We start from the raw sequence: 72,089 nt of genomic DNA on the forward strand, positions 1-72,089 counted from the left end.
CAAATATCTGGAGAGCCAACATGGTGATCCATGCAAGCAGATGGAAAGGAAGTGGGGACGAGTGAGACACAGGAGGCCAGGGCGAGGGCAGTATGAGGATAGACTCAGGGCAATGGGCTCCTGGCACAAACATCTGGTCCAGGAGAGCTGAAAGAAGGTAGGGGGAATGGTAGGAAGGAGCTAAGTGGCAAATATGTTATTCCCTGTTCCTCAAACACTTTCCCATACACACATAAAATCACTTCTAAACACATTTAAATCTTCACAAGTTTGGCCATGCTTCTGTCTTGTTCTAAAATGTTAGTGATTTCAGACAATCAAGTCTTTTCGTTCTATGCCTACTTCTTGCTTGGGAAGAGCCTTGGAATCACGCAATTACCCAAAACGCCCTATCAAGTTCGCAGAGGTGGAATAAGAAGCATGAAATCCAGAATTATTACAAAAATCCTCAATGGAGAAGTTGGAAATCTTAGAATACAACTTTGTTGAGGCTTTCTCCAGCGTTTCAAGCACGACCTGAATGCCAGGTTTTCTTCTTATTCTAACTTTTATTGAATCACTAGAATTCATAATTCCCCATAGAAAAATAGCTGCTTAATGCTTGCTCCACAACAAAGCAGAACTTATCTCATGTACTTTCTCCTTCCCAGAGTGCCTTCTTCACCCCTTTTCCTACCTGTCAACATTGGATTCATCTTTGTGACCAGTGTGAATCCCACACAAGGAAGTATAGTCAACAGAAGAACGGTAGCCTCCACTGGAAATATCCTTTCCTCCTATAAAGTCCCAGAAAATGTGTGTACCACTGCTTCAATATTGACAAATCAAATATTTATTAAGCCCCTAACATGTGCACAGAACTGCCAGAGATTGTCTTAGAAAGTCATATTCTACTTTCCCAAGGTAAATGCTCTGAGACGTCCTAGAGTGAAACCTGTACAATTTGATGTACCCCAATGCTTTTAAACTTGACTTTGGAAACCTGGATACCAAACACTCATAAATATCACACAAAAACACAAGTCTAGCACAACGTTTTTTAACTTCGGAACCCTGGTTACTATATGTGGTAAAAAAACAAAACAAAAGAAAACAAAACAAAAAAAATATATATATATATAAAATAAACCCTATATCATCAAACGCCAAGCCATACTGAAAGTCTCATAATGCAAAAGGCCTCCCCAGCCTGAGGTCAGGGACCAGGCCTTGCTCAATGTTGTCATCCCCAATACCTAGCAAGTGGTATGCACATGGCAGGAACTCAATGAGTGTGATGGACTAAAGGGAGGGAGAGGGAAGGAGCAATGTAGAAAATAACTAGCATGTATTGAGGGCCTGTTTTATGTCAAGCACTGAGCTGGGTGCTTCATGTGGATTCTTTTATTTAATCCCTGCGGCAAGTCCATGGTATACACATTGCTATCCCCGTTTTATAGAACACAAAACAGACTCAGACAGGGTAAGTAATTTTTCCAAAGCTCACGCAACTAATGGAGTCAGCATATTTCTATTTTACACATTGGAGCTCTAGAATATTTCAAAATGTTTCTGCTGCTTTGAAAACCCAAGTCTATATAGGAAATAGTCTAGTAAAACAGAAATAACATTGAAATATTACTAAACTGGTCTGATCAACAAAAGAGTTTTTTAACTTTAATTAAAAATTCAAGTCACCCTTTAATAAAATATTCTATGTAGCCATTCCAACAATTTTGAAAAGTAAATCTCCATCTTATATTCATTCTTTTAGAATTGCTTTAGGGTTTAAAATAAATGCATTATACTTATCAAATATATATGTCATTTGAAGGTAAAACATAAAATGAAGAAAAGGCTTTGTTTCATGTTTGTTGTTTACCAGCTGCTGCAGGGCCCAAGAAAAGCATTTAACTGAATGTCTGAAAATATTTTTATAACACTTCCAGTCCAGTTTTATAGTCATGGCAATCAAGGTATTATTTCTTATTTGAAATTTTAAAAGTGCCCCCAAGTGGATGAAAACAAGTTTTAATTTTGTAAGTTTCATCTAAAAATGTCATTATAGAAAAGCAAAATGATGCTTCATTTTATGGCTAAAGAGTGTATCTTAAAAGAGCTAGTGAACACAAATGTGGTCATATTTTTCAGGCTGCATAAGGTCCAGCATCTGCTGTCATTTAGCCAGTATTTCATTCATCACACAGTAAATATCTGAGTGTCTGAAAGATGCCAGGCACTGCACAGGGCTCTCAGTGATAAAATAACATCCCTGCTTTCAAAGAGCTTACATTCCAGGCAAAGCTAGGAACAAGTAGCAAACAAATGAACAATATAATTTCTGATGGTGGCATGATCTCTAAAAATAAAATAACATAAAACAGGGAGATGTGATGCAGCACATAAAGGTAGGCGGTGTGTGGAGATGGCTACAGAAAGGAGCTCCAGAAGAAGAGCTTTCCAGGCAAAGGCGCTCAGCCAGAAGTGAGACTGTCATACTTAAGGACAGAAATGAGGCCGTGGGGCCAGAATGGAGTGAGTGGAGCAGCAATATAAGACGACTTCGAGAGACAGGCAGGGACAGGAAAATGTTTGGATTTCTTCTCAGTGCAATGGGAAGATAGGGAGGGCGTTAAGCAGGGGAATGAAGTACTGGGATTAAGTTGTTCAAAGAGCACTCTGGATATGCTCTGGATAGTAGAGAACATGGAGGCAGGCAAGTAGGTTGCATCATAGCTTAGGATGAGCTGTCTGGAGTGGGAAGCTGAGAACATAAAAGCGGATTGACAGAGGGTACAATTTGGGAATGCAGTAAGAAGACTTGCTGGTGGATTGGACACCGTGGGGTATGGGAAAGAGGAAATCAAAAGTGAGTCTCAGGCTTTTGACTTGAGCAACCCAAAGCAAATCAGTCCATTTCCTGCAGTGGGAACTATTTCCTAAGCGTGTTTGGCCACAGAGTCCTTTCTTCCGCTGTGCTTCTTAACAAGTCATGAAACACCAGAGTCTGTGAGGCCCAGAAGGAGAATGTGTTCCAGGGGTCTCAATACGATCACTTCATCCTCTCCTTTGAGTCTTAACTTATCCTACTCCCTGAAGAAAACTCTGCGTAAAATGTGGTGTTGGCTTCGTGAATTTTAACTTCTCTTGTGACTGACTATATCAATAGGTACACGAAATTAAAATGGGTAGTTGCTCAAAGATAAACAAGTCTCAAATCTCGAAATAAGTTAATATGACTATTTCACTGTGACTACATTTCCAAGTCTTACTGGCTAATTAGGCCATTACTAAATAATAATGACTGTCATTTTTGTTTATTTGTTTGTATTTAGAATACATTTTATTATAGTTACAACATATCTAAAGTCATTTGAAAGAGTTATTCTCTCAGTGTAATTATGTCAGTAATTTTTTTATTGAGGTATAATTGACATATAACATTATGTTAGCTTCAGGTGTACGACATAATGATTCGATATTTGTATATATTGTGAAATGATCACCAGAATAAGTCTAATTAACATCTGTCACATACATAGTTACAAAAAAAATTTTTCTTGTGATGAGAACTTTTAAGACTTACTCTTTAGCAACTTTCAAATATGCAATACAGTATTATTAACTATAGTCACCATACTATACATTGCATCCCCATGATTTATTTATTGTATAACTGGAAGTGTGTATCTTTCAACTCCCTTCACCCATTTCATGCACCCCCATCCCTGCCTCTGGCAACCACCAATCTGTTCACTGTATCTATGTGCTTGATTTTTAGGGCTTTTTTAGATCCCACATATAAGTGAAATCATATGCTACTTACCTTTCTCTGACTTATTTCACTTACCATAATGCCTTTAAGGTCCATCCATGTTGTTGCAAATGACAAGATTTCATTCTTTTTTTATGCCTGAATAATATTCCATTGTATAAATATACCACATCTTCATTATCCTTTCATCTGTAGATGGACACAAGTTGTTTGCATATCTTGGCTATTGTCAAATAATTCTGCAATGAACATGTGGGCACATATCTCTTTTTGAAATAGTGTTTTCATTTTCTTCAGATAAATACCAAGAAGTGGAATTTCTGGATCATATGGTAGTTCTATTTTTAATTTTTTGAGGAATCTCCACACTGTTCTCCATAGTGATTGTATGAATTTACATTTCCACCAACAGTGACCAAGGGTTCCCTTTTCTCCACATCCTCACCAATATTTATTATCTTTTGTCTTTTTGATAATAGCCATCCTAACAGGTGTGAGGTGATGAGGGGGTTTTGATTTGCCTTTCCCTGACGGTTAGTGATGTTGAGCATCTTTTCATGTGCCTATGGCCATCTGTGTGTCCTCTTTGGAAAAATGTCTGTTGAGATCTTCTGCCCATTTTTTAATCAGATTTTTTGGTTTTTTGCTATTGAGTTGTATGAGCAGTTTATATATTTTGGATATTAACCCCTTATCAGATATATGATTTGCAAATATTTTCTCCCATTCAGTAGGTTGCCTTTTCATTTTGTTGATAATATGACTGCCATTTATTAAGCCCTTATATGTTACATGTACCTTCCTAAGAGCTTTACACAGATCAGCATTTCAGTCCTGGGAATTAGGTATCATTATACTAATTTTACAGAAGGGGAAGCAGCCTGAAGTCACACAACAGGAAGGCACAAGTGTCTATCTATATTTAATCCTGGGTTTGTTTTTCACCAAAATTTGGTTTCCAGAGCTCCAAAGTTCAAAGTAGACTTTTCCATCAAACAAGTACCAAAGGTAGGTAAGAAAGAAAAAGAAATCACCATTTTTATCTAGCCCATCGAGAGTTAACAATTACTTGTTTCAAATCTCCTTTTCCTCTAAATTTAGCCTAACTGCTGAAAATAATGAACACATCTAAATATGCTGAGAAAATCCACCAAGAAAGTGAGAATTTTTTTGTTTCAGGTTGTGAGTAAGTTCTCCAGCCTGGGTAAATTTTACTTAAAGCTTAAAAAAAAAGGTGTGAAACACTGAAAGAAAACATTGGAGGAGATGGGGAATGATGAAAGAAGTAACTACTTGAGGCAGTGTCCAGAGGTCAGACAGCAAAAGGAACTTCCAGGACTTGATTTGAACATGAACTGGCATGTTCCAGGGAAGGTCGGCCCCCAGAGAGGGCCAGGCAGGCCACTCCTTTAAACAGATGTGCTGTCTCGTCATCCAGCAGGGTACATCTTGAAGAAGACACCCTTCCACCTGAAATCGGTCTTCTGACAGTTATTTATGGTTCTTCAGAGTCCTCTGCACTCCAGAGGATCTTAGGTATCGATAATTCCAAAGGTTCTCTCTGTCCTCTCTGTGTTTGCAGTACAGGGGAGAAAGGGACTCATGTTTCCTTGTTTGCTGAGAGATTCTGTGTAAATCATAAATGCGAACTAGGCCCCCCACAGTGGGCCCCCACATCTAAATTACAAGTTACATCAGCATCCCTTATAGCTCCACCTGCAGCTTCAGGATAAAGGGAAGAGAAAACAAAAGGAGTGAAAAGAACACCAGCTTTTGTTTCTTGATTGTTCTGTGGTGGTTTTTTGAGGTTTTGTTTTCGCAACTAAAGCAACTAGCACTAAAGATAGCTGAAAATTACAAAGTTTACTTTTTAGTTGATAAAAAAAAAAAATCCTTAACTTCAGAAGCCTTTGGGAAACAAGTTGCTAGAAAAGCAGTCCTAATCTTTTTGAGTGAATCCTTTTGTTAGGTTAATTTAATTAAACCAACATTTATTTAGTGATTACTCTGTGCCAACTATCGATAGACATGGTAGATATGATGATCCCAGGCTCTTTCTCTCTGTTTCTGTGCGGGTGTGTGTACACAAATACAAAATCATGCCTAGGGACTGCCCCGTGGCCAAGTGGTTAAGTTCAGCAGCCCAGGTTCCGTTCCTGGGCGTGTGGACCTACACCACTGGTTGGCAGCCATGCTGTGGCAGCGACCCACATACAAAATAGAGGAAGATTGGCACAGATGTTAGCTCAGGGTGAATCTTCCTCAACAACAACAACAAAAAATCATGCCTAACCTTCCTATATTTATATCTGACTCATTCTCTAAGGTTGCTTTGAAATCCAATCTTTCTCTCCCAGGTACTCAAGCCACTTACTTAACCTGATCTAAATCGCACACTTAATGAGATGTTCTCCAGTCCACCATCCCAATCAAAATATGAAATAGGACTGCAGCAGTGTGACCTTATGCAGTACTATATGCCATCCTGGAGGCATTCAAGTCATAGCTACGTGCTCTAGTTCACGGGGCTCTGATTTCCAACAAACATTTGTTGAAATTCCTATTGTCCCTATTTCCAGAGAAACTCAACAGAAGCCATGTAATGCTGACCCACGTCTCCCTGAGTGTCTACTGGGGGATTTGTCCCCTAAGAACTCACTGAGACAGGGGTCAGAGGCTTAGCTGGCCCCCATGTCATCTAACCTTATGAAAGCTGCACAAGAGACCTAGCCTGAGAGAGAATAGAAAGAGGCAAGAGAAGCAGAGCTAGTACGCATTTGTATCTATGAGAATTTAAAGAGGTATAGGCCCTTTTTTGAGGTACACAGATACGTGAATCTGATACACGCCTGCCCCTACAGTCCAAGGTCAGCCAGCAAACTGCTTTCTGAGCCTTTATATTGCAAGCCTTCATCACCGGCTTTGAATATGCATTGTCCAAATATGCAAATTAGTACTTGTCTATCAACCAAGGGCATTAACTAAATCACTCCTTCTGAAAATCTTAATTGTAGTTAAAATTAGACCTACAGCCTCACAGGTCTCCAGTGCATTTCTTTAAGCTATGGATGTTGTTTTCTATCGGATGCTAATGTAGGGTCTCGGGAAAGCCTGGTGAAGCTTCTTCCAATCTGAAGTGCTTTTGTTTTGTTTCATTTTGTTTCGCATTTTCTTTCATAAACCTGAGATGATCAAGTGTTTGTCTTGGCTATTAGCAAAAAAAAGTTTAAGGATTATGTACAAAATTATACAAAACTAAATACAGCATGAGAAATGCTATACTGAATCCCCAGTAGGAACAACATCTGGCAAAATATACTAATGCAATAAAAGTTTTTTGATGACATTAAAATCATAAAGGAAAAAAAGGGCATTTCCCTGCAATTTCAAAAAGACAAGTGACATTTTCCCCAGCATTCTCAGTAGTTGCGTATTCTTGATAGCAACTGTTAAATGAGTGTTTGCTGCACCCTGAGCACAGAGATCTATGACTGTGCACATCATCTCACTTGTTTTTCCTCAATACTCCTGTGAAGCAGGTATTACTCTCCCAAATCACAGAAGAGAAAAACCGAAGCTCAGGAAGGGTAAGCAAATTGCCCACAGTGACACAACTTAGGTCACAGAACAGACAAACCCCCGTCCCCCGTTTCAGTCCTTGGCCTGTGATAACCACCAGCAGGCGACGGAGCTGCCATAAGCACTCGAGGCTGAGAACACCTGTGTAAAACAGGTAAAGCAGCTAATTCCTCTTCCCTTTAGGAGCTTATAATTCAGGACAGAGATCATCTCAGAATACGCCTCCCAGACCGGAGGTGAATTTCTAGCCCTGGGTTAAGCCAGAGCAACAGCCCCCTTGGCCCTTGGACTCACATTTGGCCCTTGTAAATGTTTACTTTCAGAATTTCACCTTAGCATTATTAACTTAGCTGATGTGCTAATAAGCCGCCACTTGGAAATACCTATTGGTTTATTATTGGAATGTGCTGTGGTGTTGAGACTGTGAGTCACTATTTCACTTGGTTCTCCTTTAGGAGGACTCAGAGCAAAAATTTTTCTCAGGTTTGTTTTTTTTCTTAAAGCCTTTTTTTTTTTTTTTTGAGGAAGAGTGGCCCTGCACTAACATCCATTGCCAATCTTCCTCCTTTTCTTTTTTTCCTCCCAAAGCCCCAGTACATAGTTGTATATCCTAGTTGTAGGCCTTTCTAGTTCTTCTATGTGGGACGCCACCTCAGCATGGCTCAATGAGTGGTGAGTAGGTCCACACCCAGGATCTGAACCGGCAAACCCCAGGGCTGCCGAAGCGGAACACGAAAACTTAACCAACTTAACCGCTAGGCCAATGGGCAAGCCCTGTCGCAGGTGTTGATGCCGAGAAAAACAGGCCTCTCTTGAGCAACAGATGTTTCTGTGGCTATTGTGAGCCTTGTGACTGATCATGTTTCCTTTTTGCTTTGACAGCCAGGAAGCTTAAGATCAGCTGACTACAAAATGTGTAGAACATTAGGCTATGCCTCATGTACTAATAATTTCTCAGGCATAATTTCACTATCCTAACCTTTTTTCCCCCTTTTGCTTCATTACGTTAAATTTTTTTCTCCTGTGGTATTTTACTGCAGGCATTTATGTAACGCTTTTTAAACCCTCTTCAGGATAGAGGCATTCATCCGTTTATCTATTTCTCTGTGTAACAGAATCTCTGTATTTGCACCTGAAACAGATAAATTGCCTCCGTTAGACTGAGAGCTCCTCAAGGTCAGGGAAGACACCTTACTCATCGCTGTTGCCTTAGGACAAACCCTCTGCTTGGCGTGTTGTCACCACTTACTGAACACTTACTGAATTGAGCTGAATTTTGAAATACCCCCAGGATATCTTTGGGAAGAGTCTGCAAAACTATTTAGAACTTTGAACTGCTGTCTCAGCACTTCAGTCGCCATTAGATGAGGGAGCTTTTTGTTTACATTCTGACTCTTGTCATAAGGCGAGAGAGAGAGGGTTCTGTTGTAATAAAGTCCGTTACTTAAAATGCCAGGGTCCCCAACAGAGTCTCCATGACACAGTGTCCCTAGCACACCACCCCATCAGAGCACCCCACATATCACGGGGGCTTCATACATGTTTACTGAATAAATGTGAAGACTGAGGACAGTGTTATCTTTTCTGCCTAGCAGTGAGGAAATGTGTTCCTCTGTTGCCTCTCTTTGATTTCCCTCAATAATCTAGGTTGAGTAAATGGAGCATTGCATGGGGCTAAAAACTAAGATGTTGGGCTCAGACAGACTTGGGTTCACATCCTGGCTACGCCCCTAAGCAGCTTTGTAACTTTACCTCTCCTAAGCCAGCAAGTTATCCAATCCCTCTGAGCCTCCATTTGCTCACTTTCAAATGGAGAGCAATCATATCACTTACTCATGGGATTATTGTAAGATTTAACGATACAGTGAGCTCCGTGCACTTAGCCCAATGCCTTGGGCCTTGTGAGTACTCAATAAATGGGGGCCGTCTTACCCATTTTCTTACACTTGTTCCAAAGTGAAACATCAAACTTCTACCACTAGGGAACTGAACTGTGGGTAGCATGATTGTGACCAAAACATCCTCTATTTCAATCCCTCACAGCATCTCAAACTTGCTCAGGCCCCCTCCTTTTCCAAATCCAGGGTGTGTAGGTTTTCACCTTCCTCCCCGCTGTGGAGATGCTGTGGGAGGGAGGAGAGGGAAACAGGCTCATTAAGAGATAACTGCAAAATCCTCTTAACATACTAAGAATAATTGAAAAATGACAGGGCTTCTCGACTATTTCAACGAGATATTGAGAAATGGGATTTGAATTTAAAGCAAGTGTCATTACAAGACTGAAATATTTGAGAACCTCGTGACTGATTTCTAAGGATTAGATTCAGAAAAACAAACACTCTTCCAAGTGAAGCATGGACTGAATTTATGAGTTAGAGATAATTCTTTGCTCCCAAAGATAAATCTCTTCAAAGTGACGACAATATAAAAATGTTTGCCTTTAATTTAGTGTTTATGAAAGACATTGTATACTTACCTACATAAAACTCAAGCTCACAGGCCTACGAGTTGGTGATTAGTATAATCTCCCACTGAAGCCTTGTCCTCAAGTCACCACAAACCCATCTGGGTTCTCTGTATGCTCCATCTGTATGCAAGAGAAAGAGAATGACATTAGCATCCTGTCCACACAAAGACCAACTTTGCATTTAGAGACAGGATGAAGGAACCACTGAATGCACAATTACCCAATAGGCTTGGGCCTCTTGAGCACAGAAATGTGTGTTCCTGGGAACACTGACTTCAAGGTCATGAGCATCATTGTTGGGTGGTGCTCTGCAGCTACCCATACCGGAAGAGAAAGAACGCATGTTCAAACTCTTCAGGTCCATCTCATTTTTAAGGAGCCCGATTGAGTGTTTTATCTATCTGTCCCCCAATCCCACATCCCCAAATGGAGGCCTGTCCTCTGGACTCCAAAACAACACAGCTCTTGTTGTTTTTCACCCTATAGTTATAAGTGAGCAACCAAATGACTACACCAGCTGCACTACACCCTGTACCCGTGAGGAGCCACAACTTGAAACATGAGGGCACCTCACTGAGCTGGCGCTGATGCTCCTGGATAGTGCGCTTGTCAGTACTAACAGACAGCTTCTATTTGACAATTTACACTCATGTTCTCATATATTGCACAGTGGCTAAGAGCATGGGCTTGGAGTCCGACTGCATGGGTTGGAATCACTGTGCGAGCTTGGCTAAGTCACTTTCTTCTTCATGCCTCAGTTTCTTTATCTGTAGAAAGGGAATAATAGCAGGACTTACTTCAGAGAGCTGTTGTGGTGGTGAAGTGAATTAATATGTGCATTGGCCTGCTTGGGCTACCATAACAAAATACCACAGACTGGGTGGTTTAAACAAGAGAAGTTTATTTTCTCACAGTTCTGGAGACAGGAAAGTCCAAGATCAAGGTTCTGGCAGGGTTTGGTTCCTGGTGAGATCCCCCTTCCTGGCTTGCAGACACCCGCCTTCTCACTGCGCCGAGAGCCATCGCTCTCTCTTCCTCTTCTTATAAAGCTCCTAATGCCATCAGGAGGGCCCCACTCTCATGATCTCATCAACTTAATTACCCCCCATAGGCCCCATCTCCAAATACAGTCACATTGTGGGTTAGGGCTTCAACATATGAAATTAGGGGGAATGCAGTTCAGTCCATAGCACTATGTATAAAGAGTTTAGACCAGTGTCCAACATGCATTAAGCACTAAATACATGATAGCTACTATTATTCTTGTGTCTGGCAATTCATATATAGTCTTGCTTAAAAAATCACGGCAGTACAGACATAGGTATATCCTCTTCATCTGAGGAGCTCAGAAAATCATCTGCCTTGACTTCGAGGTGGCAAAGCTGACTTGACCCCAGTCTGACTCTAAAGCCAACATGTTTTCTATTTTACTATACTACGTCTTTAAAAAAAATTTTAACTAAAGCTATAAATTTTCTCTACCACTTTTAGTTACTAAAATATTCACATTTTTAAAAATATTTTTATGGAAACATAATATATAGTCCTACAAATACCCTTGTTTTTGCGGAAGGAAGCTTGAGTGGCTTAAAACAAAACAGGTCAATTTTTCAGTCATATTCTATGTCCAACCACAGATACGCAGTGAGGCTCTGCTCATCATCATCACTCAGGAACTCAGGCTGACAAAGCAGCCACCATCCCTAGAATTACAGATCAATGCACAGAAGATGAAAATAATTCCAGTGGTCTCACATCATCAGTTCAATGTTCCATCATGGAAATTGTACGCATCACTTCTCCCAACTCAATGGCCAGGACTGATCACATGGCCCCCCCAGCCACAGCGTGGCGGAGAAGTACAACCCTATCATGGGCCTGGAAGGGAAAAAACCAGAAACACCGGGGGAAAGCACAAAAGCCCACACAAGATAACATCTGACAGTCAAATGCTAAAGCATAGTTTTTCTAATGCTGAAAGAGGATTAAGGACATATTTATAAAACACAGGGAAAAAATTATCCAACTTAGTTTCAGCTGATGGGATATTTTTCGTCTTTCCCTCTTGGTTGGTAGCTAAAAGCAGTATAATTATCCTTTCTACTCCCAGCCAAGCCAGCTGTGGGGAAATAACCAACAATTTCCTGATGGAGGAGGGACAGTGGGGGGGAGGAATGGGGAAGAAGGCTAGAGGATGGGTAGGAGTTCAAGGGATGATGTTTTCATCCATTCAGGCTGCTATAAAAAAAATAAAAATTAAAAAAGGCACAGACTGGGTGGTGAAAACAACAAACATTTGTTTCTCACAGTTCTGAAGGTTGGTAAGTCCAAGATCAAGGTGCCAGCAGATTCAGTGTCTGGTAAAAGCCCACTTCCTAGTATAGACAGCTGTCTTCTCACTGTGTCCTCACACGGCAGAAGCGGGGAGAGAGCTCTCAGGGGTCTCTTTTATAAGGGCACTAATCTCATTAGGGTTCCACGCTCATGACCTACTCACGTCCTAAACGCCCCACCTCCTAATAGCAACACAGTGGGAGTTAGGCTTCATCACATGAATTTTGGGGGGACACATATTCAGTCCATAGCATTCCACCCCTGGCCCCCCAAAATTTATGTCCTTCTCACATGCAAAATACATTCATTTTACCCCAACAACTCCAAATGTCTTAACTTGTTCCAGCATCAACTCTAAGTCTAAAGTCCAAAGAATCATCTAAATATAATCTAAATCAGACATGGGTGAGACTCAAGGTTTCATTTATCCTGAGGCAAAATTCCTCCCCAGCTGTGAACCTTTGAAACTTAACAAGGTATGTGCTTCCAAAATACAACAGTGGGATTGGCCTAAGATAGATATCCCCATTCCAAAAGGGAGAAGTAGGAAAGAAGAAAGGAGTGACGGATCCTAGGCAAGTCTAAAACCTAACGGGTCAAATTTCATTAGACCTTAAGGCTGGAGAATAAGGCTCTTTGGCTCAATGCTCTGCATCACAGACCCACTGGAGTGGCAACATCATCCCACAGCCTGGCAGGATGCTGCCCACCACAGCTCTTTGTGGTGGCCTCACACACATCACAGCTCTCTTCTAGGGCCCCACCCATGCCACAGCTCCCTCCAGGGGCCCCACTCTGAGGCATGGGGGCAAGTCTTGGTCAGTCTGAACTGGGATGGCAGCCCCACCATTTGAAACCACTCTGCTTCCCAGGCCCTTGCACTCTGGGCCTGTGGTGGGAAAGGTAGCCCTGATGATCTCTGAATCATCTTTGAGGGAGAAAGGGGTGGTCATTCTTCCCTTGTCTTGAAGAACAGCATCTGGATTCTGTTGAGATGGCTGTTTAGGTCTATGGTTCATTCTATAGTAATCTCCTTAGCAGATGCCCCTCCCGCCTCTCTTCAGGGACTCCAACTGCACATATATTAGGCTGCTTTAAGCTGTCCCATGACTCACTGATGCTCTATTCCTTTTATTTCAGGTCTTTTTTTGCCGTGTTTCATAGTGGATAGCTTCCATTGCCATATCTTCAAGTTCATTAATCTTTTCCTTCTTCAATATCTAATCTGTTTTTTATTCCATCCACTGTATTTTTCATCTTAGATATTGCATTTTTCACATCCAGAAATTGTATATGGTTCTTTCTTTTATCTTCCATGCCTCTACTTAACATATGTAATATTTCCTCTATCTTCTTGAATATATGGAATACAATTATAGCAATTATTTCAATGTCTTTGCTACTAATTCTATCATCTGTGTCATTTATGGGCATGTTTTCTATAGACTGATTTTTCTCCTCTTATGGGTCATATTTTCCTGTTTGTCTGTATGCCTGGTAATTTTTTGTTGGATGTTAGACATGTTAAATTTTTCTTTGTTGAATGCTGGATATTTTTGTATTCCCATATTCTCAAGCTTTATTCTGGGATGCAGTTATATTATTTGGAAATTTTGATTTCTTTGAGGCTTGCTGTTAAGATTTGTTAGGTGGAATTTAGTAGCCTTTGTTCAGGTCAAAATTTGTCCCACTACTGAGGCAATATTCTTCTGAATACTCTGTTATTTCTCTGACGTCCTTTGAATTGTGACGTTTTCCACTCTAGCCAGCAGGAACACTGACTATTCCCAGCTCTGCATGAGCTCCGTAAAATGTCCCCTCTGCTCCTTTTCAGTGGTTCTTTCTCCAGACGTGGGTAGTTTCCCACAAGCACGAGCTGATCAATAGTCAGATGGAGACTTAAGGAGGACCCTCTGCAGATCTCTGTCCCCCCCAGGTCCCTCTTCACTGGCACTGTGTCCTGTGAACTCCAGCCTCTTTGGCATCCCCAGACGCCAAGCTCCATCTCTTCAAATCAGAGATCACCAGGCTCCCCGGGGTTCCTCTTTCCCCCTCTGCAGCCTGAAACTCGCTCCAGGCACTAAGCTGGAGAATTCATATTGTTCACCTTGCTTGTTTTCCCACTCTCAGAGATCAGCAGCCTGCACTGCCTGATATACAACGTCTGACAACCATTGTTTCATACATTTTTTCCAGTTTTTAGGTGGGAGGATAAATCCAGTCTCTATTATTCCTTCTTGTCTCGAAGGACATATTTTTAAGAAAGAAATTGGCTCCTTACTTTTTATTTTTGCTTTATCATCACAAATTCAAGTTCCATAAAATGCTTTTCTCTTAGAGAAAATAAAAGATTGAATTAAGCTGGGAAATATGACACTCAGAAGATTAATTCAATTTTTATTTTCATAAATCAGAGGTCCTAGTTATATTTTGAAACCATCTTTTATTTGCAGTTTTTATTTTTTAGTTATCCTTATTTTCACTAATTTCAATCACCATGGGATAGATTTAACACTCTAAAATATTTCTGGTATGTTTGTATTGTATTTTTAATATACTCTCATAGAATTTTCAAACTGGAAAAAGTCTTAGCCACCCTGTAGGGAAATCTCTTATTTTTCTACAGGACAAGTAGACCTAGAGAGGTTCTTTGTGCAATATAGCAGTTACCCAGGGGCAGAGTAAAAAGCAGAATCCATTTCTCCTTTCATTAAATCACTGATGGACTAAGCAATCAACTAGGGAACCCAACCGAGTGCCAGGCACTGCTCTAGACACTTTCTGCAACACTATTTCTTTCCCGACCCTGGAGATGCTCAGAGTCTAATAGTGGTGACAGTCAGGTGACAGATAATTAGAATGCAATGCGGAAAATGCAACCGTGGAAGTGTGTACAGGATGCAATGGGAATAGGATGGGAGTGATTTTGCTGTTGCTGCTGTTTTCAAAGTCATCACTGTATTTTTCCCTTATATTAGACATCAAGCTTTTAGATACATGTGTGCATACACGCAGAAAAGTGTAAATCATTTTCCTAAAATAAACACATCCATATAATCAGCACCGAAATCAAGAAACAGAATATTACCAGCACCTGAGAAGCCCCCTCCTGTCAGACTACCCCCATGGGTAACAATACTGGTGCTCGACTGGGGCTGAGGACATGGAGAAAATCACCTCCCTGGGGCCACATAGGCTGGTTCCCGGTTCATCGCTCTCCACTGCACTAAATGTCCCTCATGTTAAAGCCCCCTGAAGTCTTCCAAATTCACAGATTCTACAGAAACCTCTTCTACATGATTAAATATGGGATACTACTATAAAATGTACAGATTTATATAATCTGGATGACTCGTATTTACAAGATTTAAAAAATACCATCAGGGAGTCTTCATGTTTCAACTTTCCCTGAGGCACATATACACTTTTAGGATCACGCCATGGATTATTTTTTAAACAACAGGAAATGCAAGTGTAAACATTTTAAGGTAGGTACTGATGACTCTTATCAGGCACAGACAATCTTATGTCTTTTGGCAATAACTCAATCCTCTCTTTGTCTTTAAAAATATTTAAAATCAAGATGTTTCATCAATGAGTAAAACAAAAACCTATAATAACGATTAACTCTATAAGTTTTTTCTTGTCCAAAATAAAATGTTGACTCTAATAAGAGACTGTGATGGGCAAGTGTGTCTGTTCCTCAGGAACAGTAAACGTATCGTAGAGACTCTGCTTTTAGAGCACTGCCCGAGGTTCTCTTTTTCCCTTGTGTATCGTCTTTATGATATCATGCTGGTTTTTCTAGAGTTAGATGAACAGCTTCAGGCCTTTGGGTTTGGTCTTCTGGTACTTAGGGGGTAAAAATAAAAAAAAAAGAAAGAAAGGGAAATAGAAGGAATATCTAATGCTCTGAAAATGCCTGTGTCCGAAGATACCTGGAACATTTAAATTTCTACTCTAATAAATGTATTGCAGGATTGCTGTTAACACTAATCCTAATTAATTATTAAACTAATTCTTAATGTAGATAAATTCTCCTTTCAATTAGCACTGGGAAACGAACACATGAAATGCTAACAGGGGATGAAAGTACCAGAAATGAAATATTGCTGAGGAGGATTCCACTTGACTTCTACTGCTTGTCTCTTGGTTATAGTTCACAAAACAAAATTTGCCTTTCATTCCTTTATTACACATTTTTCATTAAAAAGAAATCTGTAGCGCTTCACAAATTTTGTAATCCACAACTCAAACAGTTAGCTAATAAGCTATCAAAACCAGATTCTATTATATCAAATTTGTGTGAAAAATGCTAGTCACTGCCTAATTTTACATCACTCCAAAGGCCCCAGTTAGTGATGCTGTCATGGCTGAGGATAATATGTTTGTGGTTTGATAAACATATGAATCTTGTTGTTAAGTCCTACCAGTAGCTCCAGCTTCACAAAATATCTGTATTATTCAAAAGTTGGCTTCAAAAGGTGGCTGTTTCAATCATTTTCATTACAATTATGGGAATTATTTTCTATATCCCCTGTTGTTCCTGCCTCAGAATTGAGGGGAAAACATAGTACAAAATGTATTTTCATGTCATTGGATTTAGGGTCACCTCAGAAAGATAATCTGTGGTGCTACAAACTCCAGAACAACATTGCTCTTTCATCTTTAAATGATGTATCTACTTTCTTCCAGATGTTCCAGCTCAGGAAAGAATCTTTGGCAATTCCTTCAAGTTATAATTCAAATCAAACTTTTACCTCTAGAACATAGCACAGAACAAAAATAAACCTATTAACTAGAACTATTTGAAAGAGGATGAAACAGATCTTAACACATTCAAACTACAGATCTATAGTTGTGGTCCTACCATATCCTACCCACCATCTGGCTCAATCTGACAGCTTCACCAAATTTTCCATCACCAAATTTTCTCCCCTTCTAAGCATGAAATCAACGACTCCTAAGTTATAATACACATGCATGGTTCTTTTTCCTAGGTGTTATTCCAACATCTCAGCTGTATGTTAACTCCACTGAGCATAAGGACCAAGCTTTCTGAAGTCAAGGCGGAGAGCCGCCTTGCAGGCTGATACTGCTAGGTGGCTGCTTTCTCTGTCCATCCTCTTCCTCAGTCTTCTCTGCCAGGGAAGTGCTTTCTAAAATCTTTTTTCACTCCTGTCTCAGGTGAAAGCACTGTATCTCCAGATTTTTTAAAGTCTTGCTATGTGTTATGATGGTGAAAAATTCATCTTTGGATTAATCCCCCAATTGGGAACCCACAATTTGAAAATGGAGCTGTTCAATCAGATCACTTCATCATCCCAGCTTTCACAAATTAGTACAATAGGTACCTTAGCACATATGTACTCTTGGCAGGCAGAATTGAGAACAAATAATTCTTCAATAAGTGGTTTAAAATTAATGGTTGAATAAGTGACTAATTGCACACAAAGTACATATTCATAGAGCAGAATCCTGTGTAGAATCTGAGAAGTCTTTAGTTCTCTTAAAATAAAGATCAAATGGTCCATTACATCAGAGCTTTAGTAGGCACAGTTTTTAAATGGGCTGATTAGAGCTAGAGACTCTCGGTGCTTTTTGGACTTTGCCAAATATATATATATATATAAACATGGTCTCTATGGAGTCCCTCTTGCACAGTTATAATTTTATGGTTCATTTATGAATTCTCAAGTGGGTCAAGATTAGCTCTGTGGAAGCTTATTATTCTTTCTGTGAGATGATTGCTTGACTCAACCCACAGTCATGCTAAGACTTGGTAATAATATAATATACTCTGTACTGAGCCAGCTGCCAAAAAGTTTCATCAACTTTTTCTTTCTAGGGCTTTTTAAATTCTGAGATACCGATAAAAAGGAAAAAGGTATGATTCTGGTAGAGACCATTCCTCTCAAACTATCACTTTCCTTTCTTCTGACTTTCCCCTCCACATGCAGCCAATTTAAATGAGGGCGTCCCATATGGAGAGGATTCTGTGTCACATTTCATCCGGGTTCCTTGATGGACTCACTCACCCCTCCTCACTCTTCCCCACCTGAGAGGTCGATCACAGCACATCAAATGCAGCAGAGAACAAGGAGAGGAGAGCAAATTGTCCTTGATTTCCTACAGCCTTGTTCCTATTCAGCCTTCCCTCTCACCCCTCAGGGACACCTAAGTCACATCAGAATCACCTAGAGATCTGATTAAAAATGGAGATCCCGATGTCCTATTCCAGACTGCTGAATCAGAAACCGGGGGAGAGGTGGCCAGGAATCAGCATTTTTAACAAGCCCTTTATAGCACTCTTAGCACACTGACCTTTTAGGACCTCTCACCTATGTACTTCCTTAGAGGAACAGTAAAAACACAAAATAAGTAGTCCAGGTCTCAGTGCTGACAATCCATAGCCCAGATAGTTGGCTTCCCCAGGCATCACTGACACTATCTAGCAAATCCTTTATTCTCTCTCTACCACAAAGGCACAGCTGAGGGCACAGCATGAGGGCACCCAAGACTTGGCAGAGAAGGCAGGCAAGTGCAACTTCCTGTCATTGCAGCACGCATCCCCCAACCAACAGAGCACCGCCAAACCCCAGATTTAAAGCCTAGCTCTACCCTGACTCCACCTGACTTGGCCCTATGTGACTTCCACTCTGCCTGAACCAGAAAGCTATATTTGTACGTTTTATTGACTAAGACAAGAGTGAGCTTGTCTACAAAGCTTCTTTCTCAAATTAGAAGCCTCACACTGAATTCTCCTTTTCTTTCCTTCCCTTCCGGCCCCACTCCTTCCTGAGTCTCTCTCACCTGTTAGTAGCTTTGGAGAAAAAAGGCTAACTGAAGCTACCTCAGAACTTGCCCTTGATAACTAACTGGGTTTCAGCTCAATAGCAGAGACGGTCCTTACCATGGCTACCCTTTACATTAAGAGGCTGGGAATCGCTTACTTTAAAGGAAAGGGCCAGATACTAAAAATTTCTTCTTAGACCACCCTGTTGTATTATTAATGGAAATAAACTTACGATCTATATGATCATCAGGGCTAGTATCTGCCTTAAAAACATCACTAAAGTATAGTAACATAGCCTCAAGCAGGAAGTCAGAATTCATCTCCACTGCGGAGAGGTACTTTTCTTCCATAAGTACAACGTCAAGGCTTGTGAACATTTTGTTTATTTAAAAGATTAACCGAATAGAATTTGGAACATTTTGTTTTATTGTGGATGGTTAAATATTCAAAAGTTTACTCCATTAAAAATTGCTCATAGAAGTAGTTGTGACGGTTTCGTAAGTGAGCAGCACATTTCCAGTGTGTGAAATGTCTGAAATACACTGAACACACGCTGAGTCTCATTCTGGCTAGCAGCCACAATCTCCCACGATTATTTAAAGAGAAATACAACAGAATGAACTGACATATGTTGGGCAAAATTTTATGCAAATTTTGATATTTTCTCAACAGTACAAACTAAAATGTGGCTTACTGTTGCAATAATCGACTTACAGGTGATGTTCTTAGGGAATTTGGCAATCACAGATTACAACAGATTACATATTGAAAATCATTTGTAATTTTCCTTAACACAGAAGTAATACAGAAAGATTATAAAATAAAAAATGAGACACATAAGATAAAATAAATAAGAAAGATTTTTAAAATATAAATAGAAGAAACGTAAAATAGTATTTTTTATTACCCGACACTATCTCACCACTCAATGATAACTACAGTTAACATTTTGGTAACTAATATCGTAATCTTTTTTGTAATAAAGTTTCATATCATCTTCCAATACATTTGTGGACCACTTTCTAGCTATCTGTTAAACTATTTATGAAGATAAATGATATCTCTCTTTTTTTCTAACTGGTTTTCACTGTATGTAGGAAAGCTATAGATATTTTATATATTTGTTTTGTAACTGAACACCTTGCTGAACTCTCTTATTAGTTGTAATTTTATTTCAATTACTTCTCTTGAGTTGTCCAAGTACACAGTTATATCATTTGAGAAAAATAATATTCTTTTCCTGTAGTTATATTTATATATTTTATTACTGAAGTGTCCAGAATCTTGTCAAATGAGGATAGAGAGTATCTTGCATATCCTTAGGATATCCTTGTTTTGTTCAAATTTCAAAGAAATGATTCTAGAGGTTTCTGTTAAGTATGATGTTAGCTATTGGTTTCAGATAGCTATGGTAATCACTTGAGTGAGATACCTTTCTACGTCTGCTAAGATATGGTTAAATCAGAATTGATATTTATCTAAAGTCTTTGGGTATCTACTAAGATGGTCAAATCTACTTTTCTTTTGACTCTTTGATAAATTACAAATAAATTTTCTAATATTAAGCCATCTTTGGATTCCTGAAATTATCTTTTATCACCATAATTTAATCTTTTTAATATAGTGCTCATATCCACTTGTGAGAGTTTATTTAGTATTACCAGTCTGTTTTAACAATTGTAGGCTTTTTCTAAAACTAACTTTTTAAAAATATCTTATTTTTTCTTTTTGCAAATGTACAACTTTAATATTGCAAAACATTAAAATAAAGACACATAAGAAGAAAAAAAGTAGAATTCCCCCATGATTCTCCAACTCCATCTCTGAAAATCATCACTATTAATTCTTTGGCTTATTTTGAATTTAGTTAATTCCTTATTAATGAATATTTAGATGGCTCCGAGTTTTTTGCTATTATAAACAATATTGCAATGAATAATCATATAGAGAGAGACAGATATATGGGGATATTTCTATAAAATAGATTCCCAGATGTGGAATTGCTCTTGTAAATGTCCTATTTTAATAGATATAGCTACACTGCCACTTCAAAACATTGTACTAATATAAGTTGCCACCAACTAATAATGTGTAAAAGAGGAACAGTTTCTCCATACTTTTGAGGCATTGGTATTATCAATATTTTAATCATTAACAATATGATAGTTGAAAAAGCTATCTCATTGTTGAATTTGTATTACTTCCCACTAATTATTAGTGGGAATGAAGATCTTTTCAGTCATTCATTCATGTGTTCCTTATTGCGTGAATTATCTCTTCATGAAATTTGTCCATTTGTCTATTAAGTAGTATGTCTTTTTCTTATTAATTTTTAAGTGTTCGTTGTGTATAAAGCACATTGGCCTGTGACTGTCAGTATGTGTTGCCAACAATGTCCCATTTGTCATTTTTCTTTTGATTTTACACTGAATTTTGCTATGTGCATTTGTTCATGTTATGTAAGGCAGTGTGTGTAGTATGGTGCCTTATAGTGAACTTGGGGTCTAAAATCAAACTGACCGGGTTCAGAATTCTAGCTTCACCATTTACTTGCTGTTACTTAACCTCCCTCTGTCTTGGTTTCCAAACCTGTAAAAGAGATATAGTAATAAGATCTATATACCTCATTGGGATATGGTATTAAATGAGGAAAAGAAAATTTCAAGAGCCCAAAACAGTGCCTAGCACTTAGAAAACACTCAATAAATATTGGTAGCTCTTATTATTGTTTGTCATTATCCAAATTTCCTTTATAGGTTTGGATTTCATGTCAACCCATAATTAGGAAGACTTGTCCACCCAAATATAATTTAAAAATAAATAGGCAGCCATGCTTCCTTCTATTGCTTTTATAGTTTTTTGTTTGGTTGGTTAGTTTTTTGTTTGTATGTATATGTCTAACTCTGTTGTCTGTTTAGAATTTATATCAATGAATCCAGGTTTATTATTTTCCAAATAGCTACACAATTTTCCCAGCACTATTTTTTTCTAAATAATCCATCTTTATCTCATTAATTTGAAATGTCATCTTCATCATATAAATTTCCATATATTTTTTAATTTAGCTTCAAAATATCTCAGAATCACGTTGTCACAACACATTTTAATATCTGCCAAGGTAAGCTCTGTTAATATTTCCTCTGTTTTAAAATTTCCTTTTTATTCTCACATGTACTTTGTTTCAGATAATCTTGAGAGTTATTTCGTAAAATTTCAGAAAAAGTCTGTTGATAATTTGGAATTGCATTGTTTACAGATTGATATAGGGAGAACTTACATCTTTATAATATTGATTGATTTGTCTAATCTAAAGCCAATTTCTTCTATTTTTTCAAAACTTTTATTTGATCTGTATTTTTCTAATCGTTTCAATCAAGCATGAAATAGCACATTTTGAGTCTCCCTATTTAAGATAAGGATTTTAGAACACTTACCCTCTCCCTTACTCGCACTGTATTACATCTGCTTCTCAGTTTTGTTAATATTTCTGATGTTTTCTCTCATGATTATATATAATTGAAAAAATAATGTAATAGTAATCTTTAAAAAGTATTTTATGTTTTATTTATTTCCATAACCAGATTCAAATCCACAATTAGTTTCCAAATACACAGGGTAGAATTTCTTTAACTATCTTTTGTTTCAATTTTTTAAAAAGACTTTAATTTTTATAACAGTTTTAGGTTCACAACAATATTGATCAGAAAGTAGAAAGAGTTTCCATATACCCTGACCCCACACACACTCACAGCCTCCTTCGCTATCAACATCCCACACCAGAGTGGTACATTTGTTACAACCAATGAACTTACATTGACACATCATCATTCAAAGTCCATAGTTTATATCAAGGTTCACTATTGGTGTTGTACAGTCTATGGGTTTTGACAAATGTATAATGACATGTATCCATCATTTTAGTATCATACAGAATAGTTTCACTGCCCTAAAAATCCCCTGTGCTCAGCTTACTCATTCTTCTCTGCCCACCAACCCCTGGAAACCACTATATTTTTACTATCTCCATATTTTTGCATTTTCCAGAATGTCACATGGTTGGAATCATACAGTATGTAGCCTTTTCAGACTGCTTTCTTTCACTTAGTAATATGCATTTAAGGTTCCTCCATGTCCTTTCATCACTTGATAGCTCATTTCTTCTTAGTGCTGTATAATATTCTATCACCTGGATGTACCACAGTTTATTTATTCATTCACCTACTGAAGGACATCTTGGCTGCTTCCATGTTTTGGCAATTATAAATAAAGCTGCTATATGCATGTTTGTGCAGGTTTTTTTGTAGACATAAGTTTTCACCTCCTTTGGGCAAATACCAAAGAACATGCTTGCTGGACCATAAGGTAAGACTATGCTTAGTTTTGTAAGAAATTGCTAAACTGTCTTCCAAAGTGGCTGTACCATTTTGCATACCCACCAGCAATGAATGAGAGTTCCTATTGTTCCACATCTTCACCAGCATTTGATGTTGTCAATGTCCTGGACTTTGGCCATTCTAAAAGGTGTGCAGTGGTATCTTATTGTTGTTTTAATTTGCAATTCCATAATGACATAGTGTAGAGCATCTTTTCATATGCTTTTTTGCCATCTGTGTATGTTCTTTGGTGAGGTGTCTGTTCAGGTTCTTTTGCCCATCGTTTAATCCAGTTGTTTGTTTTTTTATTGTTGGGTTTTAAGAATTCTTTGGCTATTTCAGATAACAGTCCTTTACCAGTATGTCCTTTGCAAATATTTGCTCCCAGTCTGTGGCCTGTCTTCTCATTCTCTTGACAGCATCTTTTGCAGAACAGAAGTTTTTAACTTTAATGAGGTCAAGCTTATCAATTATTTCTTTCATGGATCGTGCCTTTGGTGATGTATCTAAAAAGTCATCTAGACTTTCTCCTATGTTATCTTCTAACAGTTTTATAGTTTTGCGCTTTACTTTTAGGTCTATGATCCATTTTGAGTTAATTTTTGTGAAGGGTGTAAGGTCTGTGTCTAGATTCATATCTTTGCATATGATATCTAGTTGTTCCAGCACCATTTGTTGAATAGACTAACTTTTCTCCATTGTATTGCCTTTGCTCCTTTGTCAAAAATCAGTTGACTATATTTATGTGAGTCTATTTCTGGGCTCTCTATTCTGTTTCATTGATCTATTTGTCTATTCTTCTGTTATCATTTTCTATTTTATTGCATTTTTGTCAAAGATCATATGATATGATAACATCATGGTCATTATATGATAACATTAATTATATTTGTAGAGACTTGTTTTGTAACCATGAACATAATCAATTTTTGTAAATGTTTCATGTATGCTTTTAAAAGTGTCTTTTCTAATTGTTGGGTTCAGAGTTTGACCAATAAATCATAATTGTTGTTTAAGTTATTTTAATTCTTATTTTCTTCTCTGTGATTTATCAATGAGAAGATTATTAAAAGTTCCCATTATTATTGCGGAATTATTTTTGTGATTCTTTTCACTTTTAATTTATACAATTTGGAAATATGTTGTTAAGAGCTTGAAAGTTCAAGATTATGATATCTTCATGGTGAATTTCCTTTTATCATGATATAGTGACCCTCTTTATTCCTATTAATGCTTTTTTGCCCTAACATCTAGTTTGACTGATATTAATTCAGCTATTCCAGCTTTCTTTGCATTCCTGTTTATGATAGTGTTTGTCTTATATACCTTTTCAAACTTTTTATGACATTTTATTTTTGATATGCAATAGGTATAAAATGAATATAGCGGATTATGTTTTTTTATCCAATTTATTAATATATTTTTATTTCTTTTACCATTTTACTTTATATGTTCTATTTAACATTCTTTTATTTGAGAGAGAGGTGTTTTTTTCTTCTTCTTTTTTCCCTTCTTTGGATTGATCACATTTTATTCACTCCCTTTTCTTCTATTCACTGGTTAAAAGTAATCATTTTAGGGGCCAGCTCCATGGCATAATGGTTGGGTTCGGTGTGCTCCACTTTGGTGGACTGGGATCTGGTTCACCTCGGATCCCGGGTGCGGACCTACACTACTCGTCAGCCATGCTGTGGCGGCAACCCACATACAAAGTAGAGGAAGACTGGCACAGATGTTAGCTCAAGGCTAATCTTCCTCAAGCAAAAAAAAAAAAAAAGAGGAAGATTGGCACCAAAAAAAAAAAAAGTAATCATTTTATTTCTCTGCTTCCAATGGTTATCTTTAAATTTTTAACACAAATGTTTGAATTGTCAGTCAAGATTTCTACCCTCCTCCTGAACAATACAAGGACCTTAGAATTCATCTTCCATGTGTTTGAATGTCTAATATTTTCATTCAACTTTATTTTTTAAACTCTACAAATTAGTCATCATTATTACTTTTTTAGTAAATATTTACCTAGATTATCTACATGTTTAGAAATTTCTTTGCTTACCATTGTTTTTTACAAATGAATACTTTCTAAATTCAATTTCTTCCTTCCTGGTGTATATCTTTAAAATTCTTTTTTAAAACTCTTTAAAAACTCATAGGTCCTAGGAGCTCTGCTTATACTTCATTATAAATGAAACAGCCCTGCATAATTAGGGCATATGAGAAAGTAAATCAATCATTTTTTTATAGAAAGTGATACGAAAAAAGTACCAGTAAAGAACTCCACAGGACTGAGTCACAAAAGACAAAGAAAATCCAAAGAAGGGAATTTATCTTCAGTAGAGATGGCAGTTGAAAAAAGACTTAAAGAATCAGTAGGTTTTTGACTAAAGAGGGAAGAGAGTGATGGAAATTACTCAGAAGAGGGAATGCACAGGCATATTCAGAAACCAGCCATTTGGATATTATTTAAAGTAATTATAAAAGAATAAGGAAAGATAAGACTATGAAAATAGTGTGACATGTGAGAGTGGAAGTCCTTAAAGCCAACCTAAAGAACATAGATAACTAATCTGGAAAGCTATGGGAAGCTGTTGAAGGTTCTAGAGCAGTGAGGTGGGCTCAACTGTCTATTTATTTTGGGAAGCCCAATTGGATTAAAGAGGAGTGATGAATCAAAGAGAAAAGAGTGGGAAAAGATGGAGACCACTTAAAAGATTATCCAAATTGTATGATCAAGAAATAATCAGAACCTATATGAAACTATAAAATAGCAGCCTTGGGGGGCTGGCCCAGTGGTGTAGTGGTTCAGTTCAGTACACTTCGCTTTGATGGCCAGGTTCTTGGGTTCAGATCCCAGGCTCAGACCTACACTGCTCATCAAGCCTTGCTGTGGCAGCAACCCACATACAAAATGGAGGAAGATTGGCACAGATGTTAGCTCTAGGCCAATCTTCCTCAAGCAAAAAGAGCAAGATTGGCAACAGCTGTTAGCTCAGGGCCAATCTTCCTCACCAAAAAGAAAAAACAAACAAACAAACAAAAAATAGCAGCCTTGGGATTGAAAAGGAGAACCAATTAAAAGTGGTATTGCAGCATTGAATTTCTACACAAACTTTTTGTTCCTTCAGTCCTTGTAGGTCTTCTGGCTCCTGCTGATGTGCCTGGACTCTGGGCTTTCTATCTTGCATAATGTCTAGTAACTGTATTTTCTGGCTTTTGTCAGCGGAACTGGTTTCTCACACACAGTCAGCCCTGACCCCTCTTCTGAAAGGGAAACAGGGCTCTGGTTTGCCTGCTCAGCTCTGACTCACAGCCTAACTCTGGTCTCTGAGAACTCTCCACCCTTAAATCTGGATTCCCTGGGCCACTCACACCCTAACCAGATAATGAATCATAAAGGAAATGGGGAGGTGAAAAATAAGCCAAAAGGAAGAAATGAGAGGGAAATAGATGGCAATAATGAGATAGGGAAAAAAACATTTTGGAGGTTTATGAATCTTATACTTATTTAGGTGCAGGATCCATAAACCTCCACGTGTGTAAATTTGACCTTTACCAAAAGACGCTGGGTGCCAAATTAATCCAACTTTCTGTGCCTAGTTTACTCAGGAGCCTTCTCTTAGGCAGAATTCACATGCTGGAAAATGCCAATAAGCTTCAGAGATTGGAAGCTTTCCATGATCACAGTAAGTTCTTTTGCAGAGTCATTAACACTCAACCACTGAGTGCTAATCTGACGTCCCACTCGTCCTCTCCACAGGTGAGCAGAGTGTGACGCCAGAATAATTTTTAAACCAATTCAGATCTTCCTGTTTGAGATTTCACAAACAGTGATAAAGGAGGCCCTCATTTCATACAAGCCTTGTGGCAAGTTTTCTGAAAATATTTTCAAAATAATTGTGACAGTCATCCAAAAGAAATCCCTGCTTGTCAATGAAAATGGTTCATGGAGTTTATTTTCTTGAAACTTAACATTACTTCTATAGTAAACCTTTTACCAAAATCACATGAATCAATTAAAAGGACAGATGTAAGCCTTAATCCCGTCAAGTATATTTAGCCTAAGCATTTCATAGCTAACGGAATAAATATTCATAATACCCATACACTAAATTTTAATCATAAGGTAATTTTTACCTTCTAGGGGAAAACCATGCTTTCTACTTTTAGGCATATTTAATTGGATTAGTATCAATGCTGGCAAAAAAAAATATTCCTTTAAGCTATAGTTATAAATATTTTTTTCTAAGATACTGTAATATGTCTCCAAAATCAAAGTTCTTCCACACACCAAAGCAGGTAACAATGCTTCTAGAGGGAAAGGTATCCAGGCTCCGCATCTAAAGAAAGATATGAACACCTAATTGATGATTCAAAATACAGGCATGGAAAAAAAACAAAATACTAAAAGAGGACCTCGAAATCATTTAAAAACTAGCATAATTCTAACCTGAAGAAAAAGCTGAGGGACATGAAACTAAAAGCACAGGCAACAAAATAAAAAATAAAGTGGACTTCATCAAATAAAAAATGTTGGTGCATCCAAGTACACCATAAACAGAGTGAAAAGTCAATCCACAGAATAGGGTATGCATAGAGCACACAGAAATGCCAAACGTTTGACCATGGAACTCTTGTTTCCCTCACAATGCAAATGTTGCTCCTACATCAAAGGTTTCCCAGATGTAATTTAAGTATAATACAGTCAATTACACTGCATTTTACAAATCACTATTGGTTATAATGTAACTAAAACATCACAGACAATAGAAGGAAGAGATAGGGCACTTTCAACTCAGCTTGCAATTCATAGTTATCTTAAGTTTAGTTTCTTTAAGTAGTGGATGATAAAGGTGATGGTTGAAGAATGTACAACAGTGCCAGCAGGGTAGGAAAACAAAGGTCAGAACTACTGAGCACATGCTAGATGTAAACTCTAGATTGGCTCAGTGATGCTCAGGTTTTATAGCTATACATTCACTTTCCTAAACTCCAACAGGAAATATAACTTTGTTACTATGAGTCTCTAGCTCCTAACCCAAACTTCCCACTGAAACTATTATTTATGTCAAATGCCAGTGTTCTTATATAAAGCTCAACTGCTTCCTGGCCCATTCTTAGCATGCTCTTGCACTCAAGGAAAGAATAGTCCTGACAGTTGAAAAATAATCAAAAAACTCATTATAGCTTTATTAAAATTGCCAAAGGAGTATTCTATTTATAACATGCAACACTTCTTAAAATTCCCTTTCCCCATCTCTTCTCTCAATTTTGCTCATTCACAGCGGGAACTCTCCCATTTCTTTTTTCCATTTCTACAAACTCCCAAATATTCCCCAAGCCCTAGCCCCAGTAGACTCTCTCCTTTCATTTTCCCTGTCTATTCTCTTGTCTTCTGCCAGTAACTATTCTTTCCAATGTAAATCCAGCTAAACTTTCAGGCTTCTCTAGTATTTTTTCTCTTAGCCCATTACTTCTATTAGACAACTACCAGTCCTCTACTGAATGTGTCTGAGTAACAACCATTCTTTCCTCTTGGAAGAGTAGTAAAAGAGAACAGCCAATATCCATTTTTCTTTAGTACCATAACTAGCACATTTCTCATACCAGAACAGATTGACCCTATATAATATTCTTGAGATGATAAAATTACAGAAATGGATATCAGATTAGTGGTTGTCAGGGGTTGAGGAAGGGGTGAGGGTGGGAGGGAAGTGGGTGTGGCTATAACAGGCCAATATGAATGCACATAAAAATTTTGTTTCAAAATGCTACCATAATTTTATCTGGTTATAAACAAGATTTCAGATTTAAAGATTTGAAACTGTTATGACAAGAAGATGATGGGCCATGAACTATCTTTGCTTTAGGTCTTGGTACTGTGTAGAACATTAGGAGTAGAGTGAGAGTGGCACCAACATTTAGTATGTGCGTGTGATTGTGTTTCTACTATAAATGTGCCTGGCATTCTACTGAATCCACTTAGACCTCACAACAATGCTGGGAGATGGCTATTTTAACTGTATTTTACCAATGAGAAAACTAGGGCAAAAAAGATGTTATATAATCTGCCCACAGCCCGATGTCACAGGCAGAATCTGAACTCTGGTCCCTCAGATAACTCTGGGCCACTCCTTATTATCACACTGCCTCAGAGATCTCACCATGACCAGGATAATGAGGAGATGGCTGGGGAGACCATAGTGTTCAGATTCTCCTCAAATGCGCTTAACTCTTCCAAAAATGTACACCTGCTAAGGCCCCTAGCAGCAAAGAGCACAGATTACTTAACTCCGCAGGAGTTATTGGGGCAGCACCATGAACTGCTTTCTCCGAAGAGGCAGTAGATCTTTCAGGGAACTGTTGGACCAACTACAACCACAGCCCTCTGCTGGCTCCTTGAACCAACTATGGAGTCTAGAGACCACTACTGTGCTACCCAGTCAGTCAGTTCCTGATCTGTTCTCTAGTTGTCTCGGGTGCTACCTGGGACTAAGCACCCTGCCTCCCGCCACTGCTCTGCTAGAACATCATGTCGTCTGTTCTTGAGAGGGCCTGAAACTGGGAAACTGAGGATGCTTGTGGCTCACGGGCAGAGCTTTGGAGTCAAACAGACATGACACTGCCAGTTCCTTACCCACTGGCAAGCTTGCTCCTGTTTTTAGCACTGCTAAGCATCAACTTCCTCATTAGAAAAATAAGAATAATAGTACTGATCTCACAGGATAGTTACGAGAACAAATTTGAGGCATGAAGCATGCATAGCAGGGTGCCTGGCACATGGTTAGTGCTCGATAAACGAAGGTTGTTTTGTTGTATCTAACCCAGTGCTGTCCAATAGAACTTTCTGTGATGATGAAAATGTCGTATATCTGTGCTTCCTGACATGGTAGCCACTACCCACATGTAGCTATTGAGCACTTGAAATGTGCCTAGTGAGACTGAGGAACTGAATTTTTGAATTTCATCTAAATTTAAATAGCTACATGCAGCTTGTTGCTACCATACGAAACAGCACAGGTATAACCCTCAGTCAGTAACCAGGACGGTTGGCCCAGATTAAACGAAACAAAAACTGCACCTATCAACCTAAATGATTAGAATAGCACCATAAATGAAGCAAGCAAAATATAATCTCCCTAATGAAGGTTTAATTTACAACAATCAAGAGGAAGCACTGCTTTATGTCGAGCCTCCTACATTTGTGGTAGGCTTAGAACTAGATTTAGAACAGGTTGGAAATATATTTTTTAAAAGCTTTAAAAGGGCAAGAAGGGAAATGTAGTAGATTTAATCATTATTTAGCCAATATTCACTCCTTCCCCGCCTACTTCCATGGAGGGAGTATGCTTCTCTATCCTGATGAGTTTAGATTTGGTCATGTGGTTTGCTTTGGCCAATGGAATGGAGGAAGAGACCTTAAGAGGCATTGCACGGATCTGCTCATCCCTCTAAGTTTCTGAACACCACCAAATGAAGAATATGTCCCAGTTAGCTTCTGTCCTTCATCCTGATCCCAGAATAAGTTCATTGGAACAAATGCAAACTTGACTCTCAGCCTGAAGCAGAGGCATCCACAGAACCATGAGTGAAAAATAAATGGTTATTTTTGCATGTCACTGTGATTTTGTAGGTATCTGCTAAACAGAATCATTTCAGTAAAAAATCTGACTAATACAGGAACTAATAATTATTGAGTACCTCCATGAACATGTACTTGTTATAGTACATGTTATAGAAATTTGTGTTCTGAAAGATGAAATAATTGGTTCAAGATCATGATGGAACAGGGGTTCCATATGAGGTCTGTTTACATCCACATGTTTAGATAAATTCATAGATAAAGTATCCACAGTGAGTCATTAGAGGAATGAGCATACTAGGAGACCAAGCCCTCAGACTGCTCAAGTAGACCTCAAGACAGACAGGCATGATCGTCTCCAGCCTGAGTCTCAAGGCCAGGGCCAGAGATGAATGGTCACCCCAAGGGACCACCATCATCATCATCATTCTACTTCCATGACATGTTTTCATCCTATCTTCCAAGTAAGTTTTCCCTCTAGAATCTTTACAAATAGACAGAACACTCATTATGTGGATTTTTCAACACATCTTGCCACATTTTGTAAACATTTAAAAAATATCCATTGGAAAAACTCATATGTAAGATATGATTTTGTTAGAAACATACCCTGTACTAAACATCCATCTCTTCTACTGAATAGTACTTTTCCACTTTTCATAATCACTGAATTTGCCTTAATAAAACTTCTGTTCATTTCATAAATGTTTGCGCCTACATTGTAGGACCTACCAATACATCGTGAGAGCTGTATCTCTATGATGACATGCTAACTTGGGAATCACGTTATTGGAAGGCTTGCCAGATCAAAGTGATAGGTATGCTTTACTTTGGGAGTAGGAAAGGATGATAATAATACATAGCTCAAACTACTTTGCAAGTAAATTTAAGAGGGAAAATAAGAAATAACCTGTGAAGCTCAATTAGAGAAGATTGAACAAGTGGACGTCAGTTTTGTTCCTTTGTGTAGACAGCCACATTCTAACAATTTCTGGAGCATTCATTGTTTTTACTCTCCTGCTGCCTATCCTTCCACCATTGCCCAGGCCAAAGGAGTCTCAGATCGCAATACCGGTCTCACTTCTGAGAGGCCTTTTCACACCCCCACTACCACCTTTCCTCCACACCTCTTCCTGTTCTCTCAATGACCGTGCAATGTGTGGGAGTGCAGGTGTCCCTGTATCTCCACATCTTCCTCATCTCCTCTCTCCTCAGGCGCCTCAGTGGGAAGCCATGCCCACGCCATCCCCTGCAGAGGCTGCTGAGGAGGCTGACAGGAAGAGGTATAGGCTACTGCACTGAAGCTTGCATGTGACCAGGCCCTGCTGTGCTCTTCACCAAAGTGGAAAGGGACGTTCTTCTCTGCTTGTGTACTACATTCTGTCACATCTGTCCCCAACCTGTGTTTCCTTGTGAACCTAATGTCTTCCAGCAATTTCTCCCAAGCAGCATTTTCAGATTTCACTCCCAGCCTGGTTTTGCTTAGACCCAGGGAAGACAATATGAATGATGCTCAGAATTGCCCACCCCCTCTAAGGCTGGCTTGTCGTCCTTGATCCAAACTTGAACTCCTCTGCTCTCTTGCTTTGAGATGGACATTCTTGCAAATAGATCACTGACAAGCTCATCCTCCAAGCATCAAATCTAGCATGGCTGAAACGTCTGAACCCCAGCAGGAACACAGTTTAGGCCCTCATGCTGGTATGAGGCATATTAAGAAAATTATAGAAAATAAAATTCCAACTGTGGTTTTGGTTATTTATTGGAAACTCTGTACAGATTATCAGAACAAAAGGTCAAATTATCAGAGCCAAGTTTCCTTTAGGGAGTGCCTCAGTGCCCAAAGCAGCAGACTGGGGGTCCCAGTCAAGACGGAAGACTGAGTGCTCCCAGAGCAAACACATAGACATGTTGGCTATGAGAACATCACTTAGAAGTACATAGTTGGCTTGAAGCAGAAAACAATCATCTCCAGTTATGCCCGAAACAAGAAGGGAACTCAGGGCTAAAAGAACTGGGAGTTAAGGTTTAGAATAATGGAACAAGCCTCCATGCCAAGGATGAGGCCCCCGGCACAAAGCTGAGAGCCAATAAAAAGTTGCCCCATCAGCAAATGGTAGACTGATGAAAAACAATATGAAGTGCAGGGAAACAGTAGGAAAGCACTTCACCCGTGCGCTCTGTGGCAGGACAAGAGCTGCCCTGAGAATCAGCACTCAACTTCTGTTCTCCACTATGAGTGGGCTGAATTCACACGCCCGCCTTGTGAGCTAGGGACACACCACTGCTTTAGGGACTCTCAATATTTGTCTGAATTTTACCCCCCACCATTGTAAATATTATCAGGATTCCTTTGTATTTAAAGCTGCAAATACAATAACGAAGTTAGCCTAATCTTTAATATTATTCATGTTTTCTCATTTCATTTTATTCTCACTGAATTTTGTAGATTGAATGTAACTTGTAGACAGATATTTACTTTCATATCTGCCTTCCCCCAGCTTCCTTCCAGAAAGGATTTTGTCTTATTTGCCTTTGTACCTCAGAGCACTTAGCAAGGAACAAAGGCTTGTGAAATGAATGACTTAATGAAGTAGAAAGGTGATAAAGACAACTGTCTTTACAGTTTTTCGTAGAATCAGGCTTGGAAAGGCACAACCATCTGAAGTAGAAAATTCCTCATATTTAGAGTCCAGGCTCATTTTAGAAAAAACGCATTTATTAAGAATGTTTGGGAAGGTTTCCACTCATATACTCAAGTCATATTCAACCATGACTAACAGTCAATGAATCAGAATAGGATTACATTATACTGGCAAACTGTTTTAACAAGTTTTTAACTTCCTTTGATTCTGAGGGCCCTGTAGGACCTTGTTAAACCTCAACGTGTTATATTTTACAAACACTACTTACATGGTTAAATGCTTTGGGAAGAAAACAAATATTTGAGGGCTTTGCAGGGAGGGGGATTGTTTGTTTGCTGTTTGGTATGGATGCTGGATAAAAGGGCATTTACTATGGCTTCGTATTCTAGATTCTACCTCATTGCCATAAGAGGAAGTCACCTCACAACAAAAGGCGACCTATCACAGAAGGTCGGTCCTCATGGTTCCAGTTCACAAGCCCACGTCCTTCCCCGTCTCTTCCATGAAGCCCACCCAGGTCCCGACCACATCCTTCCTTTGTTCTCCCGGAGCTCTGCATTTGTTCTCTCTTCTGGCGCTCACCATTTTCCAGAGCTCTTTGTGTATAGGTTCCACTGGAAGTTCCTGAGGCTATAAAACCAGAATCATTTAACTGCTGTAATTCTTACAGCCCTCAGCACACCCATTTCAATATAGATTTCTCACAGTATGATGAGGTGAGGAAACGCCTCACTCATTTACCTTAACTTATCCTCAAGCATTGAAGACCTATGTAGCTATTCACAGGTTTAAACTTTTTAAGGCTTTCATAGATAGGGTAGAAAACAAGGATTTTGTATTAAAGGAAATGAAGAAAAGATAAGGGAAATAGACAGGGAGTCAAACAGACAGTAATTTTCTAGAATCCCAATGGTTCCAGAAGAGCGTCACACAGCTGGCTCTGCCCTTCCACAGCCCAGTGTGGAAGAGGCGGATTTTTCCCCCAGTCCCTGACCATCATCTATTCCCCACAAAATGATGGTTCAAACAGGGGAGGGGGAAGTGCTAAGCAATTCTGTGCCAATGTGGTCAAGGCCACCTCTCCATCCATCTCTCTGTCCTCAGATTCAGAAACCATGTCAATCAATTCTTCACGAAGCACAGAAGCCCTGAGAATAGGATGGATTCCTCCCCCACACCACCGCCAGTGCCTGTCTCTTTTCCTTCTCTTGCGTCAGCACCACCCCTCAGGACCGGAGGCCCCAGCAGACGCCAGCACTGTTCCGAGCCCTCGGGAAGGACGCTGGAATTAACGTTCCCTATTCTGCCTTCTCAGAGCTGCTCTTCCCACTGATTACAAACATTAACAATTAAACAGACATTTCCTAAGGACTTTTCTCCAGCTGGCTGTTTCCATCTGATGCTCCAGATGACACACGTCAGCCCTGAGGGAAATCTGACCAAGCAGATCCGTGGAGGTGCGGAAATCCAAGCCCAGCCAACTCACCCAGACTCCCGGGGCTCATCTTTCTGAAAGCGTTCCATCCTCTCTCTCTCTGCCTGACTTCCACCTTCACGTGGATGCCTTCCAAGACAAAGCTGCTATTATAACGAGGAACCTGCTGCACTGAAGAACATTAGTTTCTCTTGTAAACGTATGGAAATCTTGAGAGCATAGTTTTTAAGTGGTGTTCTGATGTGGAGTGCATCATGAGTACGAAGCAGGGCATTGGAACCAGAGAGGTGCAACAGAGCAGGTTACTGCAATGCTGGCCCATGTTTTGGTTATTGTGTAACGTGGCTTATTGGTGATTCAGGCTCAGTAAGGAACCTGTCAGTTAATTACTCAGGAATTACTTTAGACTTCCAAATGGCACACCAGTCTCTTTCTTGAGTGTTGGAAAGCCCCCAATTACCAATTATGTCCCCTTAAGGTCTTGAGGTTCCTCATAGATAGGCTTATTTCTCTTCTCACAGCTTGAGGGTTCAGAGAGATTTCAACAAGATCAGAACAAGTTTGTCTGAGATCCACTCTGAAATCCCAACATAGCCTCACTTTACCTTTTATTTCATTATGATGACAACAGGTGATTAAGGGAGCTGGAGTACTAGTAACTGTGGCAGGGCAGCGTTGGCACACAAAATACTAAAAATGAAATGGTTTGCCTGAGAGAATTCAAATCAATGGCATGAGACGATGGCTTTTTGATAGAAATCAAACTATTGATAAATATTTAATTGTTTATAAAATGAATATAAATAAACTTAAGAGCTTCTTAAATATAAATATTTCACTATAACATAATAAAATTCACTAAAATCTCTTACCACAACATAATTATATTTGCTAAAATAACTTTCAAATAATATTTTATAACTTTAAAAAATAACCATTTTTTATTTTTTAAAAGTACTATTGGTCTTCCCTGGCTTTTGTGGTATTAAAGTGTTGTTCAGAATCTCCCTTACTAATTTGCAAGTTCTCTTAATATAAGAATATTAACCTTCTATTATATGTGCTGAAAATATTTCCTCCAGTTTGTTTTTTAACTTGCTTTATCATGCTTTGGGTTTACAGAGTTTAAGTTTTTATTATTCAAATTGGTATTCTTTTCCTTTAGTGTTCTTCATTTGGTTAGGTTTAGAAAGTTCTTCCCTAGCCTGAGATCAAATTTTCATCTAATAGTTTGATAAATGTGTAGAATTTATTTTAATAAATGATGGGAAGTACGGATCTAACTTCATTGTTTTCTGAGAGTTTACCATGTGTACCAAAATTAGAATTACTTTTGAATCTGCTGCTCCTCGCACCATGAGTGGACTGCTCTTTCTCTGGGATTCCGGAAGTTTACTTGTACTTAGACCTTCCCATAATCAAATAAAGAATCATTTATCTCAATCAGGTAAAATATCGGCTCCTTTTCACTCAGTAATCCACTAATTTCATAGACATTCCTTCTCAGTTTCCTCACCTTCACAGATCTTTTTAATCATTGTCATTCAACACCTTCCTCGGATCCACAGGAATGAAAACATGTTTTGTCTTTACCTATTTTTACATAATACATAAGCAGCTACAAGGCGGTAACAGGTTAACTGGTGGCTAACCTCGACAACCTCTCCCTCTCTTATTAGCTCTTGGGGGTCCCTGCTATATTTTCCAAAGCTATGCTTATTAATTGACTTGAATAATCATGTACCGGGTACTGAGCTAAAATGAGGTGAAAAAGGAAGGACAAAGATAGCTTTTTCTTACTCACAAAGAGGTTTCAGTCAAGTTTACAGACAAACATATAAACTATATTATTTGTCTATTGCAGTATAACAAATTACCCCAAAACTTAGAGGCTTAACACTACATTAAACATTTATTGCACCTCACAGTTTCTATGGGTTAAGAATTCAAGAGCAGGCCGGCTCCGTGGCTTAGCGGTTAGGTGCGCGCGCTCTGATGCTGGTGGCCCGGGTTCGGATCCCGGGCACGCCCCAGGGCACCACTTCTCCGTCCAGCGTGAGGCCGAGTCCCACGTACAGCAACTAGAAGGATGTGAACCTATGACATACAACTATCTACTGGGGATTTGGGGGGAAGAAAAATGAATAAATAAAATCTTTAAAAAAAAAAAAAAAAGAATTCAAGAGCAGCTTGACTGGGCATTTCTGACTCAGGGTCCCTCGTGCCATTACAGTCAGGCGTTGGCTGGGGCTCAGTCATCTGAAAGTTTTCCCGGAAGTGGTGGAGCTACTTCCAGAGAGGCTGACAGACATGGCTAACAGGTTGGTGCCAGCTGTTGGTGGGAGGAGTCCGTTCCTCTACACATGGGCCTCTTCACAGAGCTGCTGGAGTGCCCTCACAACAGGGTGACTGGCCTCCCCTACAGTGAGCAATCCAAGAGAACAAGACAAACGCTGCAATTCCCTTTATGACCTAATCTCAGAAGTCACACTGTCATGGGTTGTAATTAGTATTTTGGTGGTGAACATGATGTAATCTATGCAGAAATAGAAGTGTAATGATGTACACCTGAAATTTTTACAATGTTATAAACCAATGTTACTGCAATAAACAAAAAATTAAAAAAAAAAAAAAAAGAAGTCACACGGTCATTTCTGTTATACGAGATTGGTCACACAGACCAGCCCGGATTCTGTGTGGGAGAATACTATATAAGGGTATGAATACTAGGAGACAAAATCATCAGGACCCATGTGAAACTGGAAGGGGGTAGTTAGAAAAGAGGCTTTCCTTTCACCTCTCTAAGCCTCCATTTCCTCATCTCCAAAGAAGAGATCATTACAGTACCTACCTCATAGGATTTTGTTGAGATTGAGGGTGCATCCTCTCATTGAGGATGCAATGCCTCTGAAATGAGATCATAGCATCCAGCATACAGTGGGTAGTAAATAATAGCTAGCTGTGTATTTGTTTATCAATTTAACTGCTATTAATGGTTTTATTCATCACTCGAACATCCTGAAAACGATCACTCAATGAAAAAAATCAATCCTCTGAACTCAATAGTTCTGTGATCAAAACACACACACACACCCTTGCTGAAACACTTATGGCTATAATCAACTTAACAAAATCTGTTAAAGGAGGCAATTGACCCTTTTTTTAATTGACCCTAAACAAGAGGCATTATTGGTAGGCTAAAGGAATATCTAATAAATCCCAAGGACAGAAAGTAAAACCAAGCTTCTAGAAAACTAGTAGGAGGACCTAGGAAGTCAGAAACTGAACTTACTCCTCCATCTCTCACGAACCACGTGGTCTTTTAACTCTGACTCTTTCTTCTCTGTCCCTACCACCCCCTGCCCCCACTATGCTTTCTCAGTTTCTTCAGTCAGGTATCCAACAGAGATGAGAATCTCTGAGTCCAATTCCAAATTTCCAGGAAGAAGAATCTGATTGATCCATTTTGTCCATCTCTGAGCCACTTTTCTCTGATGCGAGAGGGGAGAGAACATTATATGATCTACTGCCCATTCATCAGGATGTGAGGGAGCAGACGGTCTTTTAAGCATATGTAGGACCTAAGATGAAATGATTGGTGGAAGAAATGACTGGCCTCTGTGGTACAAACTCTTGGCAAAGAAAACCAATACCATTTTGGTTCAAGTCAGTGAAATAAACCACTATCCAACTCAGAGTTGAAGAGCTTTAATTGAAATTGGTACCTTTTTCAAAGAAATAACAATAAACCTGTTGATTGTATGGACATACGACTAGCAGCCTCATTTAGATTGTCACTTTGAATAGATGTGGGGCAACAAATATCTATACACACACACACACACACACACACACACACGCACACACACAAATAAGTGACGCATAATGCTGGCTAATGACCAAAGCAGGGAAGAAAATTACCAACAAGTAAATTGCTTTGATATTTACATTTTTACTCTCAAAATAGAATGAGTAATTGGGCTGTTCTTTGAATTACGCAAGTCCTGTATTTCATAGGAGGAAGCCAATTTCAACACATATTTTCATGTAGACCCATAACAAACCCTCTATACTTTATAGTTGACAAGATCCTTCTAGTAAATGCAGCTGCTGTAAACCATCTCATTAATCAACTGAATCCTAGAAAATAATCTCTTGCTTTCAGAATTATTGAGGACCTATTCTGAGAGGTGGGTCCCATTTATTGCCAAACTACTTAGTCTAGTTGTTTTTAAGGCACAATCTTCTCAATCTTTTAATAAAATACTGCCTATTTCTTTGGTCTTTGAATCAAACCATTTGATTCTCTGAGTTATAAAATAAAGATGAGCAGAAACTTTTCATCAGATATAATCCTAATGCTAAATGACATAGTTCAGGGCCACATCCTAGCTTGTTTCTATTCACTTTGTTTTTAATAACTTAGTATAACATTTGGATAAAATTGTCTTATAGGCTGAATTGTGCCCCGCGCCCACCCCCCCCCCAGATTCATATGTTGAAGTTCTAACCCCCAGTACCTTAGAATTCAACTGTTTTGGAGAGAAGGCCTTTAAAGAGGTGATTAAGTTAAAATGAGGCTATTAGGATGGGCTCTAATCCGGTCTGATTAGTGTCCTTATAAAAAAGAGGAAATTCAGACCTCAGGGGCACATGCCCACAGAGGAAAATCATGTGAGGACATAGAAAGAAGGAAGCCACCTGCAAGCCAAGGAGAGAGGCCCCAGAGAATATAAATCCTGTTGATACCTTGATCTTGACTTCTAATCTCCAGGACCGTGAAAAATAATCTTCTGTTGTTTAAGCACCCAGCCTGTGGTATTTTGTTACGGCAGACCTAGCAAACTAATAAACTTGGATATATGTTTTGTTTATCAAATAAGTAGAAACTTATCAACACAATTCAACAAATATTTATTTATTATCTGCCTCAAATATTTTGTGGAATGAGGCAAGGATCAATAAACAAATTTTTGAGAGTCTACTGTAAGTCCAGCTCTCTGGCAGAGGACTAGAATACACAGATGAGTGAAGAGTCATCATGGTCATCAGGGGCTCAAAGTCCAACAAGGGAGTCAAACTCACGGCTTAAGTGCCTAGTAGAGGTACATGTGAGGTGCTCGGTAACTCCTACGAGGAGATGAGTGTGTGTTTCTGCCGATCTGGAAGAACAATAGAGAAGAGGGAATATGAGGCAACAATAAGTCACAGTTCAGGGGGAAAAAAGCAATCTTCTTTTTATTTGTGATATTTTGCAATTATTTCTGAGTAAGAGTAGTCTTAAATTACTTAAATTAGCAGATAAAACCCTAATTTACTTCTCAGAAAGAGTAGATCAACATCAGCTATACTAAATGAAAATGGGATAGACATTTGCTGACAATTAAATTGAAAATGCTAAATATCTACACTGAATAGTTCCACTTAATGCTCCTTTTATATCCAATTTATTCTGTTGGATCTTCATGGTATAATCCTCTTACACTAGATATTTTTCAAGGGCCACAAAGTCTAGGAACTTTCAAGAGACATCTTAGTGGTCAAACTAGCCATTTTGTAATATTTGTACTTTTATCATTTTTACTCCCAAACTATGTGCTTCACATTAGGTAAAGCATAATTCCCCTTTCAATCATATATTTGTCCAACTTTATGAAGCAAAACATGAATTCAAGGATGTGAACACATCTAAGGAAAACATCACCACCATTTTCAGCCATCCTCAAGCCCTCCAAAGATCGCATCTCTAGAGAAATGGAGTAGCCCCAGTCTGGACAAGAATTCAATTCTGGCTCTAGAACTCCCACAGAAGTCAGTGATTCTGCCTGCCTCACATCTGCCACCTGAAGAATAAGATACTTGCTTTAACCAAGGAATAAAACACCCAGACCACAAGCACTTGTTTAAGATTCCAGTCATAAATTGACTACCACCCTGTACTTGCCAAGAGCTTATTAGGGCAAATTATATTTGAAAGAGATTCTATCGAATGTGTTAATTACCTAAGCTCTAAACCTGACTCACTTTGAGTTATCAGAAAAAAAAAAAATCCCCCAACCATCTCACTCATTCCCTTGCTTAAATGATCCAATGCTACAGTCTAATATTTGCAAGAAATGTGCAATAATATGTGCAAGAAATCACAGTTTTTGATACAATGTGTCTTTCACAAAACTATATTTTGCTATATATGATAAGCCCCTTTTATTTTTTTATTTAATTATTTTCTTGGGGTCATATTGGCTTATAATACTGTATACATTTCAGGTGTACATCACTATATTTCAGTTTCTGTATAGACTGCATCATGTTCATCACCAATAGTCTAGTACACTCTTTGACATCAGTCTTAGCAGTATCTTTTTGAATACCATGTCTACTCAGGCAAGGGAAACAAAAGGAAAAATAAACAAATGAGACTACATCAGAATAAAAAGCTTCTGCAAGGCAAAGGAAACCATCAACAAAACAAAAAGACAACCCACCAAGTGGGAGAAAATATTTTCAAATCATATATTCTACAAGGAGTTAATTTCCAAAATATACAAAGAACTCCTACAACTCAACAACAAGAAAATGAACAACTTGATCAAAAAATGGGCAGAGGATATGAACAGACATTTTTCCAAAGAAGATACACAGGTGGTCAACAGGCACATGAAAAGATGTTCAACATCACTAATTATTAGGGAAATGCAAATCAAAATTACAATGAGATATCACCTCACACCCATCAGAATGGCTATAATTAACAAGGCAAGAAATGACAAGTGTTAGAAAGGATGTGGAGAAAAGGGAACACTTATACACTGCTGGTGGGAATGCAAACTGGTGCAACCACTATGGAAAACAGTATGGAGATGCCTCAAAAACTTAAAAATAGAAATACCATATGATCCAGCTATTCCACTACTGAGTATTTATCCAAAGAATATGAAATCAACAATTCAAAGAGATTTACGCATCCCTATGTTCATCACAGCATTATTTACTACAGCCAAGATGTGGAAGCAACCCAAGTGCCCATCAATAGATGAATGGATAAAGAAGATGTGGTATATATATACAATGGAATATTGCTCAGCCATAAAAAAAGACACAACTAAGTGGAAACTGTATTTTGAATATGATGTCCCTTGTGGTATTCAATAGCCATTATATAAGGAGCTTCACAATCTACACAACAAATTCCTCTTTTCATATTGTGCAAAACAATAAGAAAAGAAAAGTGAACTTGTCTTTGTCGTTTTCATTCCCTTCTTCTTCTGCTCATTCTGTTAAAATGGGAGTTTTTCTCTCATTACACCCTCTCCATTTCGGTGACTTCGTCTAATACCCAACTTCAGCTATTATCTCTATGTCAATGACCTCAAACCTCTCCAATCACAACCAGTCACATCCCCAGGACTAGTGATGTCCAACAGAACTTTCTGTGATGATAGAAATGTTCTATACCACATGTCAAATACATTTCAATTAAAAAAATAAAAGTTCCAATCTGTGCTTTCCAATACGGTAATTACTAGTCACATGTGACTACTGAACATATAATTTAAATTTAAATATGATAGCTAGTGGCTACCATTTTGAACAGCATAGCTCTAGGCTTCCATTTGCAGCTGCCTGCTGAAATACCTGACCCCATGCCTGCCAGCACTCCAAAACTAATATGCCCAATTGAAGATGTTCGGTTTCTGCCCCAAAACAGCTCCTCCCCTTCCTTTGCTTATTCCTGTTAACTATACCCCATTCTCTTGCTCATCCAGTCTACTGATGATAAAGCTATATATATATTTTGTGTGTGTCTGAGGAAGATTAGCCATGAGCTAACATCTGTTGCCAATCCTCCTCTTTTTGCTGAGGAAGATTGGCCCTGGGCTAACATCCGGGCCCATCTTCCTCCACTTTATATGGGACACCACCACAGGATGTCTTTATGAGTGTTGCGTAGGTCCACATCTGGGATCCGAACCTGTGAACCCCGGGCCACCTAAGCAGGGCACACGAACTTAACCACTACACCACCGGTCCAGCCCCTGATACAGCTATTTTTGACACCCACTTTTTCCCCACAACCAGTTTGCTTACTACACTTACTACACATTCACACCTCTGGTCAAGGAAGGAAAATTCATTTAATAAAATAATTAATATTTTAGAATAAATGTGTACAGCAACAAATTAATGCATTTTTTCAGTTGCAATTTTAATCATGCTATTCCCTCCCGGAAAACAGCAGCCAGTATTCAATACTGCATAGATATAAGGTAAATTACATAGTTTGTATTGATCGGAAGGGAGGATTTCAAAGAAGAAACGTATGATATACAGGAAGGGGAAAACATGTCAATGTTAGGCAGTAGAAATAACATGAGTTAAATTACTTAACTTGGGAGAAACTGCAGGTCAGTAGAGGTAGAAGGAATAGAAGAACAATGAGGAGGAGGAAAGGAAGGAGAGGAAAGAGAGACAGCAGAGAGAATTCTTTTGATGGGTAAGATGAGGAAGCACTTACTGGGAGTTTAACAAAGTAGAGTTAAGGTCTCAGTGAAGGTTGAAACTACACAGGCCACTCCTGGCTGCTCTGGGGTAGTGACTTGCATCTTACAGTAACTACTGTACAATGAGGAAAAAACAGATAAATGGTAATTAGAAGAGGAACAACACTTGGTCTAAAGCAACACTATCTAATAAAAATACAACACAAGCCACACATGTAGTTTTACATTTTCTGGTAGACTTATTTAAAAAGTAAAAAAAAAAAAAGAGAGAAATTTATTTTTTAATATATTTTATGTAATCAAATATACCCAAAGTATCATCATTTCAATGTAATCAATATTTTGAAAGTTATTTATGAGATAACTTACCTTCTTTGTACTAAGTCTTTGAAATCTGCTCTGTATTTTACACTTACAATGCATCTCAATTTGGACACTAAATTTTCATTGGAAATATTTCATATGTATCTAGATTTCATTAAATTAACAGCTGAAAAAAATAGATTCATATAGATACCACGTTGTTCCAATCATAAAATATTTCCAAAAGTGAATTAACAGTTTTAAATTAATTAAAATCAAATAAAATTTAAAATTTCATTCCTCAGTCGCACTAAAAAGATTTCAAGTGCCCAAGAGCCATGTGTAGCTAGTGGCTACTATATTGGACAGCTCCGGCCTAGAGTTGCACCACTTTAAGAAAAAGCCTTGGAGGATTCTGTCAGAAAGTTGTGCTGTAGACAAAGGCTGCACGATAAGGGAAAGAATTGGAGTTACGTATAAAACAAGAGTTAGCCTGAGCATGCACACCCGAGAGACCTTTGGATATTGCAAACCTATTTTTTCTCACCAGCTGACTCTTTCCAGGCCAGCAGAGGTGATAAGTCATGTGGTTACAGATCCACAGCATCTCTCCGCTCTCTATCCACTGGCCTCAGGCGCGAAAGGAACATCGACCTGGGAAAGAGAAGCAGCTCCCCTCCTGCAAAGTGCTCCACCCTATGGGTAGGGTAGCGGGAGTGGAGCAAGGAGACAAGAAAAGGAGGGAGATGCATATGCCTGGATTGTGAGTCCAACAAGTTGTTGGTATTTTTTCACATTTAACCATCATCATATTGTTATCCAATTAGAAGAAATATATAATATTAGAAGAATTGCCATATCAATATCAATAATCTTCACAAATTCAAAGATTCATACTAACTGAAAATAGTAGCTGACTGTCAGCTACCAAAGGACAGGAATTTTTGTCTGTTTCAGTCACTGCTAAGTCTCCAGAACCTAGAACCTAGGACCATAGTGGGAGATCAGCAATTATTTGTTTAGCAAACAAATGAATAAATCAATCAATAGCTTCCCACTCAATAACCACACATCAACAATATCACAGAGTCATGTTCTGAGTCTGCTATCCGTTCATTTCTCTCAACAAACATTTTTAAGTGTTCACTGTGCGTCAGTAAGTCTATTAGATGCTGTGTATAGAGAAATAGCAAGCACAAAGAGGACTGAAGGAAAAGGAGAAATGTCTTTATGAAGCATTCTATTTCACAACAATAAAAAAATCATCTTTATATCATTTAAAACATTCACTTGACTAATAGTGGCTTTATTTTCCTCAAATATTGTATCAAATATTAAATTACAACTTAATCAGAGGCCACCAGATTCCACCTACCTCTTAAAACTTCACACAACCTCCATCAATAGAAATAAACATTCCACGTACAAAAAAGTACTGTGGATTTGACTCTACCTCGTTTTATTTATCACACCCTAATTAGGCATCTCATTAAGTTCTCTTTCCAAGTTCATATGGAGTTTTCCTATCGTTCCTTGCTTAACCCAAATGATATTTTTTTTTCTATTTTGAGGCTTTTCGGTCCAAGTTAATCATGGGCACACTTCCAAAATGCATAAGAATTACAGAAAGGAGTTGATTGCCTAATCCTTGCCTCTGACTCAGAGCTTGTGTTAATTAGCTAAAGCCAGAGTCCTCAGCATGCTCTCCAGAGCCCCGTGATCCACTGATTAGCAATGACAAAGCCATCTGGCCTTCCTGCAGCACATTGGAGAAAGTGTCTTTTGGCATAAAAATCAGGGATGCCTGTAATTTAGAATGAGTCAAGTTCTACTCCCACTTTTGAAAGAGAGGATGTCTGACTACAATACGAGGCCTGTCCCAAAGGAAGCTGTGTCTGTGCACACCAACGCCACAGTCTTAAAAATCAGTCTCCCTCTCCCCACCTACATAGCCTTCTCTCAACTACCTGTAGCGATCCCACTCTTCAACACGCCCCTCTTGATTGTTTCTTCCTCCATCAACTGCTGCACCAAAGTTGACAAACCTCAACTTGAGCCTCGTGTATACTTTCTGGTTGATTTTCAAATAGCTATTTATTAAGGGGATGCCGAATTGGAGACAATGAAGGAGCTGGAATAGTCAGAGGGATGTGGCTGAGGAGCCAGAAAATGCCACGTGGACGAACCCAAAGTGAGTGGGGCTAGCTTTGTCCTGCATGCCCCTCATCCACGCCGCCTGGCCAAGGAACTGATGAATAAAGGGCACACAGGAATAACAAACTTTCCATGGGGAGAGATTGGTTGGGTGCCCACTGGTCTATCTCAATGTAATCAGTAGCACACACTCATTGAAATGTTGAAGACAGCCAGCACTCTTGGCTTATCCAAGCTAAAGAATTCCAGCCAGTGTGTCCAGGATAGTTTTATTCCAGGAAAACCAGTTAACAATATAACTCTCAGTCATTCGACCATGTGTCCAGTTTCAGCATCAGAATAAATTGGTCACTATAATGGTGTCTGAGGTCCAGGAGCACTGTCCTTGTAAAGCCCACTCTTTACCTGAGGCCATCACTAGACTAAGGATTGATGACAATAAAAGACAAGTGAAAACTGGACTTCTCCAGAGAAAAATCCATTTAATGGTGAAGCTTCACAGATTAGTCCTTCATGACCTCATGGATGAGATGTTTTCAATGCAGGCAGGCAAAACATTGAAACAGCTGATTGAATGAGCATCATATGCTTGATTCATTAAATATCCACATTGGTAAATATACCATACCAGTTGTAATTTGATCAAGTCTCCCTTTGGATCTTAGGATATTGTCTTTCATGTATATTCACTGAGTCTCACAAGTCTGACATTCCCAGTGAGGTATGTAGACTTTACATAGTATTATTTTAAAAGATTGCCTTTTTTTTTTTTTTACTGAGGTCATATTGGCTTTTAACATTGTGTAACTTTCAGGTGTACATTTTTAGATTTCAGTCTCTGTACAGACTGCATCACGTTCACTACAAATAGTCTAGCTTTTATCTGTCACCATACATATGCACTCCTTTACCCCTTTTGCTCTCTCCCCACCTCCTTCTCCCCTGGTAACCACAAATCTGTTTCCCTTATCTATGTGTTCAATTACCTTCCATTTATGAGTGAAATCATACGGTATTTGCCTTTCCATGCCTAACTTATTTGTCAGCATAATACCCTCAATGTCCATCCATGTTCTCACAAATAGCAAGATTTTGTCATTTTTGTGGCTGAGTAGTATTCCATTGTGTGTCTGTGTGTGTGTGTGTGTGTGTGTGTGTGTGTGTGTACTACATCTTCTTTAACTATTCATCCATTGATGGGCACTTGGGTTGCTTCTACATCTTGGCTATTGTGAATAATGCTGCAATGAACATAGGGGTGCATAAATCTTTTTGAATTGTTGATTTCATGTTCTTTGGATAAATACCCAGTAGTGGAATGGGTAGATAATATGGTATTTCTATTTTTAATTTTTTGAGGAATCTCCATACTGTTTTCCGTAGTGGCTGCACCAGTTTGCGCTCCCACCAGCAGTGTATGAGGGTTCCCTTCTCTCCACATCCTCTCCAACATTTGTTATTTCTTGTCTTGTTAACTATAGCCATTCTGACAGGTGTAAGGTGATATCTCACTGTAGTTTTGATTTGCATTTCCCTAATAATTAGTGATGTTGAACATCTTTTCATGTGCCTGTTGGCCACCTGTATATCTTCTTTGGAAAAATGTCTGTTCCTCTCCTCTGCCCATTTTTTTATCGAGTTGTTCGTTTTTGTTGTTGTTGAGTTGTATGAGTTCTTTATATATGTTGGAAATTAACCCCTTGTCAGATATATGGTTTGCAAATATTTTCTCTCCGTTGGTGGGTTGTCTTTTTGTTTTGTTGATGGTTTCCTTTGCTGTGCAGAAGCTTTTTATTCTGATGCAGTCCCATTTGTTTATTCTTTCTTTTGTTTCCCTTGCCTGAGGAGACATGGTATTCAAAAATATACTGCTAAGACTGATGTCAAAGAGTGTACTGTCTATATTTTCTTCTAAGAGTTTTATGGTTTCAGGTCTTACATTCAAGTCTTTAATCCACTTTGAGTTAATTTTAATGTATAGTATAAGATAATGATCTACTTTTATTCTTTTGCATTTGGCTGTCCCCTTTTCCCAACACCATTTATTGAAGAGATTTTTCTTTCTCCATTGTGTGTTCTTGGTTCCCTTGTTAAAACTTAGCTGTCCATAGATGTGTGGGTTTATTTCTGGGCTCTGCATTCTGTTCCATTGACCTGTGTGTCTATTTTTCTGCCAGTACCATGCTGTCTTGATTACTGTAGGTTTGTAGTATATTTTGAATTCAAGGAGTGTGATACCTCCAACTTTGTTCTTTAGTCTCAGAATTGTTTTGGCTATTTGGGGTCTTTTCTTGTACCATATAAATTTTAGTATTCTTTGTTCTATTTCCATGAAGAATGCCATTTGCATTCTGATTGGCATCACATTGAAGCTGTAGATTGCTTTAGGTAATAAGGACATTTTAACTATGTTTATTCTTCCAATCCATAAACATGGAATATTTTTCCATTTCTTTATGTCTTCTTTGATTTCTTTCAAAAATGTCTTCTAGTTTTCAGTGTATAGGTCTTTCACCTCATTGGTTAAATTTATCCGTAAGTATTTTATTCTTTTTGTTGTGATTGTAAACTGGATTATATTCTTGACTTCTCTTTCTGATAGTTCGTTATTAGTGTACAGAAATGCAACAGACTTTTGTACATTGATTTTGTACTCTGCAATTTTACTGTATTCATTGATTATTTCTAATAGTTTTTTGGTGGATTCTTTAGGGTCTTTTATATATAGAATCATGTCATCTGCAAATAGTGACAGTTTTACTTCTTCCTTACAAATTGAATCCCTTTTATTTCTTTCTCTTGCCTAATTGCTCCGGCTAAAACCTCCAATACTATGTTCAATAAGACTGGCGAGAGTGGGCACCCTTGTCTTGTTCCTGTTCTCAGAGGAATGGCTTTCAGTTTTTAACCACTGAGTATGATGCTGGCCGTGGGTTTGTCATATATGGTCTTTATTATATTGCAGTACTTTCCTTCTATACCCATTTTATTGAGAGTTTTTACCATAAATGGATGTTGGATCTTGTCAAATGCTTTCTCTGCATCTATGAGATGATCATGTGATTTTTATTCTTCATTTTGTTAATGTGGTGTATCACATTCATTGATATGTGGATGTTAAACCATACTTGCATCCCTGGAATAAATCCCACGTGATAGTGGTGTGTGATCCTTTTAATGTAGTGTTGTATTCAATTTGCTAATATTTTATTGAGGGTTTTTGCATCTATATTCATCAGTGATATTGGCCTGTAGTTTTCCTTTTTTGTGTTGTCATTGGTTTTGGTATCAGGGTAATGTTGACCTTATAGAATGAGTTAGGAAGCATCCTGTCTTCTTCAATATTTTGGAATAGTTTGAGAGGGACAGGTATTGAATCTTTGAATTTTGGGTAGAATTCTCCAGAGAAGCCATCTGGTCTTTGACTTTTGTTTTTTGGTAGGTTTTTGATTACTGTTTCAATCTCTTTGCTCATGATTGGTCTATACTGATTCTCTATTTATTCTTGATTCAGTTTTGAGAGGTTGTATTATTCTAAGAATTTATCCATTTCTTCTAGGTTATCCAGTTTGTGGGTATATAGCTTTTCATAGTGTTCCCTTATAATCCTTTGTATTTCTGTGTTGTCCATTGTAATTCCTCCTCTTTCATTTCTGATTTTATTTATTTGAGTTTTCTCTCTTTTTTTCTTAGTGAGTCTGGCTAAGGGTCTGTTAATTTTGTTTATATTTTCAAAGAACCAGCTCTTAGTTTCATTGATCTTTTGTATTGTTTTTTAAGTATTTCATTTATTTCTGCTCTGATTTTTATTATTTCCTTCCTTCTACTGACTTTGGGCTTCGTTTGTTCTGCTTTTTCTAGTTCTTTTAGGTACAGTGTAAGTTTGTTTATTTGAGATTTTTCTTGTTTGTTGAGGTAGGCCTGTATTTCTATAAATTTCCCTCTTAGTACCACATCTGCTGCATCCTATAAGAGTTGGTATGTTGTGTTTTCATTTTCACTTGTCTCCAGGTATTTTTTTTTTCTCTTTTGATTTCTTCATTGATCCAGTAGTTGTTCAGTAGCATGTTGTTTAGTCTCCACATATTTGTGACTTTCCCAAATTTTTTCTTGTAGTTGATTTCTAGTTTCATAGCATTGTGGTCAGAAAAGATGCTTGATATTATTTCAATCTTCTTAAATTTATTGAGCCTTGCCTTGTTTCCCATCATATGGTCTATCTTTGAGAATGTCCCATGTACACTTGAGAAGAATGTGTATTCTGCTGTTTTGGGATGGAATCTTCTATATATATCTATTATGCCCATCTGGCCTAGAGTTTCATTTAAGGTCACTGTTTCCTTGTTGACTTTCTGTCTGGATGACCTATCCATTGATGTAAGTGGGGTTTAAGGTTCGCTACTATTATCGTGTTGCTGTCAATTTCTCTGTTTAGGTCTGTTAATAGTTGCTTTATATAGTTTGGTGCTCCTGTGTTAGATGCATATATATTCATAAGTGTTATGTCTACTTGGTAGAATGTCCCTTTTATTGTTATATAATGCCCATATTTGTCTCTTGTTATTTTTTTCATTTTTTCTATCTTGAAGTCTGCTTTGTCTGATGTAAGTATGGCTACATCACTTTCTTTTGCTTGCCATTTGCTTGGAGTAACATCTCCCATTCCTTCTCTCTGAGCTTATGTTTGTCTTTAGAGCTGAGATGTGTTTCCTGGAGGCAGCATATTGTTGGATCTTGTTTTTTAATCCATCCATCCACTCTGTGTCTTTTTATTGGTGAATTCAATCCATTTACATTTAGAGTGATTATTGCTATATAAGGACTTAATACTGCCATTTTATCTTTTATTTTCTGGTTATCCTATATTTCCATTGTTTCTGCCATTTCACTTTGGTGGTTTCCTCTGATGGTGTTCTCAGTTTTCTCTTTTTTGTGTGTGTGAGGAAGATCAGCCCTGAGCTAACATCCATGTTAATCCTCCTCTTTTTGCTGAGGAAGACCGGCTCTGGGCTAACATCTATTGCCAATCCTCCTCCTTTTTTTCCCCCCAAAGCCCCAGTAGATAGTTGTATGTCGTAGTTGCACATCCTGCTAGTTGCTGTATGTGGGACGCGGCCTCAGCATGGCCGGAGAAGCGGTGCGTCGGTGCGTGCCCAGAATCCGAACCCGGGCCGCCAGCAGCAGAGCGTGCGCACTTAACTGCTAACCCACAGGGCCGGCCCCTCAGTTTTCTCTTTATTTATGATTTGCGATTCTGCTCTGAGTTTTTGTTTTGTAGTTACCATGAGGTTTGTATAAAAGGTCTCATAGATGAGACAGTCCTTTTTCTGATAGCCTTTATCTCCATTAGCCTATGCAGGTTCTATATTTTTGTTGTCAAAAATTATTCTTTTTTGGGTTGTGAGTTTGCGACCAAACTGAAGTGGTTATAGTTAACACTCTCTTTCCCTTTATCCTTTACATTATAATTAGGTGTTTACTAACCTATTCTGATATAGAGGTGCAATTTTCTGATTCTGTCTGCCTATTTATTTCCTTGCTCCAAGTTTTGTAAACCTTTGCATTTTTGTTTCAGGTAACATGGCTCCCTTCAACATTTCTTGTAAGGCAGGACTAGTGGCGATGCACTCCCTCAGCTCTTGTTTGTCTGGGAAAGCTTTTATTTCTCTGTCATATCTGAAGGGTAATTTCACTGGAAAGAGCATTCCTGGCTGATAGTTTTTCTCTTTGAGTATTTTGAATATATCATTCCACTCTCTCCTAGCCTGTAGACTTTCTGCTGAGAAATCCACTGACAGCCTGATGGGGGCTCCTTTGTAGGTTATTTTCTTTTCTCCCGCTACATTTAATATTTTTTCTTTATCATTGACTTTTGACAGTTTTAATATCATATGCCTTGGAGAAGGTCTTTTTGCATTGAGGTATTGGCAGTTCTATTAGCTTTATATACTTGCATGTCCAGTTCCTTCCCCAGGTTTGGGAAGTTCTCAACTATGATTTCTTTAAATAAGCTCTCTGCTCCTTTCTCCATCTCTTCTCTTTCTGGCATACCTATAATCCTTATGTTACTTTTCCTAATTGAGTCAGATATTTCTCAAGAATTTCTTCATTTTTTTAAAATTTTAGTTCTGTCTCCTCCTTCATCTGAATAATTTCTAGATTTCTATCTTTGAGTTCACTACTTCTCTCCTCCATAAGTTCTGCTCTATTTTTAATGCTTTCTACATTATTTTTCATCTCATTAATTGTGTTCTTCATCTCTGTTTTGTTTTTTTAGTTTCAATCTCTTTGGTGAAGTACTGCTTCTGTTCATTAATTTCATTCCTGAGCTCATTGAACTATCTGTCTGAGTTTTCTTGTAACTCTTTGAGTTTCTTTACAACAGCTATTTTGAATTCTCTGTCAGTTAGATTGTAATCTTCTGTGATTTCAAGTTTGGTTTCTGAAAAGTCGTCATTTTCCTTCCGTTCTACAGTGTTACTGTAGTTCTTCATGGTGTTTGATGAATTAATCCTCTGCCAGCACATTTGTGGTAATAATCACCTTTTCTTATTTGGGTACAGCTTTGGTTACTTTGGTCCTGAGTTGCTTCTGGTTGTATTTGAGAGCCTGCACTTTCCACCCTCCACTGCCTCTGCTAGAGGTGTCATCAATGCCCTCCTTGTGCCACTTATGCCTCTGGAGTTGCTCATACCTTGCTGCTTATGATATCACTGAAGTCTCAGGTGACAACACCAGGGTCACCAGGCTGCAAGTGCTTCTACTGCTTCTGGGGTCAACTGAGTCTTATGTTCCTCCACTGGCTCTCCATGGTTTTGGATGCTGCTGTTCCTCTGTTGTCTGGGGGTACTGGTTTCACCACTGCTGGGGGTGTTGGGTTCACAGGTATCACTGCTGCTGCCAGGGGCCCGAGGACCTGGGGACTTGTAGGCAGCCCCCACTGCTGATGGAACTGGTGTCAGCAGTGCTGTCATTGGGGGCTGGGTCACCGGTTTTTCTGTGGTTACTGGTGCCTTTGGTCTCAGGTTCCACCCACCACTGGGGTAGGGGGACAGGGGCTGTTTTTTCTGCTTCCTCCCCATCTTCTTGCAGTTTCATGGGCCAGGCTACCACTGCCCTCACTCTGCCAGCAGTTATGCCAACCATGCAACCCCTACCTCCACTCACAGTCACATGAGCTACTGGATGAGGATCCATGCCCTGGATTGCTGCTACTGGGGGTGGGGGAGGGAGCTGCTCCCCTAGTTCCACTGCTTCCTGGGGGTCCAGCCCACCCACTTTCAGAGGTATAGGTGCTTGGATCTCTTAGGCATCCTATTGTGCTGTGTAGGGAATCCTTTGTTGGTCAATGGATGTCTATTTGGTTGTAACTTAGGGGAGAGAGACAAAGGGAACAACTCACTCCACCATGACGCTTATATCACTCCTTCAAAAGTTTGCCTTTTTAAGTTGCCTGAATTTCTTTAAGTCAGTAGGCTTCTCAATGCTGAGTTATTCTGCTTGAGTGCTTTTGTGAAGTTAGCATTTTAATTTGGACTAATGCTTTTCCTTGTAGTTAAACAGTCTGGACTGGTCTGATAAGACTGCAAATACCCACGATTCTTCCCCTTCAGGCTCTTTGTGAACTGAACGGTCTCAGATGATCCAACTTAGGTATTCCATATTCACATAAGTGAGAACAGACACAAAGGTACAAGAATCCCTTATTCTGATGGGAGGAACTCTGCACCTCATGTTACAAACTACATCCCACCAAGGTGGAAGAATTACAGTCTTCCAAGGAACCAGGATTAAAATTCACATTGTCAGCCACACTTATGGCTCTTGATTATAAAAAATGCAAGAGATTTGGCTGTCATGTATCTGACAAGGTTCTATGCAAATTCAAATACTCTCCCAATGTTGTATATATCATCTGTGATCTCTTGTATTCAGTTTGGCAAGCTTCTATTCTCTGTAGAAATTCCTCTAAGTGTGCCAGTATCCATTTTGAATATTACATTTCTTCCCCAGGTTTTACAGCTCTCAATAAGAAAATAAAGAGGAGATGATTATATTGTTATTTTATAGCTTCTCTCTTATAAGGAACTCAAGGCTCTGAACAAATATTTAGCCTGAATTAAAAAAGGAGTAAATTGCTCTTTGGAGAGGAGCATTAATTCTTTCAACTTTCTTATGTGTCATTTAATAAATTATCCATTCTAAGGCACTAAATGGCTCTCTAGCGGGTAGGCTGAATTAACAGTTCTGCAAGCAGTAGCCCTTTTATTCATAATTTACTAATGACAGCCTTTATATCATCTTGCCAACCCTTCATAACTGTGAGAAATATAAACAGACAAAGCCAACTCGACAAATAGGCAAACTAAGAGACAATCCACCCATTGGCCTCACCAGCCAACCCACAGTGATTCACCCTTCCTACCTGAAATCCCATAAGATCATTCAAAAAATATGTATTTATTGAGGACCTACTATGTGCCAGGTCTATCTTCTCCAAGGGTCACTGGGTAATATATACATAACCTGAGAGAGTGAGATGACTTTTAGCTTTCTTCTTTTTATACACTAATTGACAGGAAAGCTTGACCCTAAAGAACAGATTATTACATGTACAATTTTATAATTAAGAGAACAGACTCTGAGAAGTTAAATATAATTTAACTTCTAAAGATGCACAGCTAATATATGGCACAATCTGAATTTAACTTATATCTGTCTCACTTTTGAGCAAGGTTGAGGTCTATTTGCTTACAATCTACATATGAATTAATTACATAGGATACAGATGCTAAACAAAATGATGTGATTTTTGGCTGCAGTGATTAAAAGTATAGTGTTCAGATCAAGGAAGTATAGTGCTCAGATCATGCAAGATTTCACCTTGGGACTCAGCAGAGAACATCCAGAATACATATTCAGTTCTCAGCATCAAATTTTTAAAGGATTTTGATACTCAAAAGTGTGTGGAAATGGAAATAAAAGAGTTGGAAACCATGTCATAGACAAACTATTCAGAGAACCGAGAGATTCAGCCTGGAAAATAAATGCTAAAAGCTATTATACCATTGCTGTCTGCAAATATTTGAGCTGCCGTGTAAAAAAAAAAAAAAAAAAAGGCACAGGTTTGTTCTTTATGGCTCCAGAAGACAAACTAGGAAGACAGAATGATCTTCCTCACAATCTCCATCCTTGGGAGGCCGGAGGACTGCAAATAAATGTGTTAGGCTGCAATTTAGGTATGAATTATTGAGGCTCTAGAAAGATGATCATGGTGAGCCAGGAAAAGAACAGGTGAATACATTTAAAAGAGGCACCATCAAGAACTGATGACTGAGCAGAGGAGGAGCAGTCACTGATCCCAATATTTTGAGTCTAAAAGTGCCAGCCTGGAGGTAGAGTCACTGGCCACACCAACATGTCCACAGCCACTTTCACTGTGCCGGGAACATCCAGTTGCATCCCTGACTGAAGCACTGGGCTAAAGCAGAGCTATTGCTCCAAATGCATGGCAGACAGAGCTGGGGTTAATACTGATAACTGTGAAACCCCCACTCAGCACTTTGCCCTTGGCTGCTCCCTGTGCCTGGGATGCTCACGCCCTGGACACCCGCATGGCTCACAGCTCTATTTCATCCAGGCCTCTGCTTTAATGCTGTCCCCTTCCCTGACCAATTTCTTCAGTGTACACTCTCTGTTTATTTACATGCTTTATTTTTATAGCATGTTTAACTCACTGTCTGATATTATAGAAACGTTTTCCTGTCTCCCTCCCTGGAATGTCAGTTCCATGAGGCAGAAACGTTGTTTTGTTCACTGATGTATCCCTCATGCCTAGAACAGTGCATGGCACATGGTAGACCCTCAAGGAATAAATGGATGTAAAATGGATGAATTTTCTCCACGTGTAGCTTACATCTCTTCATGGCAAACATTTTAATAACAGTGTCTCTAAATGCAAAACTTATTGGGCTAGGTCACCATTTCTGCTACAGATCCATATTGGAATGCCACAACGCAGCCTCGAAAATGGAAAGCATCCACTGACCCACAGCGCCAAACCTAACATTCAGTTTTTCAGTACCACACCAAGGGAATATCATTAATTCTTTATTGGATTTTCAATAAAATCAACATATAAGTTAATTACTCTGTCATATTATAATGTTTCCATTTTCCAGCTATATGGGATTAAACAAAAAACAAAACAAGCAATTTTGAATTTCAGATTCAAATTTTGAAACTTGAATATTCAAATGGAAGTTTTAAAACATCATTTTTTATTGAACTGTTTAAATTTGGGGAACCCTAGATTACCTAAGAAGATGCCACTTACCCATTCAAAATCAAGTAAGATATAAAGTATTATATTGGGGCTGGCCCAGTGGTGTAGTGGTTAAGTTTGCATGCTCTGTTTTGGCGGCCCAGGGTTCACGGGTTTGAATTCCAGGAGCAGACCTACACACCGCTCATCAAGCCATGCTGTGGCAGCATCCCAAATACAAAGTAAAAGAAGACTGGAACAGATGTTAGCTAGGGGACCATCTTCCTCAAGCAAAAAGCAGACTGGCCACAGATGTTAGCTCAGGGCCAATCTTCCTCACCCCCCCCCAAAAAAAAGTATTATATTTACTTGCATATATTCCCCAAAACTGAAAAGAATAGATAATTGTTTTCCTCTGCACACCTTTTCTCCCCAAAGGGTTCATCAATAGTTTTATCCCTAAAAGATAGAACAGGTCAGAGAAAGAGTTGCCAGCAGTTTATTTAATGAAAGGAACCCAGAGGTGGGCTTTACCTTTGGGTTGATCTCCTCAGTCAGTCTTTCCAAGCTTCCCCAAGGAGTTCCTCTGATTCCATTTCCAGGAGCTAGTCACAATTGCCACCCACAAACATTTACCCAAAGGTGCTTTCCTAGTCTTCTCCTACTTCCTGTTTTGGAGATAAAATTGTGTGCTAAACCTGGTTGTAAAGTAGCTACAGAAACCTTCAGAACACATCCAGCATCTGACCACAGCTCACCACCTGCCATTGCCCTGTCTGAGCTGCCATCTCTCTCTTCTGGATTTCTACCATGGACCCATAACTGGCTTCCCTGCCTCCACCCTTGCCCCTTTCATTCTGAAACAGAAGTCAGATCACGTCACACTGCTGCTCAAAACTCCGCACCAGCTGCCCAGGCACTCAGAGTGAAAGCCCTGGTCTTCACGATGGCCTGCAGGCTCTTCTGCCTTCTCAGACCTTATCTCCTACAACTCTGCCCCTCGCCCACTCTGTTCCAGTCAAGCAAGTCTCCTTGCTGCTCCCTGAACACCTGCCTGCCTTAGGGCATTTCCCTGGCTCTTTACATGGCTTGGAAACCTCTTCCCCCCGGATATTAGTTTGCCCAACACCCTCGCCTCCTTCATGTCTTTGCTTAAATGTCATCTTCTCAACAAGGCCTTCCCTAGCCATGCTACTTATTATCACACCCTGCTCCCCACACCCATCCCAGCACGTTCCCTCTCCATCTTCCCTAGCTTGCTCTACTATTTTTTAATTTTTCCACAGCACTTACCATCTTCTAACATACTATATATTTTCCTTATTTTTTACATTTATATGTATTGTCTGTCTCCCTCTTTGAGGACAGGGATCTTTGTTTTGTTCACTGATATATCCAGAGAGACTAAAACAATACCTGACACATAGTAGGGGTTCAATAAATGTGTTTAATTAATTAATAATTCCTATAACACAGCATGAGCTATTAATCAACTAATCAATAAGTATGTTTTAAATGCTTAGTATCTCTTCTATGTGATCCTAGGCACTATGGAGGATTTTTTTTTTTAGCATAAAGTATCTGTCCTCTGAAAGTTTACAGTCTAGTTGGGTAGTCAGTAATGTCAATGGGATTAAGGATGGAGAGTCTTAGTAAACATCGTTGGCTACACTAATAATGAGTCTCTAATAAACCTCATAGTTTTGAAAATAGCCATAGTCATCTTTTAAACTTTCATTAACTAGGTTCATAAATCTCAGCATCTTCAACTTTTCTTTACAGATAAAATTTTTATCTCTTTTAGTTTTTTAGTCTTCTAAAGATCCTGTTCAATTTCTCCCCATCTTTTTGAATATATAAAATAAAACATTATATAAAATTTTTATACCACTTATAAGTTGGTAAGTTGCTAGCTTATTTGCATGAAAACGAACCTTTTCAAATTTGATTGGCATGTTAAGACTAGCCTGACTTGATTTTTAAAGATTATTTTTAACTAATTTGCCCATGAAGGCAGGTGCTATAAATCACCCATATTACTATACATAGAAGATAATTTCATATTTAAATTCTCAGAAATTGTATACAAAGCTAAAACACATCTCAGACTCAATAATAATAATAATACCTAATATTTATTGAGCACTTACTATGTGTCAGAAATTATTCTACTTTACAACATATTATTTAATCCTCACAACTGAGGAAATAGGTACTATTGTTATCCCCATTCTACAACTGAAACAAACTGAGGCACAGGAAGATTAGGTAACTTCCTCAAGGTCACACAGATATGTGGTGAGAACAGGATTCAATCTTTCCTTAACCACAGCTGAGCCCACAGTCTACCAGGAAGTAAGAGCGCTGCACTGTCCAGGAGTCGCGGAGTTCAAGCGCACTCCTTAGCCATCTTTCCCCACCTAGCTATTCTGAAGGACACAGAATTCTGGTATACTTATTCACCAACCCATAATAATGATAATAGAAAAATATGTAAAAGCAGTACTGTTAAGTAAAAAAAAGCAAGTTATATGACAACTAAGAATATTATGATCTCATTTGTGAAAAAATAAGGAGAGATGTTTATAAGATAAATATGTCTACCATTATATATAATGGGTAAATATATGGTACATACACACCAATGTGACTTTTAATAGATATTTCTAGTCATAGACAATTTCCGGAAAGATAAAAGAAAAATCTGTCAATACATAGAGTTGCCTCAGAAGAGTGCTCAAAGGGAGTGATTTACTGTCTACTACCATTTGAATTGTAGTATCTTCTGTACCATTTGAATTATTTACCACAAACTTAAATAAGTTATTACATTAATTACACTAATATCTCATAAGAAGGCAAAGGCTGAGATGATATAATTCCAATAACCATCACAAAAGAGCTGGCGATCCCCAATGTACCCAGTCCAGAATTTCTTCCAAGGTTATTAGTTTTAAACTCTCTGTTCCCTTTATCTTACTAGCTATTTATATAATAACTATTAGCAAAAAAATATTTTTTAATTAGTAACCATAAAATATCTATGCCAACTTGGTTTCATTAATATCTTTTGAAAATTAAATACATCGAATTAAGAAAATCTTGGGCCAGCCCTGGTGGCCTAGTGGTTAAGTTCAGCGCACTCCGCTTTGGCGGCCCAGGTTCGGTTCCCAGGCGCCGACCTGCACCACTCTGTTAACAGTCATGTTGTGCTGGTGGCCCACATACTAAAAATAGAGGAAGATTGGCACAGATGTTAGCTCAGGGTAAATCTTCCTCAGCAAAAAATAATCTCACAAATGTCCCACCATAGGCTTTAAAATCGGTGAGCATTTTAACAGCCAATAGATAATAAACGCTTGACCAGTGAAGACTGATAAACCTATAATTTAATGGCTGACTCAAAAGGGAGAGGTATTAAGATAATAGCTTGATTCTTCTCTATTTTCTAGTTATGTTAATTCCAGCAGGCTATCTACATGCTTGGAAGCAAACAATTTTAGCATCAGGCCAGGCATAAGTTTATGGAAGCACAAACAGCTCCTGGGATAGGTTCAACTACATATCTTGGCTTCTATCCTGTTAACCAGCCATGTACTGAGATGGAACATCATGGAAGACCTTGATTGCCAAAGATGAGGTATTTGGACTTAATTTTTTACAAGTCTGATGTACCATGACTTATGTGATACCAAACTCTAGGATCTAAATGGTCTATGGATGGTGAAGTTCAATTCAAAATGATTAACTATGGCAACAATTTGTTGAAGAACAAAATATATAGATATTGAATTCTCAGTATCTGTGAATAGTGAACTGGTTAAATAAATTAAGGAGCATTCATATACTGAAACACAAAGCAGGCATTGAACTCATGCAAAACATAACATAAATCAATATTCCACCTTATCGCAAAATTGAACATTATTTCCTGCAATGGTTGTTCAACACCAGCTTCACAGACTGTTGAAGGCATGATGCTCTCACATATTACACACTCATACATTACTAGTCAAGCAAGATGAGTTTGTTGCCCTTGCCAGCATTTCCAGAACCTATTTCTCCACCAGTCCTAGGAAGTACGTAGCATTCATTGCCCTGCTAATTATGATCAAGGTGCCCCTGCTCTGTCTGCTAAATGTCTTCTGTCCTCTTAACCGTGCAGAGTAATCTTCATGTCTCACTTCAATTAGTTGTGTTTGACTCACTCTGTTGCATGGCTCCTGAAGCAGCAGATATAATCCTTTCTTCGAGGAAGATGCTATATAACATGGTGACACTTGAGGATCAAATAAAGCTGAGTTTGAATCCAAGTTCCACCACTGACTAGCCATAGGACTTTGGGCAAGGTACTGAACCTTTCTGAGATGGAGTTTTCTCATCTTTGTAGTGGGACTGACCTTACATATGATTTAATGAATTAAATGAGATAATGTAAGATGACTGAAAAGTGCTTAGCACAGTGCCTGGGAAATACTAAGTGCTCAGCAAAAAATAGTTTTTAATTCTAGAGTTTCTGACCCTTCTTCATAGTATGATTTTTCCACCTTTTCATCACACTTCCAAGGATGAAGAATGTTCAAACTATTACACTGATACAGTAAAAGAATCTCTTGGCTACAGCACATGTTAAGCTAACTAGATGGAATTTTATTAAACATACATTGAAGATCTGAATCTCACAATAAAGAAAAATCTCAGAATGGTGGTTCCTTTTGCAGGGGGCATATAACAGTGACATGGTCACTTTGTGCCAGATTTGGTTAAAATTCAAAAACCTTAAATTAAACCAATATGAAATACACATGAGATTGTATCTGGGAAAATTCAATCAAATTAGTTTTCAATTTGCTGTGTTTGCAGGGACAGAAAACTGAATAAATAAAATCCATATATCACACAAGCAAAAAGCAATCTAGTTTAAAACAATTTTGCCCTCTTCTAAAGCCTTCTGTCTGGGAAGTTTGCAAATGGTACTGATTTCAGTTTCACCATCAGCTAGAAGTGAAATTCCCCAAGGAGAGCCAAGGAATAAAGAACAGAAAAGACATTAAACAATGCACACAGCCAAGTATTGGAGCATGGGCAACGCCCAGAGAGAGAGTGAGTGCTTGGTGGTCAGGCCCTAATTATAAAGAAGTCTCCTTCATTTCAGACAGTTCCGCAAGAAGAGGGCAGTCCCAAAATGCCCACACTAAAGCCTGGAACCCCACAGCGGAGCTCCCCATCTTTGCTCAGACTTCCTGGTTTCAGGAAAAGTAAGCCTCTAAGTCTGAGTAAAGGAGTCTGACCTTCCCTCACTCATTCACTCCTTCTCCACATGTACATTAAAAAAAGAACAAGCCCATGTCACACACCGACAGTCATGGGCTAAATCCATCTGATAGATGTGTTTTGTTTGGCTTACAGAGTTTAAACGAAAAAGAATTTTTTTAATTTGCCAACATTTAACATGGAGAGATTTCACATCAAATCTAGATCTCTGGCTCCTCTTTAAATTTCAGAGATTTGGCAATGCCAGGCCAGCACCCCACCTCACTAAGTGGAGTGTATGCTCTTAAATTTGCCACAGTCCCCACCACTCCCTATACTGACACCCAGACCACCACCCTCATTTACATTAGCCGCTGGCACTGGTAGATATTCGAGTGCCCAGGGCCTACGGGAAGGCCATCAAGAACGTCAAGTCAGATATGACAATTAAATGTAAGCAGCAACCAATATGCCTATTAACCAAAACTGAAAACGTAACAGTATACACTAAAATTGTTTAGTGGAAAAACCCTAGACTGGCTGCTAAAATATATGGATTGCCTTCCTCCATCCGCTGCTGTATGAAATGAGGCAAGTTACTTATCGTTCCTAAATTTCAGTGTCCTCAATAAAAACTGGAGAGGGTAATACCAGTGTCATATGTGACAGAACATAATTTCTGTTATTTTAAAGTCCTTTGTAAAATAAAGTACAGTAAAATAAAGTCAGGTAAAATATAGATTCCAGGTTATGAAACTGAATTACTCTGAGCAAGACTTGGCACAAGAATAAACGAAAAAGTTATACCACAGATGTTTTTAATGTCCTCACCAAAATATTCTAAGACATCAGCCTGCTCAGGATTTTACATTATTCTCCACACTTTGCCAATTCAAAACGCACACATTTAAGTGCTGTAGCCACAGTTCAAAATTTGTTGCTAGTAAGAGAAAGAAAAATTAAAGGAAAAAAGAATAAACCTTTGTATCTCATTATGCTTAGATTAATTATAGTTTGGGTCATCGATTCTGCCTATTGGGAATCCGAGAAGCTTGCCTGGGGTTTTGGACGAGGTGCGGTTCGTTCACCGTACATCCTGCCTAGAACGTCACCGAGCAGTGTCTGGATCTGATTGCACCCATAAAATTTCTGCGCCCAGATGAATTTCAAATAAAGCTTCCTAAAGGGACCAGAGCCCATTAAACCTCTTCTTGCCAGAAGCACAGGCAGCATTTGGGAGAAGAGATGACACTGAGAAAACCCCTCGTAGCAGGCTCCTTTAATAAACCAAATAATTTCAAACTCTGAGACACAGATAACACTAGCAGAGGCAGGGGACGGCCAGATAGGAGCCTACAGTTGTGAAGCAACCAACTTTCTCACAAGTGTCCCCCATTAGGACAACAATCACAGTACCAAACAAAGGGAATTGTTTCAATAAATGATGCGTTAACCATCTCAATCGTGGTGCCTGTTCCACAAACAGCCACGGTTGTAGGATCAACCCCCAAGAAGCCAGGATATCACAGGACGCTGCCCCCAAAACACGACAGGGCCTGTGACCCAGAACATGGCCTGCCCACCCCCCTCAAAAAGAAAAAAAAACAGAAAAAAGGATTTTCCTTCTTTGAGAATATGAACTAGGAAACACCAAGGAAAAGAGTATTGCTTCATCTCACTAGTAGCACTTAACTCATCCTGCAAAAAAGTGGTTAGTGTACGTGTCTGCATCTTCTAGCTAGACTACAGGGCCCAATGCCTGGTATACAGTGAGTGCCTAATATATGCTCCTTAAGTCGAACTAAACTGTCTTCATTCTCTATTGTCTATCTTAGCAGCGCAAAAGATAAAAACCGGAAGGCACTTTATCTATCCAGGACCTTCTCTATTTTGACCTCAGCGTGCGTTATAGTAATATGCCCAGCACAACTGGGCAAAATGATAAATCTCTTTGAAATGTAAGACTTAGATCAAACTATGCACAGTGGAATCTCCTAGATTCTGTAAAAGCATACTGATAATGCAATCATGGTATACCACCACTGATATTGCTCAGTTCCTAAAATTTCCTCTCTACGTGTGAGCTCCGCTCCTTTCCCTGCGCTCCCATCTCTTCACCTCTAGGGGGCAGCCTCATCAGTGTTCCCACAGGGTTGGAGGGGAAACGGCACTTTGGACAGATAGCTAACAGACTAACAGACCAAGACTTCACCTTCTGCCTCTGGCACTCCCAGATGGGGCAAATAACTTTAAATCCCTGTGTCTTGGTTTTCTCATCTGTAAAATGGGATAATAGTTCTTACATTAGGATTTTTGCAACGGTTAAATGAAGTAATGTATATAAAGGACTTGGCACAGTTCCCAGCACACAATAATCATATGATAGATAGTACCACCCATAGGGCATAGGGAGAAGAGCAGCAGACCCAGAGGAAGCTTGAGAAGACAGTGTGATGGTGTCCAGAGCCGGCTTCCAGGCTCCACCGGTGTTATCCTCAGGATCTACTGTCCAGGTCACTGCTTCTCCAGCCATTTTACTGAAATAAACCCTAACTGTAAAGAGAAGGGAATGCAGGCCCTGCAGACCTATTAGAAGCTTCAAAATGCATTCTCAAGTTTTGTTAAGAGTTCATGTCTTATTTGTCTTGGCTTTAGTGTAAAAATATTGCCTCCTCCTAAATCTTGAGGAAACTGAATCTCTAAGGACATGTGCCATGGTTACACTGTGACTCTGCCTACCCCTTGGCGCCTTCCCCAGGCACTTAGGGATAAATGTGCCTCCACTTGCTACCCATGCGGAGTTGCCTTTCCATTAGCACGAATGATACCGTGGGTCCAACTTCGCGTATTGTGGCATCTCATTATAAATACATAAAACTCTGAGACCCAGAGAAGATAAGGACCTTCTCCAAATCACAGGGTAGGAGGGGATGGACTGAACCAGGAACCAGCTCATTGGGCTCAGCCCACCTTCCTCATAAATCTCATAAAATAGAGAACAATGCATTTGGGTACAAAGTTAGAACAGCCATAGATCTAAAAGGGTCTTAAAAGGAATTACAAGTGTAGTAGGCATCCTAAGGGGGGAGCATCTCTGAATGTCATAACATTTGAGAGAAGTGCCAGCTGTCTTCCAAATAGAGGTAAATAAATAGGATAATTCTTGTATGCTCAGTTTGGGGAAGGAAGATAAGGAGTTTGCATCTGAAAACTTCATAAAAGTCACATTAGCCAAACTTGTGTTTAGATAAAACATACCTGATACAGATTGGTCATCTGCACTGATCGTACGAAACTATTTCTTACCAAAAAAGGACGCAGATTCTGACTGGTTCCTAGCCCTTAGATAGGAGGAGCTATTGCATAAACACTGCCATTGTAAAATAACATCTAAATTTAAATAAGCGCTAACATTAAAGGATAACTCCTCTGTTTACTTTTTAAATAAAATATTATAGTGATTCTTAAATGGAACTTCAAATAATATCCATGCTATGCAAACCTAAAAAATTGTTATTTTCAAGTTTCCTGCCACCGTAGCGATGACCAGATACTTACCTCTAGGGGGAGCTCAAGGCTTTCTCTCTATTCAGTCTCATCTTTTTCCCACTTTTTTTCGCGTCTTCACTGACACAGTCTTTGGGCCTCTCCACTTAGGAAAAGATGCTCCACCCTGTCTTTCGCCACCTCCATAAAAGACAGTAAGAACGTGGGTGGGCCTCAAGAAAAAAAAAGGCTCTGGGCAAAGCATGGGACCCATTTCTGGTCCAGGAGCCCCGCAGCCCTCTCCAGTGCACCAAGTGACTCTTCTTCTCTTTGAGGATAACGCCGAATCATTAACAAACCCAGTGTTTGCTTGGAGGGTCCCCTTGGCAAATTCCTCACACCAGCAGCAGCAGTATTTGACTATGGACTATTCATGTCCCAGCCATCCCTAGCTCCTCCTAGGACACATGACTATTGACAAGGACTTTCAACTACAGTATTTGTGGTCATAGAAATATATATATATATATATTTACATATTTACACTAGCATTTCCCAAGTGTATTTCAAAGAACACCAGTTTTACACCAAATTAACAAATTTTATGTAAATAAAGGATTCCTTGCCAAAGAAGTTTAGGAGACACGGGGTTAAGCTAAATACAAAGCCTTCTTCCTTGCAGGCCTTCTCATAGCCTTCAATGCGTGGCGACTCTCCAAAAGAAGGGACAAGCAGGCAGTGTTTCCCAAACTGATTTGGCCACAGAACCTTTCTTCAGGGCTTTCTCTGGGGTCTATTGTTAGAATTTTCTCTCACAAATATTGCTCAGGCTATTGAGATTGTGGTCAAGAAAAGAAGCACAGATTTGGGATTTTTTTAAACAATTCATCCCAATACATTTCAAACAAAAAGAAGGACTTTGTTCTGAATGATCTGGATATTTGCTTCAATCAGCCATCCTAACTGACGTGTATAATGAAAGCTTCTGAGCCTCTCGTTATCAGGTCTCTGCCATCACCTAATATTTTCTGTGCTAGAGAACCTCATTAGGCCAACAGCACATGGAAATCTGGATTTTACCCTCAAAAAAGCAAATGACTATTTACATCACAAAATGTGATTCCCCATAAAACTCCTTAAATCATAGATTCTCCCAGCACATTTAAAAAATGATTCCACTTACAAAATAAAACAAGTTTACTTACTTGCAACTTTTCACAAAAACTCCTGGCTCCCAGTAGGACACAATTGCATACAGCATTGCAGAGTGACCATTGCTTTGAACATACCCAGATGCGATGTTTAGAAAATTCATGTGAGTTTTTTTTTCAATATGACACCAAATATTTGTTTTACTATTCTGCCTCACTGTTTTGCTATCACGTCGATCCAAGTTCAATCGGCGTGAAAAACATTGTAAATCATGCCATTATGCTGCTGGGTGAGGAGTTTTGAGGCCATGCTCTTACTACCAGTCACCATTTTCAGGAGCCGGGGTGGCGAGTACAGTGGTGCAGGGGGAGTTGCGTCAGGAGCACCGACAGGCCCTTTTCAAACTGTGTTTCTCAGGCATCTCCTCGCAGATCGTCCCCTCCAGTGACAGTCCCTTCTCCAATGTTACACTAACAGAAGTGAGATGCATCCAGATGAAATATTAGAGCGCAAAAGTTATTAAGAATCAGAAATATTAAGACCGTGGTTTCCCAAGTGGTGTTTTATACCCCCAAAGAATATGTTTTAAAATAATAGAATTTCTATTTATATTTTTATCTCAAAAATTAGAAATTAGACTTTCTTAATATTTAATACACAGAATGGCAACAGTACATGCATACAATTTGAAAAAAATAATATAGACACACATTTTACAAAGAGACATTTTCAAAATATTTTGCTGATGGTAGGCACAATTTAAAAGCTGGGAGACCAATGGTATAGAGAAAACTATGCCTCAGAAAGCATACATCAGATTAATTAGGAGACAACTTAGATGTGAGCCTGCAGTCCAGTCACGGTCTCCCACTGTCAAATAAACGCCAAGATGAAACCAAACTTATTTCTGAAATGGTTCCATGCTCTTTCAGGAACAAAACTTCACCTTCTGCTAAAACTGTCACTTGAGTAGCAAATAATAATAAACACTGGGACTTGAATAGTAGCTAAGGCAGAAAACAAACAGAACTAAAAGTGAGCTTTTAACGCTATTAGGATCAAGATATGGGTTCTCTGCTCAAAAATATCAGCAACACATGAATTTTTGGTAGTATTTTTCAATCAAAATAAATATTAATCAAGAGCAGTCCAAACATTCACTTTTTACATTTAAAAAGTAACATGAATATTATTTTTGAGTAGGAATAAAGCTTGTGAAGCTTGTGAGGGTGTCTAACTGGATCCTTTACCAATTAAAAAATGCAAAGAAATAGTTTGAGTAAAAAGTTAGAGTCTTCTCCTAAGACTCTACAGTCAGTCTCTATGCAGTTTTCCAAGTTTACTCAAACAGGAGACAAGTTGTCTTGAGAAATGTTTTCCCATAAGATATATTTTATTTTCTTTTTTTTTTATAGAGGATATTTTATTCCACAATTGTTTATTTTTATTTTTTTTATTATTATTTTGTGTGTGTGTGAGGAAGATCAGCCCTGAGCTAACATCCATGCCAATCTTCCTCTTTTTACTGAAGAAGACTGGCCCTGAGCTAACATCTATTGCCAATCCTCCTCCTTTTTTTCCCTTTTTCTCCCCAAAGCCCCAGTAGATAGTTGTACGTCATAGTTGCACATCCTTCTAGTTGCTGTATGTGGGACGCTGCCTCAGCATGGCCGGACAAGCGGTGCGTCGGTGCACGCCCAGGATCCAAACATGGGCCGCCGGCAGCAGAGCGCACGCACTTAACCACTAAGCCACGGGCCAGCCCCCAAGATATATTTTATTTTCTTTAAGTGTGTCAGTCAAAAGAAAAGTTCAGCCTGCCAATATTAATTATATACAAGTAAAATTAGTTAATATAAATGTTTCAGTAATCATGTGCTTTTCAGATAGTAAGAAACATACTCATGTTCATATAAAAGGCTGACAAAATAACTGCATACACAAGCGGTTGGGTGTGTGCGCTCCGCTGCAGCAGCCTGGGGTTCGCTGGTTTGGATCTCAGGCGCGCATTGACGCACCGCTTGGCAAGCCATGCTGTGGTGGCGTCCCATATCAAGTGGAGGAAGATGGGCACAGATGTTAGCCCAGGGCCAGTCTTCCTCTGCAAAAAAAGAAGAGGACTGGCAGATGTTAGCGCAGGGCTGATCTTCCTCACCAAAAAAAAATAATAATAATAACTGCATACAAAATATTTTTGCCTGTATGTTAAAATATGCTTGACGGTTGATAACATTCATAGTACACTTTTGGGGACAAATTGAAACCCTGGAGATTTGTCAAGATCTTCACAGTCCATGTCATGTTGTAAATCTAGGAAAAGCAGTGACTAAGTCCTTATGCAAGCAATTACGTATTATTGCTTAATATAGAATTCCACTCCTCTCCACTCCAAAGTTGTTAGATATTATAATAAATTAACCAGAGCCATTTAATCATATCATCCAAAAAGGTGTCTGCTTTTTCCTCTTATTCACGTAAAAGCCCCTGCCATAGCTTAAGTTCTGGAACTGAATCTTCTAGAACACCAAAAGAACCTCAGTAAAGGAGCGTACCAGGTACCCTGGACTATCGATACTACAGGAAAATAATTGACAGGTAATACTGATATTGGCACAAAAAGTCAACTATGACTGAGTGATGATTTCCAGGGCTTTTCAGTCCCAAAATTGAAGACTATGTGGAGTAGATGGCTTCCATCCAAAACCTCCCAAACCACACCTCTCCAGAGGCAGAAACCACTGGTGGCCATGCACTACACTGCTTTGCATGGCTTTCTTCCTTATCCTCTTGGCTATTTTCTTGCTTCTCTGTTGGTTCAAGGTTATCAATTGCTGTAGACAGCTCCATTTTTAATCAAGGCAATCTCAAGAACCTTACCCCTAACAAATCATCAGGTGGGGGACTAATTATTCAGACACTGAGAAAGCTAAGCAATCCATATCCAACTTGGGAATATCCAAACTCTATGGAACACATGGGTATGCTTCGAACTTTAATAATAATCCTCGTCTAAGTTTTGTCTGTTTTGGTGCCAAGTATATGGCCTCCATAGTCTTAAATGCTGCGGTGTAGTCATTGCCATATCAGATGATTCAACCTGCAACTAATTCTTTAGTTGCTTATCCTGCAACCAAAGAAACATGAGGAACTAACTCTAGTTCAACTGCAGACAACATCCTCTGAACAATCTTCTGATCAGCAGGCTCAGGACGACAGCACAAATCTGGATTAATCATCTCCCAGAGATCACAGCATCTCCTTCAGCTTAGGCTGAAGAAAGACCAGAAGAGGGTAACTGAGAATTGCAACAGAACTCACAACTTGCACAATTGTACCATGACTTATGAAATAGATAAACTCTATCAAATTGTGGCACGACGATCTAAGCTCAAACACTTTAACAGTAGGTCATTCAGACCGTATATTCCAAGACTACAAACTCACATACTCTACAAATTTGACCAATCCCCAGCAAGACCACCCTGTAGCTAACTCTAGTTCCCCAAACCCTGTAAGTATCCCTCCCTCCCCTTTTGAGACACCTGGTGTCACCCACCATGTGCAGGCTTCCCTACTGAAACAAACTATTAGATTTAATTTTTTTTGACTATTAGTGTGTTCCTGATGGTCTTTGGTTAGTGGGTCCCAACAAAGGTCATAAAGTTACCTGGCCACATGCTGAGTCTTAATAAAGAGGGTTTGTGGGTAAGGAGGGTTTTTTTTTAAGCAAATAAGAAAGAAAGGAGAAAAAATCCAGAAAAGAAGAAAAAAGAAAGAAAATAGGGCTGCTTCTTTGACAACATCAAATTGTTAGGCCCTGGGGATTCCTCATCTATGCTGCTTCCAGTGACTAAAGAAACCATATTAAGGTTCTTTGTAAAATGATTTGATGCCTAGATAGCCTATGCCCATCCCCATGGATCTTAGAATATTACAAGCAATTAGCAGGTGCTATATAAATATCAATAAAAATAACAACAGCAGTAAATGTTCATATATGGACAATAACTTAATTTGTGGCATTGCCTTACTTGAGATAATCAATGACCCTGGTGTTATTCTCATTTCACAGACAAAGTCTCAAAGGATCTAAATCAGTGTCAAGCAACTTAAAAAGTGGAACCAGAATGCAAACTCAATTACCAACCATCACTATGAATCTCTTTTCATTTTTTGCAGAGACTTAATAAAATAAGAACCTATGTTACCCTGTGCATAATAGTATAAAAAAAATTAGGAGGTAAGTCATTATTCTCTATTAGAAAAAACTAGAGTTGCGTTGGAGTTGCTTTTTAAAAAAATGTTGTGGATTAAAAGATTACAATTTTTTCAACATCATCATCAAAAAAAAGCCTCATTTTCATAGACCATAGCCTTTATGCAGTCAGAAGAGGTTTTAATTAGACACTGACTACAACCAAAAGTTTTCATCAGAGTTAACAAACACTCTCAGTAATACTACCAAAATGTTAACCTCATCTTACCATTAGGTCAAACAGTCACGTTTAAAGGCTTTAAAAGGCCCAGCCATGCTATCATCTTATTGGCATAATCACGTTTTAGATGGGCAGCGGTATTTGAAATGTGCACACGGCCTCAGGTAAACGCAATGGCCCATGGAGAAACTTAGAGCGTTTTATTATACTGGACTATTAAGCACCTTCATAGTTCATAAAACTTAATTGTCTGTCTGTAATGATTTATTTTTAAGTCAGCCAGAGGCTTATAGGAGACCAAAACATGACCCCATGGCATCAACTACTCTGTCAAGCTTAATGTCAGCATTTAAAGTCTCACCACAAACTCACAAATTAACTACTCTCCCCCAGCATGAACTGAAAGTCCCCTCCCCGTACATAAATTAAAATGCTTCCTGACCTGTGAGGAATTTCTCTGAGCTGAAAGGTATATTATTTTCAGGGCACTAGGTCAGAAACGTTACGGAAGAAGTCAGAGAGAATTGTTAACACTATTCGTACAAAGGACTCTGGACCAAATGAAGAGCAGGTGCAAGATGGCACCCCTGAAAATCAGGACAGTCATTTTTACTGGGGGGAAGAGAGCTTAAAAAAAGGAGTATTAATAGGAACTGACTGTCTACTACAGAGACCAAGTGTGAGGGTCTAACTCTGATGACAGCTGACAGGACACAGTGCTCATTCAGACCTGTCATCACAAGCTTTAGTGTTTCCCTGTAAACCGCTAGCTAAGGAGAAATTGCCATTTAAACCGCCAGCTGTCTGTTCGTCGATAAATCGCCTAAAGCACACATACACACTTTCCAAAAATGAGCAGCTAACATGTCGAGAGACTCACTGTAATTTCTCTGCAAGACGCTCATTTGATCAGTAGGTGACTACACTGATGACTCTTAATTTTATATCTGCATCCTTTCACATATCCACACACTTCTAGAAAGTGGACTAATGAGCAATAAAATGATCAAAAGGACAATAAGACAGAAGAGAAATAAAGCTCTCAGTTAACCACAAATGGAGGAAATTCCTAGGTAAAATCCCTGTAAAGCACCTTATCCCTGCTCCTGATGCCTCCTGGGATAGAGCATCTGAAGCAGGACTAGCATAGAGTAGCTACTTGGGAAATATAATTGATTAATTAGGTAGGAAAGAAAAATAGAAGCATGGAGAATGAATAAAACAATAAATGAATGTCCACGTTTTGCAAAGGCTACATCTGCTTTATTGGGAAGCATTTTTTCCCTCTGAACTCAAGAAATGCTAAGCCTGCATCAAACGATTCTAACCAAAAACTGTCACCTTATTTGAACGTCTTTGACACTAAACTTGTAATTTATATCTTTTGATGTCTTGTGTCCATACCCTATTTTTTCACCCTAGCCCTTTTTGTCTCTTGTCTCTTAATTTTAGTAATTTTATTACCCTTCTGATTATAAAAGTAATACATGCTCAATGCAAAAGAAAAAAAATCAGACAATATGAAAGTTCATAAAGAGAAAATAAAGGTCAATGCTAATCCCATAACCCAGAATTAAC

The 72,089-nt window shown here is 38.8% G+C and overlaps 2 long non-coding RNA genes across 2 annotated transcripts in view; both read right to left on the bottom strand.

Annotated features, from left to right (window-relative positions):
• Positions 1-9,912, bottom strand: part of LOC131418890 (uncharacterized) — a 22,859-nt gene extending 12,947 nt beyond the window's left edge. The window contains exons 1-2 of the long non-coding RNA XR_009223064.1: positions 9,810-9,912; positions 3,830-3,943 (exon numbers count right to left, since the gene is read on the bottom strand). This is a non-coding gene — a long non-coding RNA (uncharacterized LOC131418890). The remainder of the gene's footprint in view (positions 1-3,829; positions 3,944-9,809) is intronic.
• A 29,947-nt stretch (positions 9,913-39,859) lies between these two features.
• LOC131418891 (uncharacterized) lies at positions 39,860-43,572 on the bottom strand. Its single transcript, XR_009223065.1, has 2 exons — positions 43,478-43,572; positions 39,860-40,124 (listed from the first exon to the last, which is right to left on the bottom strand). It is a non-coding gene; the product is annotated as an uncharacterized LOC131418891 (long non-coding RNA).
• Positions 43,573-72,089: the final 28,517 nt, after the last annotated feature.

The sequence above is a fragment of the Diceros bicornis genome, chromosome 20 (assembly GCF_020826845.1).
Source record: "Diceros bicornis minor isolate mBicDic1 chromosome 20, mDicBic1.mat.cur, whole genome shotgun sequence".
In the NCBI taxonomy this organism is placed as follows: domain Eukaryota; kingdom Metazoa; phylum Chordata; class Mammalia; order Perissodactyla; family Rhinocerotidae; genus Diceros; species Diceros bicornis.